Below are 72,089 nucleotides of genomic sequence, written 5' to 3'. Positions count from 1 at the left end.
GCTTTGTAGCAAAGGAGAAACACAGGGGACTTCTGTCCCAGAGACTGTGATTTTGCCCATCAGCAGGAACAGAGGGCTTTCAAAGAAGAGATTCAAAGGCTATATTCCATGTCTTCTCTGTTGGAGTTGTAAGTCACTTATTAATTTGGGAGATTATAATTTCTGAGGTCTTCTGGTGCCATTCCCAAAGTCTGGATTACTTTTTTCCTGTGGTGATTGTGTACTGAAGGACAGATAAATCTGCCTAGGATGGGGAAGAAAGGTAATTCTGTTTCCCCTGAGATTAGGGAGAGGGAGAGATTAGGGAGAAGCAGAGAGAGAGGAAGAGGAAGAAACATGTCCATTTTAAAAAGAGGTTGCAGTGGCAGAGCAGCAAGGGCTATATAAAAATCCAAAGTGGAAAGTAGACCACTGTCACATTTCCCCACTGTCAATTTCTACATTCCAGTTCTATGGAAAAATGGGTGAGCCCGGTTCTCCTTGCTGGCTTTTCTACAGTCCAGATAGCTTTCCTGCAATTTTTTTTTTTTTTCCTCAGCCCTGGCTGGTGTCCTCAACCCACAAGGAGATGATCCATGGCTGCCAGGGGCAGGGCTGAGAAACAGAGCTGGGAGTGCCAGCACTGGGCTTAAAGGATTTAAAACTTTATTTTTTAAAACCCTTTCTTTCTAGTTTCTTACTATCCTTGCACACCTGAGGCAGTGACTTTTTGGCCCCTTCAACTTAGTTTCTGGCTGTTTGGACTACTTATCATGAAACTGCATAAATGCCTGTATATACAGAATCTTTTTCATATTCTTTACTTCTGAACAGACCAACTTCAACTGCACGATTGTATAATAATCCAGAAAACCATTCAAAGACAGATTGTGTTACAGAAAAACAACCTTTTCTTAGAGAGGTTTATACCTATAGGTGGCCCATTCAGCCAAGATATTTCTGAGAGACTACTGGTAAAATCAATATATGGAGAATAGATTAGGGAGGCACAGAGAGAGAGGAAGAGAATAAAACATGTCCAAAAATAAGTTGAAAAATAATAATAATAAGTTGCAGGCTGGGAATGTAGTTTAGTGGTAGAGCGCTTGCCTAGCACATTTGAGGCACTGGGTTTGATTCTCAGCACCACATAAAAATAAACACATAGATCAGGCGAGATGGTGCATGCCTATAATCCCAGTGGCTCAGGAGATTGAGGCAGGAGGCTTACAAGTTCAAAGCCAGCCTCAGCAAAAGTGAGGTGTTAAGCAACTCAGTGAGACCCTAAATAAAATACAAAATGGGGCTGGGGATGTGGCTCAGTGGTTGAGTGCCCCTGAGTTCAATACCTGGTGTCAAATAAATAAATAAAATGAAGGTATTGTGTCCATCTACAACTAAAAAAAAAAAATCTTAAAAAAAGTAAGTTGCAGTGGCAGAGCAGCAAGGACTATATTCAAAGCATAAAGCGGACCACTGTTAAACGATTGTGAACAGAACTTACCTCTTATTTTTGTATTAAAAACTGGTGTTATAGTTTCCAAGAAAATGTTTTATTAAAAAATGGTAATAAGTATTATGTATTTATGTTCACAGTTCTGCAGGGTGTCAGAGGTGGTGATTATAATAGTTAAGAACTTGAATTTCAGGGAGTCAGAGATGAGGCTATGTCCAGTGTGATGTTTTTGGTGGTGTTGTTCATGTCTATTTTCTGATTTTCACAGGCTGGACTGGAAAATTGTGATAATGAAATATTCAGTATTTTGCTGTGCTGGGGGAGCCAGACAGCTCGAGTGTCTTGCTCTGGCTGCTGCCAGGTCCCCAAAGGTGCCTAGTCTCTCAGAGGGGCTGGCCTCTGTGCACTTGTGCGCTGTGCTGCACGGTTGCCTCTCCAGGATAAGCCTGCTGGGCATCTGGTACCCCTGTGGAGCCACACGTTGGAACTGCAGGGGTTTGTAGAGAGGGGTTTGGTCCAGTCCCGGGGGACGGCTTCCAGCCCCCATCAGGAGAGCTCAGAAGGTGCCCCTGACCCCATGGACCACCCCTCCTCCTCCCACTAAGGCTCTGACCGCCCCAGCCCCAGCTCCAGGCTCTTGGCCTGTGTCTCCGTGCTCTGAAGGGTCGTTAATATGAAGTATTTGGTCTTGTGTCTGGTAGCTAATGATGAAGCAGCAACTGTTTTCATTTGGCATCTTGGTGGCTTTTCACAGCAATCTGTTTTAGCAAATAAGAACAGATTGGGAAAAGGTGAATGTGTTACCAATTTTGCATGGCAAGTGATGGAGGAGTTGGACTGGAAGATAGATCTATTTTAGTCCAAATCTCACGTTGCTGCTGCTAGGGTAGATAGCATACCCAAAGTCGGTCAATTCCCTGGCATAGATATTTTCCTGACTACCCTTAGGAGTTCCCCTCAGAAGAGCTAACAGTATTCTAGAGGACAGCGACCTTACAGAGAGTCAGATTGGGGGTCCTTTATGAAATTTCAATGAAATTATTCAGTCACTGGGCCTGGATCCCATCACCCTTGAAACAAAGCAATTCTAGACAGACGAGAGGGAAAGACCTACATGTACTAGAACCCCAGCCATAAGAAAACATGAGACCTCACTCCTCTCTCTACAAATTCAGAACAGAAGTGGAAGGAATCTCTCCCCTACCCCAATAGATTCTAGGTTTGCAAGGACAAAAGCAATGTTTAATCCCCCCTGTGCTAAATACTTAGCATGACTTGAGACACATCTGATGCCATATGGCTTTGTGACAGGTGGAATGACCAAGCTAGTTTCTGCAGAGAGGTGTGCTGTGCCAGAACTGTGAATGAGGGACAGATTGTGCAGGAAATGTCTCTTACCTGTTGCTTGCTCAGAGGTAAGGGATCCTTCACTAGAACTGAGGAAGTTTAAACCTCTCCAGTCCACAATTTCCTTTGTCTTCTGCTCACAGATTTCAGATAACTGAGTGTACATGTATTTAGCATATGGATATTTTTATTCCCTTTTTATTATGATCTTAGAGTTACAAAATAATAATGCAGGTGGACTATACAAAGTTTATCTATTTTGCCTAATTTTAAAGATAAAACTTGGGCCAGTGCAGTGGTTCGCTCCTGTAATACCAGTGACTCAGGAAGCTAAGACAGGAGGATCATAAATTTGAGGCCAGCCTCAATCAAACTGTCAGCCTGAGTAACTTGGTGAGACTCTGTCTCAAAACAAAAAATAAAAAAGGGGCAGGGGGGATGTAGCTCAGTGGTAAAGTGCCCCTTTGTTAAATCCCCAGTTTAAAAAAAGAAAAGTTAAAACTTGGACTCTGAGAGGTGTAAATTAATTGTTATAGGCCATTCCTTTGTAACTGAACAAGGCAAGAGATTTTTGGTTTCTGCATACTTTTGCACAGTTAAAACAATTCTTTTTAAACCAAACAATTTTGAAGTTGAAATCAAATTAGTATTACTGTTTTTTAAAAATTGAACACTAAAGATTCATTCTTTTTTGTTAATTAAAATTACTTTATTGAGGTACAATTTCCATACCATAACATTCACTTATTTAACAACTTAAAATATAGATCTCAATGACTTTTTAATTGTAGTCCTGTTCTATAATATTTCCATCACTGTAAAGAGATCCTTCACGTCCACTTGCAGTCAGTCCCCATCCCCACACCCATTCTCCACTGATGTCTTTGACACATTTTGGCTTAATTATTAGGTATGGTATAAGTGTCTAAATTCATTTTCTTAAGTGAGGATATTCAGTTGTTCTGGCACCATTTATTGAAAGGAGTATCTTTCCCCATTGGTACCTTTATTGAAAATCAGTTGACCATAAATATAAAGATTTATCTCTGGACTTGAATGATCTATATGTATGTCCTTATGGCAGTACCACACCACCTTGAGTTTTGTTATTTTAAAAATGATAATGTGAAATTTAATCTGCCAGACATACAAGTTGAATCTTCCTCCTGGGTGCTGCAGAGTAAATGGAAGTTTCTTGAAATGATTGACGAGTAGGGTTAAAAACGGGTACTTGGGCTCATTGGTAGAGGGCTTCATGCCTAGTGTGCATGAAGCCCTGGGTTTGATCCCCAGCAACACAATACACATACACCCGCCCACACACACATACATACACACATAAACACACACGATGCTGGCCCTAGCAAGGAAATGAGACAGGAAAGGGTAGAGAGGTGGGGGCACTCAGTCAGAGTGCCCCCAGAGTGTCTGGGAATGAGCCATGACCAGCAGGGACAGAGGTATAGGTTCCTAAAGTACATCCCCTCTCTAAAGATTCATTCTTATTGGGTGTGGTGGTGCCTTCTTGTAATCCCAGCAACTCAGGAAGCTGAGGCAGGAGGATGGAAAGTTCAAAGCCAGCCTCAGCAACTTAGTGAAGGCCTAAGCAATTTAGAGAGACTCCCTTCCGCCATCCCCGCCCCCCAACAAAAGGGCTGGGATGTACTTCAGTGATTAAGCGCCCCTCTATTCAATCTCAGATACAAAAAAAAAAAAGAAAAATTGGATGTCTAAATTCAACACTGATCATACATGATCATACATGTGTCTTCACATTGTTTGTACCGTCTCTTCTGTGGACATTTTAGGAAGTTGAATTTAGGAGCTGCAAGACAGGCCAGATTTTTCCTGACTTCATTCTTCCTTCTTTTTCCCCACCTTCACACTCTCCATGCTTTCCCAAAACCAATCAAAAATGAAGAGATCCCAGTTGAGTTATTCCTCACAGCTTTATTTATAATGTCTTGTATGAAGTTTTCAAGGGTCACTGGATTAGAATGGAAATACAGAAATATATGCAAAACAATGTAGAAATATCTAGTAGCAGATCAATAACAGGATGATTTATTGTGTAGGTGTGTGTAGGCTTTCTGATCTTATAGTGTTATCCAAATTTAACTGCAAATTTTCCTCTGATCTTTCTGGTAATCATGGCGAAATGCAGATATTTGTTATGGGATTTACATTTTCCAAGAGGAAAAGTCATATTGTTAATGGGACATGAAGACTCTGGCATTCCTTTTATGCACTTTGTGTGAGTGATGAAGTATATAACCTTCCAATAACTTCAATAAAACAAATGCAGCTTCTTTCATTCAGTAGTTCTTCCATGGGAACAGAGAATTCTAAAACTAAGGAAAAACTCAGTGAATATAAGTTTTCAGAGAATCAAAATATATGTCTGATACTAACCATATGTGGATATTGCAGTTTAATTAAATAAAATCAAAATGTATTTTCTAAGTCAGATAACAACATTTTAAAGGCATAATTGCCATGTGTGTGACTAGAAGTTACCAAATTGGGCAGTGCTATTCTAGAGCATTTTCTGATGTTGCCACTTCATCTAGGGATAGAGCATAGAATATTTGGAAGAAGAAATTGAGTGCATTTTCAGGTTATTTCAGTAAATTTTTTCTCACCTTTAGGCTGTATTTATGGGAAGGCCCAGATCAGAGTTATGCTAACTACAATCCTAATTCACATTTCAGACCTCTCTTCCTTCTGCCTTTGCATCTGCATTTGGTAAAGGTCACAGGGACCTAATTATAATCAAATGGTGGCTGTTCTCTAGTGCCTGCTGTCTCATCAACACTGCCCACTGGTCTCTTTTGAGGTTTTCTATGACACCACACCAACATCTCAGTGCCTTTGTCTAGATTTTCTCTTTCAGGATGCTTTCTTCAGCCTCCTTCTCTTGAACATTATTTTTCCTAAATGGCTGTCCTGGTCTCCATAGAATGGGTTCCATCCTTTCTGTGGTTATAGCTGGGAAGCACCTGCTGGGAGCATTTTAGAATTTGTCTTTTTATTCTGGCTCTCAGCTCTACCTATGGACCCTGATGTGCACCTTAGAGCTTGCCGTTTGTGTATAATTTGTCCTAAGGCATCTCAACGTAGCAGATCTAAGATGAAAGTAGTCATATTCCTTTATTCCCTGTCAGATGTTAACACTGCTTAGCAGTCATCCAAATGACTAAAAGCACGATTCATTCTAGGCAAGTGCTATACCACTGAGCTGCACCCCTAGCCCTAGGATTCATTGTAAACCATTACACGTCTCAGTTTTCCTGTTCATCTGGTCAGTTGTCCATTCTTTCTTTTTTGTGGTAGCTTCTACTGAGCTACATGCCCAGCCTTTTCTATTTTTAATTTTGAGTCAGGGTCTTGCTAAGTTTCCCATGCTGGACTGGAACTTAGATGCTCCTACCTCAACTTCCCAAGAAACTGGGATTATAGGTGTACACTACTTATTCGGTATATTTTTAAAATTTCATAAATTTAAATAATAATAATTTTATAGTTTTAAATAATTTATTCACATTGTATAAGTTAAAAGCACCATAAATACATATATATTAGGAAGTCTCATTGTTTTTCTCCACTTTTCCCCACAGTCCCCTTATTAGCTTTTTGTATATCCTCCTTTTATGTCTTTGTGTAGAAGAGCAAATTGGAATATTCTTATTTATCTTTTTATTATACACAAAGTAGCTGCCTGTTTACACCATTGTGCTGTATTTTTCTTCTTTAAATTGACATGGAGTTTTTTTTTTTTTAATTAGTAAACGGGTTTTCTCACTTTCTGTCTCTCCTTTTTTTTTTTTTTTTTTGAGATAGTGGTCTTGCTGTGTTGTCCAGGCTGGTTTGGTTTCAATCTTGTGAGCTTAAGTGATCCTCCTATGTTAGGCTCTCAAGTATCTGGGACAAGTGCATCTCTCATTCTTTTATATATTGTTAGATTTGTATTTACTTAGATTAAGATTTGTTTGACTTACAAATATTTACATCTGTGTTTATTAGGCTTAGTTCATAGTTTTCTTGTGATATGTTTTGCTATAAAAATAATGCTGGCTTCATAGAATGTGTTGGGAAGTATCCCCTCCACTGAAGTGTTTTGAAAAAATTTGTGTTGAATTGCTGTTATATTTTTAATTAATTGGTACCCGGAATTGAACTTAACCTCCAAGCTATCTATATCCCCAGCCCTTTTTTATTTTTATTTTGAGACAGCATCTCACCAAGTTGCTGAGGCTAGTCTCCAAGTTATGATCCACCTCACAAGTTGCTGGGATTATAGGCATATACCACCACACTTGTCTGTTGTTGCATATTAAATGTTTGATAGAATTCACCAGTGAATTCATCTAGTTCAGGAATTATCTTTGTGGGAAGATTTTTTGGCTTTCTAATATTGATTTCTTTTATTGTGTTCTGTCTGTATGTAGTACTTGAATCTTTTTATACTGATTGAGACTTGTTTTTTTTTTTTTTAATTTTGTTTTTTAGTTGTAGTTGGACACAATACCTTTATTTTATGTTATGTGGTGCTGAGGCTCGAACCCAGCGCCTTGGGCATGCTAGGCGAGCGCTCTACTGCTGAGCCACAACCTCAACCTCTGAAACTTTTTTTTTTATGAACCAGAAATATGAAAAGATGTGTATTCTGTTGTAGGGTCTCAGGTAAAGTTAGTTGAGTTTATAGTTTTGGTTAGATTTTTAAGATATCCATATAGTGTTTTTTTTTTTTTTTGTCTACTTGTTCTATCAGTTATTACAAAAAAAGAGTTTGAAATTTGACTATAAATATTCAATTATCTATTTATTCTTGTAATTCTGTAAGTTTTTGTTTCATGTATTTTTGAAGCTTTTTGAGGTATATAAATATTTAGGATTTTTATGTCTAGATGAATTAACTCCTTTATCATCATAAAAAATTTTTTTTAATCCTTAGTAATATTCTGCTTGGAAAGCTGCTTCATCTAATTGTTAGTAACTGTTAGGCTGTATCTTTTTCATTTGATTAGTGTTAGCATGATATATTGCTATGGTTTGAAGGACCTTTAAGAGGTGATTGATTCATTAGGACTGTGAGTTCGTGAATGGATTAATGTTATTATCAAGGGGGAGTAAGTTCTGGATAAAAGGATGAGTTCCACCCTCTTCCTTCTCTCAAGTGCACACCTTTTCTTGTTCTTCTGCCTTCCACCATGGCATTATGCAGCACAAAAGTCAGATAAGGGCTCCTTGAACTTGGACTTTCCAGCTTCTTTCTTGTAAGAAAGAATCTCTATTCTTTATAAATTAACCAGCCTCAAGTATTCTGTTATAGCAGCATAAAATGGATGATGATGCATCTTTTTTCAATCCTTTTAACTTGTTTCTATTTTTATATTAATGTGAGTTTGTTGTAGGTAGTATATAAAAAGGCCTTGCTTTTTTTTTTTTTAAATCCACTGTGACAATCCCTGCCTTTGGATGTTTGGGCCAAACATTCTTTTTTTTTTTTTTAAGTTGTAGATGGACACAATACTTTTATTTTGTTTATTTAGTTTTATATGGCCCTAGGGATCAAACTTTGGGCCTCATATATGCTAGGCAAGTGCTCTACCACTGAGTTACAATCATAGCCCCAAAGCATTCTTTTTTTTTTAATTTATTTTTTTAGTTGATGATGGACCTTTATTTTTTATTTATTTATATGTGGTGCTAAGAATCAAACCCAGGTGCTCTACTACTGAGCTACAACCCCAGTCCCCAAAACATTCTTATATATAATATGAATATTGATATGATTATCTTTAGGTCTGTCATCTAATTGTCTTAACTATTCTTTTTCTGCTTTCTATTGGATTAATTCAATATGTTTTATGATTCTCCAGGACTTTGCTCAAATGTCATTTTCTTTTTTTCGGTGGTGCTGAGAATTGCACTCAGGGCCTTGTGCATGCAAGGTAAGCACTCTACCAACTGAGCTATCCCCAACCCTAATGTCATTTTCTCAATGAAGCTAATTTTATTCCTAACTAATTTATTGATTTTTATATTACTCCCTTTTTTCTTTCATTACCATTTCTAACTTGTTGGTTAACATGCTTAAAATTTGTGTCTATTCATTTAGCTTGTGACTTCCATAATTTATCTTGTACCCTTATGGTTTATGGTTTTAGAGATCTCAGTCCACAGACTGCTGGCTCCATACCTCAGGGACTGAGGTAAGGCAGAACATCATGGTAGAAGAGTGTGTTGGATGAAAGAGGGTCAGGACATGGAACGAGGAAGCAGAGAGAGAGAGAGAGAGAGAGAGAGAGAGAGAATGAGAGAATGAATCTCCCCTTACCACAGACAAAATATAAACTCCAAAGGCACATCTTCAATGACCTACCTCCTCCCACCTGCCTAAAGTTACAAACCAGTTAACCTCAATCAGAGGATTAATGCACTGATTATGTTAATGTTCTCATAACCCAATCATTTTATTTCTAAGCTTTCTTGCATTGTCTCACACATGAGCAAAACCATAACAATATAGTGCAGCTGTTATTTTATTTGTAACATTTAAATAAAAATTTAAAATGTTTTTTATTAAAAATATTATAATTATAGAGAATAGTGGAATTCATTGTTACCTATTCATATATGCACATGATACAACAATATAATTTGGTCAGAATCATTCCCTAGTTAAATAAAATATTTAAGTGATTATTTTTCCCTGCGATTTCCTTTTTCCTGTGGTTTCTTTTTGTGTAAATACTTATTTCATAGGATATGTTAAGTGTACTTTCTCAAAGCTATATTTATGTTTTTGCCTTATTACCCTGTTTTAAAGTTTCTAACATCAACTTTTGTTTTGTTTTGTTTTGTTTTTTTCAGTTCTAGTTCTAGAGATTGAACTCAGGCATGCTCTACCACTGAGCCACATCCCTATCCCTTTTTATTTTGAGACTGGGTCATGCTAAATTGTTGAGGCCTACAACTTGTGATCCACCTGCCTCAGCCTTCTGAGTAGCTGGAAGTACAGGCTTGGGCCACTGGTCCGGCTTTCAGTTTTAGATTTAATCTCTTTCTTAGGCTAGTTCTGACAAACCGCTTTTAGTTTTATATTTAGCCTCATCCTTATTTCCTTTTGTTTATTTTAATTATAATCATTTTATGATTTTATCCTTAACTTATCCTGTTTTTTTCCTAATTTCTCTTATAGAAGTATATAATTCATAATCTATTTTTAGTCTTTTAGTTTTAAAAATAAGTTAAAGGCAAGTATTTTGTAATACCTTTAGTTGTGGCCCTAAAATTGTCATGTAAAGTATCTTCATTACATTTAATGCCAGATAATTAGTAATTTAGATTTTGGTATTTATCTTTGGTCCAAAGTTTTTCTTATAGAACTATTTCTTTTTTTTTTAATGAGTTCATGTCCTAGGTAAAATAATCTATTTTTTTTTTCAATTTTAAAGCTCAAAATTGAGAATGTAGTATCTCAAAATGCTACTTTTAATATATTTCTGCTTTCTATAATTTTTTTTTTTAAAGATGTTAGGCCCAGCAGCACTGGGATTACATCCCAGTGACTTGGGAGGCCAAGGCATGAGGATTGCAAGTTTTTTAAAAAATATTTATTTATTTTTTTAGTTGTAGTTGGACACAATACCTCTATTTTGGTTATTTATTTTTACGTGGTGCTGAGGATCGAACCCAGGGCCCTGCACATGCAAGGCAAGCACTCTACTGCTGAGCCACATCCCCAGCCCCATGCTTTCTAGAATTTATTAAAAATTTTCTTAATGGCCAGATGTGGTGGTGCATGCCCATGATCCCAGCTACTTGAGAAGCTGAAATAGGAGGCTGGCAAGTTTGAGACTAGCCTCAGCAAATTAGTGAGGCCCTTAGCAACTTAGTGAGACCCTGTCTTAAATAAAAAATGAAAAAGCCTGAGGATGTAGTTCAGTGGTAAAAATTTTTTTCTTTCTTAGTGACCAACACATGATCTAATGATTATAAATGAATGCTTTTGTTGTCATATGACTTCCTTCCCATCCTGGACATGTTAATTATCCTTCTTTTACTCCAGTTTTCTTATATTTTATGTTGCAGATAATAATACCTATATTACATGTTTGTTGAGAATTATTAGATTATACAAATTTACAGTATTAAATTTTATATTTGAATTTTAAGTGTCATTATCTCATCAAGTTTTGTTAATTTTCCTAGAATAAAAGGGTGAAATATTCTGTTTATAATACCATGTGATGGCTCTATTTGCTAATTTTTATCTCATTGTAAGTTGAAAGAAGTATCTTGCCTCAAGAGTTTGTTTTCTATAACCAAGGTTGCAATTGACTTTGTTTTTGGATATACAAAGACTTGACTTTTATCCTTGACTACTTTTTCTATTTGTCACTGGGTGATAATTGTTTTCATACCATTAAGTTAAAGGCAAGACTAAGACTGCAATTTTCACTTTAATATAAGTAAGGCCACTATTGCTTTCCTTTTAATTGCTTTTACCTGAAGTATTTTGCCCATTTCTTTGCTTTCTTTCATCTCTTTGTTTTGAATTTATTTCTTAAACATTATATAACTGAATTTTTAAAAAAAATTATTATGATAATATATCTCAGAGAAGAAATTTAGCCATTCATATTTTCTGTTTCTATTTTGGTTTTGCTCTGCAACTTGGTTTTTCAATCCTTATATCTGAGTATAATTATAACATGCATTGTAATGTATACAATTAACATACTTAGTTTCTTTTTTCTGTTTTGTTCAGATTTTTTGCTCATTATTCTTTCTGCTAGTTTAGTAGTTTTCTGGTATTCAGTTCTCTTTGTTACTAACCCATAACCTCTTATTATAACCCAGCTTATATTAGGATAAATTAATTGCTCTTCTCCTGATCCGTGGTGTACTGATTGCCATTTCTCTAGCCTGTCCTAGATGACTTTAGAAAGCTTTAATTTACCCACCCTATCCCAGACTCCAGCCCAACCCACATCCAACCTCCTTTATTTTGCTAATTTATCAGGATATTACTGGCTCTTTCCTTTCTGGTGGTCTCTTTTATTTCAAAAGTTGTTGACATTTCATGTTACATTGTGGATCATGTGGGCACTCTGCATGTTGTTGTAACTATATTATTAATAGCAAGACCTTGTTTCCATTTCTCCCCTCATCACATTGCCCCGGCTGGAGACTTGTTTGGCAGTTTGTTAACACCGCCTCAGCATTTTCCTTGCAGAAATTTATGGGTATTTTATTCCCCGAGGCCCTGCCCATTTGAACATGTCTGGTTTTGGACCTATCAAATGAAAGACAATTTGTGTGTGTGTCTGTGTGTGTGTGTGTATGTATAGGAAGGATTCCTGAAATTCTTCTCTCATAATCTCACTGTATTTTTGCTTCCTCCACAATAGAGGAGAAATCTGAAGCAAGAATCTTTCTTTCCTTTGTATGTCAGCTGTTCTTTCATTTGGAAGCTTCTAAGATTTTATCCTTGTCATTCACAATTATATTAACGTAGGCCATTTTTTGGGGGAACATGTCTTTGGGTTTATATTTTGTCTCTGGTGGGCAGACCTCTGTCTCTGCTTCCTGGATGTCATGAACTCATCAGCTTTCCACCACCACACTTTCTCCATGATGTTTTTCCTCACCTCAGGCTTAGATCCGTGAAGTTGGCTGACCATGGCCTGAAACCTCTGAAACCATGAGCCAAAATAAACTTTTCCTCTTCTAAGTTGTTGTCATGTCTTTTGGTCACAGTGATGAAAAGCTGACTAAAATACCATACCAAATTAGTCATAGTTATTTTAAATTGTCTATATATAACTCCAACATCTGGGTCCTATCTGAGTCTGGTTCTGATTGCTTGTTCTTCGGAGTTTGTTTTATTTTTTAGCCTGTTGGCATGCTTTGTAGTTTTTGTTCAAAGTGTGGCCTTAAACTTGTTAAAGAATCTCTTGAGCTGGTGTGACTTTGTAGACAGTAGAGGGCAAATAAGTTTTTTCTTCTAATAAGCTAGAAAATTTTGTTATTTTAGATACTCAGGAAAGAAGGTTTGAATCTCTTATTTATCCATTCTCTTTCCCTCCTTCAGTTGGGTGTTTTGATTTTGGTTTTTAAATTCAGTAGTCAAGGATTTTTTTTTTGTACTGGGGATTGAACTCCGGAGGACTTGACCACTGAGCCATATCCCCAGCCCTATTTTGTATTTTATTGAGAGACAGGGTCTCCCTGAGTAGTATAGTGTCTAGCCATTGCTGAGGCTGGCTTTGAATTTGCCATCCTCCTGCCTCAGCCTCCTGAGCTGCTGGGATTACAGGCATGTGCCACTGCCCTGGCAAGGTTTTTAATATTTGAGAATTCTTTCCTATTTTTGCAGGCTCCTTGTAATTGAAGTCCATTCTCATTTTAAGCAAATTTCCACTCAAATATGTAAGTACAATTTTGAATTAAAAGCAAAAAAAAAAAAAAAAAAGGAAAGAGGATGTGGCTCAGGAGAGGGAGAGAAATTAGCCAAACATTAAACCTTTTCCAAGAACAATAGGCCTTGAAGGAAAGAGGTGATACTGAAGCCTGGACCCTAAACTTCGAACTTCCGCAATTACCAATTAGTCCTGAACAGAGCACAGTAGATAGTGAGAAACTCTGGGAAACAATGAATCCCACGGGAAGAAGAAATGCAATGAGTAGGATCTGAGTTTTCATCTCTCAGGATCTGAGTTCCTATCTCCTCATTGTTAGAGTTTCAAACATTTTACAACTGCCTTCCTTAGTTAAAATTTCAACCTGGACTACTGTTGTAGGGACAGACTAGGTAAGGCACCGAAGATAGCAGGAAACAGTTTTATTTGGCTGAAGCAAGATTAAGAGAGCACAGCTTCTGCTGTAATCAATCAATCTCCTGAACCCCGAGTTCAGGTAGTTTCAGAGTTTTATATCCAGCATGTAAGGGGAGGGGATCAGAAGTTCACAGTCTGCAGAAGTTTACATAAAAGCAGCTTTTTCCTTTTACTGTTTTGGGCAAGTTAACACTTCAAGGACAACATCTGAGAAGGGGAGAGCTTCTTCTCCCCTCCCCTCTCTTTCCTCCCCCTGCCAGCTGTTACCATGGAGCCCAATTGGTATCTTCTCTTATCTTAAAAATGTAGACATCTCTGTGAAGCCCAGCTCAAGGCTAGCAGCCTTGTTTGCACATTTCTACAAACTACTATACTGGATACATTTGTGAAAAACTAGTAAGGGGGTGTCCAGCACCTGGAGTGCTGGCATCTTCCTGGCCAGTGGCCAAGTAAAACAGGGCAAAATGGAAAATAGGAAATTTATCTACACTGAACTCTTTTGCAGAGACGTTTTTGCTGACAGTCCCCAAATCAGCCATGGTGAAGATTTCTGGAGAAGCCCAGTTAAGACTTTTCTGTGGAGAAAGGGGATTACACTACACTACTAGTTCCTTAACTGTTCGATCAGCATGTCTGCAGTTTCCAATGATTAAGCCCACCCTCATTGTAAACTTTAAAACTCATACCCCTTTTGTAACTGAAGGCCATTTTTCTACCCAGAAAAGGAGCCCTTACAATGCCTGATTGATAGACTCCACTGTGGAATAAAGGAAAGCTTACTGTTCCATTTGAGGTCTGCTTCCATCCTAGTTATTTGTGTTTTCATAATGGTGTTGAAACCATGTTGGTTATTTTTGCTTACAGTCTCTCCTGATGAATAATACACTGAATAGCCAAAAATTCATTTTTTACATTCCCAGAAAGTGAGACAATTGAGGAGCCTCAGATTTTTTTTTTTTTTTCATGAATCAAAGATTAGTATATGGATAGGGTACTTTTTTTTTTTTTTTTTTTTTTGGTACCGGTGATTGAACCCAGGGGCACTTAACTACTGGTCACATCTCTAGTCCTTTTTTTATATATTTTATTTGGAGACAGGGTCTTACTGAATTGTTTTGGACCTTGCTAAATAGCTGAGGCTGGCTTTGATTCTGCAATCCTCCTACCTGAGCCTCCCAAACAGCTGGGATTAAAGTACCCATTAGTATATGGATAGGTACTTCTGAGGGTACTTCTATTATTTGTTCTCCCACAACATTAAAATGCCAAAATATTTCCAGATTAGGTGTGTTATGTGTGACATTTTTCTCTTCAGGTATCAATAGTGAACACAACAAGGTTTTGTGCTTCAAACATTGCATGTTGTCCATTTCAGCTCATCATAGAAATTAAAAATAATTTTTTTGTAGTTGTAGATGGACAGAAAGCCTTTATTTTATTTGTTTATTTTTGTGTGGTGCTAAGGATCAAACCCAGTGCTTCACACATGCTAGGCAAGCACTCTGTCACTGAGCTACAGCCCCAGCCCCACAAATATACTTTTAAAGGGACCAGGGTCATTCACGGTTGTAGCTGTAGGCTTCTTCCAAGAGGAGTGGCAGCACCTGGACCCTGCTCAAAGGACCTTTTATAGGGCTGTGATTCTGGAGAACTACAACCACTTCATCTCAGTGGGTAAGGATTGTGTTTTATATAATTCCAAATAAAATTTCTTTTTAAAGTTGCTGGTACACATCATCCTTTATAGAGATTATTGATTTGGGGGAGTGGGTTACCAGGGATTAAACCCAAGGGGTGTTTTACCACTGAGTTACATCCAAAGTCCTTTATATTTTTGAGTCAGGGTCTTGCTTAGTTGCTGGGGTTAGATTTGAACTTGGAATCCTCCTGCCTCAGCCTCCTGAGCCACTGGGATTACAGGCATGTGCCACTATGCCTAGCTAGATTAATGATTTTTAGATTGAAACATAGGATCCAAAGCTAACCAGTGGGCCAAAGGTCTTTTCCCTTTTGATCTAGAAATAACATTTCCCCCCACTTCCAGTGAAAAGTTTAAATGGTCCTATTGTTATATAGATCCTGGAGCTGTACTTTTCTCCTTCAAGAACCTGGAAATCCACAAACCTGGCCCAAGTCTTGTGTTTTTTCTTATTTGTAGGGTATTGTGTCACCAAGACAGAGGCAATCTGCATGTTGGAGCAAGGAAAGGAGCCGAGGACATTAGAAGAATTTCTCAAGCCAGAGCCATCCAGGTATTCTGGTCCCTTCAAGTGTTGACTCTTGAGTTTTTAGAAATTTGGAGATCTTCCTTCCTTCCTTCTTTCCTTTCTTCTTTTGTGGTACTGGAACTTGAACCCTCAGCCTAGAACATGTTAGGCAAACACTACATATTTTCAACCCTTTATTTATTTATTCATTTATTTTTATTATTTTGAGATAAGATCTTCCTAAATTGCTTGGGCTGGCCTCCAACGTGCAATCCTGCTGTTTATCCTAAGTAGTAAGGATTACAGTTTTGCCACCATACCTGGCAGGATTTTGTTTTTTAGAGCACCACTTTCAAAGTGGCTGAGAATAACTGGCCTGTATTCTTTAGATACACATTGCATACAGATAATGTTCTCAGACTTTGGGTTTTCCTTTACAGATACCAGTTCTTTTCTTTTCTTTTTTTTTTGTACTGAGAGTTGAACTCAAGGGCGCTTGGCCACTGCCACATCCCCGGCCCTATTTTGTATTTTATGTAGAGACAGGGTTTCACTGAGTTGCTTAGTGCCTAGCTTTTGCTGAGGCTGGCTTTGAACTCACAACTCCTGCCTCACCTCCCAAGCCGCTGGGATTACAGGCATGCTCCACTGCACCTGGCTCCAATTATTTTTATATATATACATTTTTTTAGTTGTAGATGGACACAATACCTTTATTAATATTTGTTTATTTTTGGTGCGTGGTGAGGATCAAACCCAGTGCCTCACACATATCACTGTGCCACAACCCCAGCCCCCAAATCCAATTCTTACCTGTCTCATTTTAGATCATTTTCTTATTCATTACCTCCCTATTAGTCATCTTTTAATTATATATCATTTTAGTTGTGTATCATTTATTCATTCAACAAGTTTTAAAATTATTTATTAATTTATGTGCCAGTTATGTCTGTGAACTGAGGCTAGACATGACAGTATAAAGAGCTGTTGTGGAATATATGTTTTTGTTTTGGAGAAGAGTGATATTTTATTTGTTTATTTAGTTTTTTAAATATTTATTTTCTAGTTAAAGGTAGACACAATATCTTTATTGTATTTTATGTGGTGCTGAGGATCGAACCCAGTGCCTCACGCATGCTAGGCAAGCTCTCTACCTCTGAGCCACAACCCCAGCTGTTTGTTTTTTTTAATGTAGTGTTGGGGATCGAACCCAGTGTCTCACGCATGCTAGGCAAGTGCTCTACCACTGAACCACAACTCCAGCCTTGAGGGTAATATTTTAACAATTTTTTTTTTTAGAAAAACCCTTTGAGGTGAAAATCAAAGCACATGTTTTTTCCCCCTGTGCTGGGGCTTTGACTGCTGAGCTACATCTGCAGCCCCGAAAATACATTTTTTAAAAAATATTTTTTAGTTGTTGATAGATCTTTCTTATTTATTTATTTATACATGGTGCTGAGAATCAAACCCAGTGCCTCACACATGCCAGGCAAGTGCACTACTGCTGAGCCCCAGCCCCATCCCCCAGAGAATTCATTTCTTTTTTAATGATGTGAAGACATATTTATTACTACAATTCATTACATACTATGTGACAACAGGTATAGTCCTGGTGGTCTTTGTTAAGAGGAGACTCACACCTGCGTGATGTACATTTTGGTACCAGTGAAGGACAAATGATGATCAAATAATAGCTGTAACAATAGAAGCATGTAAAGTAAAATCTATGTAATGAAAAAATACCTTACGTTGAAAGCATAATATGATAATAATTATTTTTGAGATGAAATAACTTGGCAAACTTGTAAACCTGGTTACTTGTGAAAACAATGGGATATTTGCACGTATCTTCTGAGTAAATGAAAAAAAGTGAACATTTGTTAGTCTACAAGTTGTTTGAAAAGATCATGGACAAAAATCTTGTTTGAAGAAAATAAACATTGAAGAGTAAAACTTTAAAATCCACATTTAAAAATGATATTTGTTCCATAAAAAAAAAGAAAACCAGGTTACACATAAATGTTAAGAATCTGCCACATGCCCCAATAGGAAAATAACACTTAATAAAAATTAATTTTCAACGGCACAGTGACCATAATTATTTAAAAATTACAGTAAAAATTAAGTCTACTGCAGGCTGGGGATATGGCTTAGTAGGTTATTTGCCTAGCATATGTGAGGCCCTGGGTTCAATACCTAGCACTGCCTGCCACCCTCCCCCCGCCAAAAAAAAAAGCCTACTGGGATACTGGGAAGGCATTCAGTTCACCTTTGAAACCAACACAGTTCACAATGGAAGGAGAAAAAACATTACCTGATTTTATTTCAAATTATAGCAACCACTAAACTCAAATGCTATTACATTAACAAGTTATAAAATTATATCATTTTAATACATTTCTTTTTTTTTTGTTGTTGTTGTTATTTATTTATTGGTACTGAGAATTGAACCCAGAGGGGTTTAATCACTGAACCACATCCCCAACTCCCTCTTTTTTCTTTTTTGGTACTGGGGGATTGAACCCATGGGTGCTTTACTACTGAGCCACATTCCCAGCCATTTTTTATTTTGAGGCAGGCACCACGCTAAGTTGCTGAGGGACAAGCTTTGAACTTGCAATCCTAACTGCCTCAGCCTTCCCAGACGCTGAGATTACAGGCATGTGCCACTGTGCCCAACTCATATTCTGAAAGTTTTGACAGAAATACCTACTGAATACCATACCTGACCTCATTTGTTATGAAAATAATTATTTTAAAATATTGTATAAAATTACCATTAAGAGCTGGGCACAGTGGTGCATGCCTATAATCCCAGCTACTCGGGAGGCTGAGGTTAGGTAGGAGGTTTGCAAGTTCAAGGCCAACCTGGGCAACTTTAGAAAGACTGTCTCAGAATAAAATTTCAAAAAAAGGCTGGAGATGTAACTGACTGATAGAATGCTTTCTTAGAATGCAAAAGACCCTGGGTTCAATCCTCAATACTGAAAAAAAAATTAAGGCTATGTATAAGGTATATATGAAGAATAAATTAATTTTGTGTTTAGATTTAGATCCATCCTCAAGATATCTAAATATGTATATATAAATATTCCCAAATCAGAAACACTTTTGGTCCCATTCATTTTGGATAAGAGACACTCAACTTATATACAATTCAGCGGTTTCTGGTCTATTCACAGTGTTCTTCCAACTATCACCACTATCTAACTGCAGAATATTTTTACCATCCCCAAAAGAAGACCTGTACCCATTAAGCAGACTCCTTATTTTCCTCTCTTCCAGGCTTCTTGCCACCCCTGATATACTTTCTTTTCCTGTGAACTTACCTATTTTGAACATTTCATATAAATGGATCATATAATATGTGGCTTTGTATCTGCCTTTTTTTCACTTAGCATAATGTTTACAAGGTTTGCCTGTGCTATAACATATATTAGTACTTTATTCCTTTTTATGACTGAATAACATTTTATCTGTGAGTATGTCACATTTTATGCATCCATTGATGGATATTTGGGTTGTTTCATTTTATTTATTTATTTATTGTTTGTATTTCTGCTGTTGATCTAAGAATCTGTTACAAATCCAAGGACTTGAAGATTTACACATATATTTTCTTTTAAAAGTTTTTTAATTTTAGGGGCTGGGGATGTGGCTCAAGCGGTATTGTGCTCCCCTGGCATGCATGGGGCCAAGGTTCGATCCTCAGCACCACATACAAACAAAGATGTTGTGTCCACTGAAAACTAAAGAATAAATTAAAAAAAAAGTTTTTTAATTTTATCTTTTTACTTGGGTCTTTGATAGAAAGGAAAATTTTATGGTTTGAGACTATTACAGGTTCTTTAGAGAACAACTCTGGTAGAAGAAAATGAAGATACAGAGCAGAATAAACTGTGCACCTGATCTTATTTCCACAGCCTAAGTATATGCTTTCTTTGGATACTAGATTTCTATCCATAAGAACAAATATATATTTTAACTGAATTTTTTATGGAATATAAGTTGAAATATCTTTCTTTCTACTCTTGCTGTATATGAATAGGTATGGCCATTATTCCTAAATTAACTCCCCAATAAAGAACTCAAACAATGTATTTGGGAGTGGATCCTGGAGATTGAACTCAAGGGCACTTATGCACTGAACCACATCCCTTTAAAATTTTTTTTGAGACAGGGTCTCACTAAATTGCTGAGGCTAGCCTTGAACTTGCAATTCTCATGCCTCAGCCAGGAAAGTCACTAGTATTACAGGCACATGTCACCACATACAGTTCAAATGATGTATTTTAAAACTCAGTCAGTTAAATGGAATAATAATCAGCACAATAGTTAAATACAAAATTATTTAAAGAATGTTTGCTTTCTCCTATAAACTTGAACTTGCTCCAGCTTCCTGTCAGGAGGAGATTCTAAAACTATGGCAAAAGTAGAGGTGATTGAAAACATACCCTTGCTCATAAAAAATAGATAATTCAGAGTTCAGGAAGCTCAAAGCAGCTGAATGTGTGGGGAAGCATTCTGAAAAGGGAGCTAGCAGAGAAAGAGCTTGAGAAATCTGAGTGCTACTCTGCCCAAAGATGAGCTTCTTTAAGGCTTTGCAAAAAAGAGCGGGCTGCTGAAAGTACTTTACTGAGGAACTCTAAGACAAACACTTCCCCGAGCTCATACAGAGTTGAGAATCATCCATGTTTCTACCAAACAAGACCCCTCCTCCTTCAGATCCTAAAATCACAGTCTTTTCCCCGTTAGCATTTTTTTTTACATCCCCCCATGAATATATTGGGAGTGGACAAGTTTTAGGGATGTTTTTAATGTTGTGTGAATCTGCTTGGGCTGCCTTAAAAAAACCACAGACTTCATGGCTTTAACAATAGACATTTATTTTCTCTCAGTTCTGAGAATAGAAGTTCATGACCAAGGTGCTGGCAAATTCTACTTCTGGTGAGGTCTTCTTGACTTGCAAACAGCTATCTTTCCTAGTATGTCATTGCATGGCCTTTCCTCAGGAAATGCATTCAGATAGGGAGCTGGCTGGTGTCTCTTCTTTTAAAGATATGAATCTCATCAGATCAGGGCCCCATCCTTATGGCCTAATTTTACCTTAATTCTTTCAGGGTTGCATCTCCAAATAAGCTTCAAAATAAGTATTTTGATGGTGATCAAGGGACACGAACATTCTGTCCTTATCAGATATTTGAAATGAAGCTTCTAGGTTCTGTATTACTTATCCTTTTCCCCTCCCATGAAGCTTCTATTTCTCCATCTCTATGTGGGAGAATTATCCCATTAAGCAAGAAGAGAAATGTCCCTTGAACAATACTCCGTTAATCCATTGTCTAAGAAGGTATTCTGTCTGCTACTCAGGGATTCTAGGAGAATGGGCTCAGATGTGATGGCTGTACAATTCCAACTCAGTGAATGAATGCAGTCATGTTCTACAGTTTCAGAGTAACATTCTATTGAAGAGAAAGGAAACTTGGAAGAGTGTAGGAACCATGCTCCATCTTCATAGGGTATTAGGACCCTCCCTCAGCATTGGTAGTTCCTAAGTTTATGGCTCAGAGTTCAGGATTACCAGCTCTGCTAGCACCATCTGATCATACTGGAAAGGAGAGATCAGGTTCCCCTGGAGTCACTGATGGTGGGGAATCTAGGCAACTCATTTTCCATCTTGATGGTTCAAACTCTGTGTATGGTGGTAGGTGCTTAAGAGCACCTTCTTCAGTACCTACTGTGGAATTGTGTTAGAAATGCTCAAATTCATATTTTTCTAAACTGGACATAATAGATAGTGGGTTCTCTGTGATAATGATGAAACAAATGAGGATTAGAGATTGGGCCTCACTGATATAGACAAGGAGAAAGATTGATTTTGCCTATCTATTTAAAATGGAAATATAAAAATGCATACCTAAACCTGAATATGATTATTTTGTTTTTCTAAAGTTAATTTTATTTCACAAGTACTATATAACATATATTCCTAAATGAATTAATAAGTAAAGTCTCCTTTAATACACTGATTCCAATATTAGGACTTGTTACCCAATAAACCAATATTATTAGATTAGTGCTCACTCTTCCTGGTCATTTCCTATGTAAGTACAAATATCCCAGTATTGACAGTTCATTGGAATTTGAGTCATGAAAATTTCAAATCTACCTTAAAAATGAATACTTTCACATTGTATGTGAATTTTAAGACAATTTCAAAATATTTTATAAATATCTGATATCACAAAGGTTAAAATTCACATGCTTGGTGAATTATAAATTGAGTTTATTTCTGCTTGGTGTGGTACTAAGGAGAAAAATTATCATGGCTGTATCCTAAAAATAAATTGTCCTGTTATTTACCTGCTTTTTAGATTTCTAAGATGATTTATTGACTTTGGTTTTTATTTAATATCCAGTGTTGTAATTTAAAATTACATAAGAATGTCACCCAGGTGTTCATAGGTTAGATAGGATACCCAGGGACTGAGAAGAAATGTACACTCTGATACACTGTTTCATTGTTTTATTGAAATTAAATGCTTATAAAAATATAAAGCCACATTAAAAATATGTGGGAGTTGTCTGAATTTATGTTGTATAAGAATACATCCTCTGGGGGCTGGGATTGTGGTAGAATGCTTCACTGGGTTCGATTTTCAGCACTGCTTATAAAAAAATAAAAAATAAAGGTATTTTTTAAAAAAGAATGCATCCTCTTTCATTCAGTTTCTAAAGGAAAATTGTTACGGAATTATTTCATTAAAATTTTTAGATAAAGACGCTGGACAGATACTTCTCAGAAGAAGATATACAATCGATCCAAAAATATATGAAAAAAATGTTCAACATCTCTAGCAATTAGAGAAATGCAAATCAAAACTACTCTAAGATTTTATATCATTCCAGCCAGAATTGCAGTTATTAGGAATACAAGTAATAATAAGTATTGGCGAGGATGTGGTTTTCCCTACTCTTACATTGCTGGTGGGACTGCTGGTGGTGCAACCAATCTGGAAAGCAGTATGGAGATTCCTTGGAAAACTTGGAATGGAACCACCATTTGACTCAGCTATCCCACTCCCCAGTTTATACCCAAAGGACTTAAAAACAGCATACTACAATGACCCAGACACATCAATGTTTATAGCAGCACAATTCACAATAGCTAAATTGTGGAAATCAACCTAGATGGCCTTCAGTAGATGAATGGATAAAGAAACTGTGGTGTATATATACACAATAGAATATTACTAAGCATTAAAAGATAATAAAATCATGGAATTTACAGGTAAATAGATGGAGTTAGACTATCATGCTAAGTGAAGAAAGCCAGTCCCAAAAACCAAAGGCTGAATGTTTTTTCTGATAAGTGGATGCTGATCTATAATGGGGGTTGTGGGGAGCATGAGAGGAATGGAGAAATTTTGGTTAGAGCAAAGGGGAGGGAGGGGACATGGGGGTAGGAAAGATGGTGGAATGAGATGGAAATCATTACCCTAAGTACATGTATGAAGACACCAATGGTGTGACTCTACTTTGTATACAACCAGAAAAATGAAAAATTGTGCTCCATTTATGTACTATGGACTGAAATGCATTCTGCTGTCATGTATAACAAATTAGAACAAATAAATAAATAAATAATTTTAGCTAGGCATGGTGTTGCACATCTGTAATCCCAGCTACTTAGGGAGCTGAGGCAGGAAGATCATAAGTTAGAGGCCAGCCTTGGCAATTTAGTAAGTTCTTGTCTCAAAATAAAAATAATTGAAAGGGCTGGGAATGTATGAATATGTGTATAGTATTTAAAAAGAGATCATATCTTACATATTCTTATGTAATTACATTTTAAATATTATGATAGCAATGAATTCTTATTCCATGTCCCTATTTTATCTTAATGGTGTAAGGACACCATTAAATAATTTTCCACTTTTCAAAATTGCTTTTCAGTTTACCCATATCCTAGCTTTGGATATTTAGATAGCCTCTATTTTTTCTCGTAAGTAGACTTATTCCATTGAGTAAACAAGATAATTTTGACCAATTTATGCACTGAAAGAAATTGCCAGATTTGAACAAATATTTCCAAAAATCTTCCTAACTGTATCAAATAACTAATAAGTCAGTGGTTGTTGGGATGTGATACAGAAAGAGCAGAAATTCCAGTTTGTCAACACATGTGAGGTTGCTTTTACTGTGATGGCAGAGACACCCAGTAGAGATCCTCTTCAGAGAAGCAGTAGGTTGTGGTTTGCTTCTAAGAGTGTGTAGGGATGATGGGACAAAAAAGATGCATTTGTGGCCCATGGGTCAGATGGGCCACGATAAAACATCACTGTCTTGACTGGGCCTGAAGAGGACTTTCACACACGTAGGATGAACCTGAAGCAAATGGTTATTTTTATCTTAAGCAATTGATATTAGTTATCACAAGTTCTTTCTCTCTATCTGCTCTGTCCACAATACTGGCTATTTTCCCATGAGGTTATAAAAATAGGGTTACAGTTCTTTCTTACTCACATCCAGAGGTAGAGATGAACTTCCTTTGAATTTTCCAAGAGGAAGAAAGTACCTTCCTACCAGTCTCCAGCAAGTCTTTCCTGAAGAATCACTGGCTAAAACAGTGAATTGGAATAGATTAAACAACCCAATGAGAAGTACAGATTGTCCAACAGGAAAAAATAAATAAAAATGAACTCTATGCTATCTATAGGTGACACATTTTAGGTTCAAAGATACAAACAGAGTGAAAGTAAAAGTATGGAAAAGATATGCATATAGCCACCACATGCCTGTAATCCCACTAGTAGGGAGGCTGAGTCAGGAGGATTACAAGTTCAAGGCATACTATGCAGCAATTTAGAAAGCCTCTATTTTGAGACCCTGTCTCAAAATTAAAAATAAAAAGGGCTAGGAATATAGCTCAGTGGTAAATTTCCCCTGGGTATCAAAAAATAAAATTAAAAAGAAATTAAAAAGTCCTGGGGATGAATCTTAGTGGTAAAGCACAATCCCTAGTATTCAAAAAAAAAAAAAAATATATTCATACAGTAACCATAGAAAGCTGAATTGGCTATGTATTATTTGACAAAGTAGACTTTAAAACACACAAAAATGTTACTAGAAATAGAGAGGTAAACAGCGATGTTTTACAGTGATAAAAGGGGTACTTTCATCAGGATATAACAAGTGTGTATACTGTGTGTGTATATTGCAAAAATACATGAAGTGAAAACTGACAGAAATTGAAGGGAGAAAAAGAAAATTAATTATACTTGAAAATTTCAGTAATCCACTTTCAGTTGTGTATTGTTATGGATTGCATGTATGGGTTCCCCTAAAATTCATATGTTGAAACTCTAATCCCCAGAGGGACGTTTTCATTAGGAAATGAGGCCTTTGGAGGTAATGATTGTGAAAACATTTTGAGGTTTATTAGGAGAGACAAAAGAACTAATTTTTGTCTGCTTTCTGCCTTGTGAGGAAGACAGAGCAAGATGATTATCTGCAAGCCAAGAAGAATATCCTCACCATAATCTGACCATGCAGGCCTCCTGATCTCAAACTTTCTACAAATGTGAGAAATAAATTTCTGTTGTGTATACCATCCAGTCTACGGTAATCCGTTTTAATTATCCAAATTGACTAAGATATGTATAGAATAATTATGCAGAAGATTAACAAGGGAAGAGAAAAACCATGAACAATAATTAACCCACTAGACCTAACAGAGTCATTTGTAAAGAACACTCCACCTAATAAGGGCAGAATATCATTTTTTACAAATATAAATGAAACATTTTCCAGGGCAGACCATATACTAAACATAAAACAAACTTTGATCAGTATAAAATAATTGAAATATAAAGTTTCTTCTCCACCAGAGAAATAATTTAAAATCAGTACCAAATTTGAGGAACTCACAAAAATACAGAGATTAAATAACACTCTTTAATAACCAGTAAGTGACAGAAGAAATAAAAAATAACTCTAGAACATACTTTGAGATGAATGAAATAACATAATATATTAAAATTCATATGATAAAGCTAAGGCAGTTCTTAAAGGGAATTTATAGGTATAATGTTTATATTTTAAAAATTCTCAAATTAGTCATCTAACATTCCACCTTAAGAAACCATGAAAAGACAGGGGTTGGAGGAAGATGGAAAGGTTGAGGAGGTTGTTTTCCAAGCTGCTCCATGGCATGAGACCAGGAAAGTAGATAAACAGCTTCTCAGTGAGGTGGTTCGTGAAAAGAGAGATTTAACTGGGATTTAATACTAGACTCTCAGAACAGTTTAAGGAATCAGAAAGTTGGATATGGTAAAATAAAAGAAGAAAACCCATTACTGGTGGGGAGCTGATCCACTGCAGGTAAATCAGGAAGGGGGACTAAGAAAACCTGCATTTCAGGTGGCACCACGGCATGTCTTGGTACAGAGAAATTAGAGATCAAGAACATTGCCAGACTGATCTAGAGGGTAAGCTACACTATATCTTCCTGTGGGAAAGATGCCACACATCACCTGATTGTCTGTGGAGAGCTGTTCGTAACAGTGACTATGGAACAGTCAGGGAGCTGCTGGAAATCAGTGACAGACTAGGATGTGTTCCTGAAGTGTCTTACACCTCACAGTGTAGGATCTTGGGCATTACAAAGTTGTTTTTTCATGTTTATTATTTTAGTTAGTTCTCATGAATTTTTGACATAGATAAGGAAAATGAACTTTAGAAAAAAATTAGTGATAAGTCCAGCTTAATAACACTAGTAATATACTAATATGAGATTAGAAAATAAAGTTTTCTCCTTCTACTGAAGTACCACATTTCCCCCAGGGTTGAGCACATGCTAAAATTGCTTATTGAATGGAAGGACAGCAGAATAAAAATAGACATTATTATTGCTGTGAGTATATACGTGACTGCATGACCAATGTGATTCTGCAACCTGTACACTCAGAAAAATGAGAAATTGTATCCCATCTGATTAAAATGTAGATCATTGTACTGTCATGTGTAACTAAATAAAACAAATAATAAATAAATAAAATTGCTTATTGGGAGGGTTTTTTTTTTTTTTTTTTTTTTTTGGTCTTAGAGGATTGCCTCCTTCACCTTTACTTTCCTCCAAGATAGGCTCACCATTAACACAAAGCAGATCTCAGGGTTGATAGGTGAATTCACTACTCCCCCATCTCAACCCATGTGCTTTACACACTTTCCTTCTCTTACCAAGATCCTGGAAAGGACAATTTCCCTAAAAAGTCAGAAGAAAAGTATTGGACCAAAGTTACTATATCTTGTTATATCTTCCCTGTAAGTAATACATTAATCCACCCTTATGGGTGGCTTTCTATACTTTCAATTACCTGTGGTCTGCTGTGGTCTGAAAATTTTTAATGAAAAATTCCAGGAATAAACAATTCAGAACTTTTAAGTTGCATCCCATTCTGAGGAGGGTGATGAAATTCCATGCTGTCCTGTTCCATCTAGCCCAGAACATGATTCATCCCTTTGTTCAGTGTAGCTTGCTGTTAGTCACTTGGTAGCCATCTTGGCTATCAGATTGACTGTGGTATTGCAGTGCTTCTGTTCTGGTAAGAAGGCCAGTGGTAGCCTTACTTCTTCATAATGCCTATGTCAGTCACCTCACTTCATCTCATCACATAGACATTGTGTCTCATGTCCTCATCACAAGAAATTTGAACACAGTATAAGAAAATATTTTGAAACCACATTTTCATAAATTTTGTTATAGAACAGTGTTATACTTGTTGTTATATTGTTGTTGTTATCCTCTTTCTGTGCCTAATTTATAAATTAATCTTTATCATAGTATGTATAGGAAAGAACAGTATATATAGGGTTTGGTCCTATCTGTTCTTTCAGGCATCCACTGGAGTCTGTGGATAAGGGTATGTGTGTGTCAGGGGTGACTACAATATCTTATTCATGTAGATAGTGACTGCATTTTAGCCTTTGTTTAATTACAAAGGCAAAACTGGGCCTCCTTTTTAGCTACAATGTTCCTGTTATGCTCTACACATGTTGTGTACCTAGGAGGTGGTCAGTGGAGGTGGGGAATGCACACAGAGGGGACTGAGGGCCCTGGTCAATAACAACTATCATCTCCAAATTTCTTTGAGAGAGAGGAAAGATATATGAAATATGGAGGAAGTATCTTATACTTCTCAAATGGGACCCTAGCTGAACATAATTGTTGATTGCTCAGTCCCACTAAAACTGGAGTTGCTCTGCTTCTGCTGGTGGGTAGGGTCTGCGTAAGTTGCAGGATTCTGCAGCTAAGAAAGCTCATTTTAGTGTTATCAGATAATCAAGGCAGGGGATGCCTGCCAGCAATAGCTGCAGAGGTCACAACTGGCAAACCTGGATTCTTCTTCACTACTATTAAGTGACATGTAGCAGCTCTTAATGGCAGGCTATGCCCTTCAGTGTCACAGCAGATTCAACAGTTAACTGCCAATTTCTTTCTGGGTTCTTGTCTCTCAAATCCAAAGAATGAAATTTACAAACAATGGAATGCAAAAGTGAAAAGCGTAGGATTTATTTAAGTATGAGAATAGAAATAGAACTGTTACAAGGAGAGGAGGACCTGATAGCAGGTTACTGCTTGAGTGTTCTGATCTAGGGACTTATATAGCTCTTGAGTCAATGCTGTTGATCCAAATTTATGTTAATCAGGTTTCAGAAAAGTATCAACACTATTAGATAGCTCTTGAGTCTGAACTTTCTTCCATTTGGGTCTGCTCCCACTTCCATTTTCACACTGTTATTGGATCCAGACTGCCAAGGGGCGACAGCTTGGTGCACCCTGGCTTACCTCAGCCTGCACTCCAGCTGGTGGGGGCTGACACTCCACTGAAGTTTCTCAGTGGGGATTAGCTACGCAGCTTGGTTGCCAGAGAGCCATATTGACTGGGACAAGGGCTTGGATTCTCCATAATTACCAGAAAAAGGGAAACATATTTAGGCAAGAGACATGTAGAGAATAAGAAGTGGTAGTGAGCAGTGAGAGAAACCCATTGTCAGTGTTTCTGACAATTATTATTATTTCATTATTAAAATAGTTATCTGCTATTGTATAGCTTCCAATGCTTTCTTTCTCCAATTTCCCAATGTTGCCTCACCATCAAGTATTAGTAAATAATTGTGATTAATTTTGATTTGTTTTTATAACACAGTCTTTCATTTTCTCCTGACTCTTCTGAGCAGCTAGTGTAGTAGTTTTGAGAACTGAAATGAAGTAAAACCTGAAAGGAGGAGAGGTGTACTTATTTTTCCAATATGAGGTGAAGTAATCCTGAATGTTAAAGTAAATGTACACATTTTTTATTGTGGGTGATTATCAATAGCTATGATCATAATGAAAACTCTATGTCTTTTATATCCTGCTCTCTATTTTATTAAACTTTTTCACCTGTAATATTTGATCTTTAGAGAGATACTTAGAGACAGATAGGGTTCTTTTATTTTTATTTTTTAGTTGTAGATGGACACAATACCTTTATTTTGTTTATTTTTATGTTTTATGTGGTGCTGAGGATTGAACCAGTGCTTCACACATGTTAGGCGAGCGCTCTACCACTGAGCCACAACCCCAGTCCCCAGATAGGGATTTTATGATTCCAGTCTTATTGATGAAGACCCTTGGTCTGTTTCTCAGGTGTTCACCCCAGTTAGGGTTCATGCTCAGCCTTTCTCTGAACCAGTCCTTGTCAAAGCATCAGTGATCAATGCATAATGACTTATGGGTGGCCAGATAAAATGGTCAATCCAAGTAACTTAAAGAATAAACATTATTTGCCAGTGCTGATTATTTCTTCCTTTATCAATCAAATACCTTCATCACTTGGCTCCCAGGACTTCACCCTCTCTTGGGTTTCTTACTGTCCTGGCTGTCACTTTCAATTCCTCCTTGTCTTTTCCACTTCTAATTACTGGAGCTCCCTAGTCCTAAGTCCTTTACCCTCAGTTCAATCTATACTGACTCCCTGGGAATTTCGGCAAGTCTGTCGGTTTAAATATCTATATGCTAATAACACTTAGATTTATATACAGATGATCCCTGACTTAATGATGATTCAACTTACGATCTTTTGACTTTCCAATGGTGCAAAAGAGATGTGCACTCAGTAGAAACCATACTTTCAGTTTTAAAATTTGATCTATTCTCAGGCTAGCGATTTGCTTATAAGTTTCTCATCATGCTGGGCAGTGCAGTGAGTCACAGCTCAGGAGAGGCAGCAACTAATACTCTACAATAGACTGTGTTACTGAGATAGGGTGTTCAGTAAGTTGCATTAAGTGTATTTTCGATTTATGATATTTTAAACTTACAATGGGTTTATCAGGACATTACTACATCTCAAAAGAAGAACCCTCTTGAGTTAATTTTCTGTTGCACTGACAAAAATAGCAGAAATAAACAGATTAAAAGGAGAAAAATATTTATTTCAGCTCAAGGTTTCAGAGGTTTTTCAGCCCATGGTCAGTTGGTTCCACTGCTTTGGGTTTGAAGAAAGGCAGAACATCATGGCTATGGAAACATATGGTGAAGGAGGCTGCTCACCTTATGGTGTTCACGAAGCAGAGAAAAGGGGCCAAGACAAGATATACCCTTCCAGGCATGCCCTAGTAATCTATTTCCTTCAGCTAGGCCTCACCTTCTATAGTTTCCATCACTCCCAACAGTCCATTCAATTATGAACCCATCAATGGATTAATCCACAAATGTGATCAGAGCCTTCATGAGTCAATCATGTCCCAAGAGGCCCACCTCTGAACGTTGCTGCATAGGGGACCAAGTCTTCAAATATGAGCCTTTAGAGGATATTCCAGATCTGAATCATAGCACCTCTCTTGAATTTCAGACTCATAAATTCTGCAGCCAAACCTATATCTTCACTCATATATTTTCCCCTATATTATGTCAAGTCCCTAATTTATGCACCAAGGCTCAGAGAATTGTTATACGTATTATATAAAAACCAAAGAAAGAAAGAAAATCTCACTTGCCCCTACACCAGCTCACATACAGAAACTGCCAACAAAGAGGGTCCCTCAGAACAGCTCTCTCCTGGGATCCATGTGAAAATGGCCTCATTTGATTATATAAATGAAGATCTCCAGAAAGCTCTTCACATCCTAATAAAAACTCTGAAAGGACAAAACAGGGAGTTAGATGAATGGTGAACATTAACAGGCAATGGAGTTAGAAAAAGAATTGTGAGTACAAGATACAGTGTGTGGAATCAAATTGAGAAAAGAGCGAGCCCAGAAGGGAAGATTTTCCTGCTCCTAATGAGGTTTCCTCCTGTGCTTAAAAGAGAGGAAACATAATAAAGAAATTAAGACTAAAAAAGAAGGTGTGCCAAAGATAAAAATCTTCCCTATAATAGAAATAGATAAAAACACTGCCAGATTCAACCTAAAGATAAACTACATGCAGGCAGGAATGTCTTGAAGATTTGGGTCTTCAAGGTGGATGGCTATCCTTGCTGCAGGCTCTCAGAAACACAATCTGTGCTCCCTGGTTGAACTTCTCCATTATTTGTGTGCTTGTTTTTAACGTCAACTAAAATGTTTTATTTTCCACTTATCTCTCCACAGTTTTTGAAGGATTAGTTTAAAAAATTTTTTTTGTAGTTGTAGATGGACAGCATGCCATTATTTTATTTATTTTTATGTGGTGCTGATGATCAAACCCAGTGCCTCACATGTGCTAGGCAAGCATTCTGCCACTGAACTACATACAGCTCCAGCCCCATTGAAGGATTACTTTTGAGACACAACCACTGGCCTTCCAAAACCATTTGAGTTTGGCATGGCCATTTTGTTACATATGTGACTCCTGTATACCTGAATACATACCTACTGAAATGCAATGTGAGCACTTTGGAAGAAAAAATAAACACATCTGTCTCTATACTTAACCAACAGCAATCATCTTTTCCCATTGCTGCCATGGGGACTGCCCACAAGAGATAACACTGCCTTTCCCTTAGAGAAGGCCACATTACAGTAAAGTGCTTTTTAATCTAAAGTCTTCATAGTATCATACAGTTTTCATTTATTCACAAATACTTATTGATTTTTCTACTGTGGCAGTGAGTTGGTATGAGAGATTCCATGGACAAGAGGTATTGTGAGTAGTGTTCATTCTCACTCCTGTTTGTTCAGGATCTTGGCTTCAATGAAAAATGTTATTTGTCAATGGTGGTAGAAATTCTTCATCTTTCTGGGATTCACCAAATACCATATATTCTTTCTCTGCCATATATACTCCACATCTATAAGCTCCACATCCATGGATTTAACCAACTATGGATCAAAACTATTTGAAAAAAATTGCGTCTGTATTGAATATATACAGACTTTTTATTCTTGTCATTGCCTCCTAAATACACAATGGTACCTACACTGCATTATGTATTATAAATTATTCAGATTCAAAGGATACAGAGAACGTACATAGGTTACATTCAAATACTATACACCTTATAAAGGGACTTGACATCTGTGGCTTGGTTATCTTTAGGGGATGGGGAAATCCTGAAACCAATACTCCATGGGTACAGAAGGAAAACAAAATACATAAACTCATACACATATACACGTAGATATACTTACATATAGACACACAGGGCTTGGCACAAAGCATGTGTTCAATAAATCATTAACATTAAGGTGGTGATAGTGCAATAAAGTAAAAACTAATTCATCCCTGTATTCCTAGATAGGATTCAAATGTAGACATTGTTTGGTTAGGGCTATGTAGGGCTTCTCATGAGGGACAATCTTCACCCAACCCATACATTTTTGGAGATACTTTTGGTTTTTACACTAATGTAGGGGGTTTTTTACTGGCAGGTAAAGGCCAGGAATGCTGCTTAACAGCCTACTATGCACAGGACATATTTTCTCCCAAAGAATTATCTGATTTTGCCTCCCAACAGTTAAACGTTCTCAGACCCTGACCTGCAGGGTGACATCACATTTCTTCTAATAGTGCAGACCTGATGCTCTCTCAGATCATTCCTTACAGGTTGTCTATATATATACATTTGCCAATGTTCTATCATCCTTGGGACCTTCTTACTCAGCACACCAAGCATCTTGCATTTGGTTCAGTTGGAAATAACAATAATATTTATATCTCATCTACTATGGAACATGCCTGTTTTAAATCCTTTCTGTTGGCTCAATCCTTACAACACTATGAGGAGAGGAACTATCTATCACAACCTCAGATTACAGATGAAACTAAGAAACGAAAGGTTCAAGCAACTTGTCCAAGGTGACACACAGGGCCAGGGCTCGCTAGTGGTAGTTGGGATCAACCTCCAGCATTCTTGTTCTTAAAATTCCACATTGTATACCTCTCAGTCCACAAATGAGGTTGGGTACCAACAGTCATAAGCTAACACAGAGTATTTACATTAAGGAGGAAGCACACACATGCTTACCAAGGTGAAGAAAGTTCTGCCTTTAGATTGGTTATCACCTTATGTATCAAGAGATTACAAAATGTCAGTCCAAAAATCCACTCACGGGGTTGGGGATGTGGCTCAAGTGGTAGCGCGCTCGCCTGGCATGCGTGCGGCCCGGGTTCGATCCTCAGCACCACATACAAACAAAGATGCTGTGTCCACCGAAAACTAAAAAATAAATATTAAAAAAATTCTTAAAAAAAAAAAAAATCCACTCACACAAAATGGTGGACATGTTACTGAGATATAGCAACAGAAAAGAGTGGCCCAGCTGGTGGAATGAGACAGACATCATTACTCTAGGTACATGTATGATTGCACAGATGGTGTGACTCTACTTTGTGTACAACCAGAGAAGTGAAAAATTGTGCTCCATTTGTGTACAATGAATCAAAGAGTATTCTGCTGTCATGTATAACAAATAAAAATTAAAAAAAAAAAAAAAAAGAGAGAAACAACAAAAAAAGTAGTGATCCACTGAAAACTCCCCTGGTGCCAATGAGAATGGGCCACTTGCTAGTGGGAATGGTAAGCAAAAAACAAAAAATAAAATCCTATAAGCCTCAAAGAAGGAAGAGAGGAACATACCAGTTACTTGTATTTCATTTAAAGCATACCCAATGTATGAAAATTCATGTTTACAGACAAGATGAACTAAAATGACCTTATTTCTATTACTAAAGGAATCCATTTTAAAAAGGAGGAGGACATATCGAGGAGCAGAAAGGTGGGGGGAGCTAGAGGAGGAGCAGGAGTTATCTGGCCTGGATGTCAATGGTGTTTGGTGGGTTAGAATTATAACTAGGATCTGTTACTGTTCTTTTCCAATTATTCTAAAAACTTAAAGGTATCTTTAACAGCAAAGGAACATGATTCAGTTCGAATGCAAGTTGAGGCCTTAGAAGCCCATCACATACAGACTAGAGGTTCAGTGTGGGTTCTAGAGACAGCCGATTGGAGTAGAATGCCAGGCCTTCCTCTTACCTGTTGTGTGAACTTGAGCAACTTGCTCGCTCTGTGTTTTGGATTCTTCAACTGTTAAACAGAGGATAATCATGGTCCTTCCCTCAGAGGTCATGTCAGCAGTATGATGGCCATCAGTACCTAATTTTCATGAGCACTACATGTGTTAGCTACTATTTTTACCAGCCATCAACTTTCTCAGGTCACTGATTTGTGGCCATCTAAGTATTTTTAACTCATAAATCTGTATAATGAGAATTTCTATTTCACAGGGTAGTTGGTGAGGATTAAATAACACAGAATAACAATGGAAAATTAGAAAAAATCATACAAATATAAGTGGGTATAATTTTAGGGAGCCCTGAAGCCACTTATTGCACCACATACATAAAAATTATGCTCCTGAACTGGGTGGAAGCATTTTCTAGTATCTGGAGCCAAAATCAAGTTACAATTTGCTTAAGTGAACTTAAAAAAAATTGGGGGGTGCTGGGTATTGAACCCCAACTCCTCCCACATGCTAAACAAGCATCCTACTACTTACTATCAAGCTATCCACCCTCAGCCCACTAATAAACTTTAAAAAAAAAAAAAAACCCAAACTTTTTTGGGTGGTTGACAGGTCAGCAGACTCCCAGATATGGAGAAAAAGATTAAGGCTAAGTCTGCAATGTCTTTTCTGTGTCTCTGCTTCTACTGCAGCAGCTCAATTTAAACACCTAGAGCCAGCTAAAACATGGTCAAAAAAGATAAGGAATGCCAGGTGTGGTGGCCCACTCTAAATCCCAGAGACTTCGGAAGCCAAGGCAGGCGTTCTAGGCCATCCTCAGCAACTTAGCAAGGCCCTAAGCAACTAAGTGACACCTTGTCTCAAAATAAAAAATAAAAAGGTTGGGGATGTGCCTCAGTGGCTAAGTATGCCTGTGTTCAATCCCTGGTACCAAAACCAAAAACAAACCAAAAGGGTGTGTGGGGGGGTGGGACTACAAGAGTCCAGGCACAGTAACACTAAAGTCTTCATAATCTGATTCTAGGATGAGACCACTTTTCTTTTTATCTCAGTTCTACTTTCTAACAGTTCTGCTATCTCTGTAACCTGAAGGGAATAGAAGGGAGGAATACTGACATTTCTGCTTAGGGAATGTTTAGATAAATGCTGGGAGGAAGTGATGGGACTTCCAAGCACCAGTGAGGTTTTTCACCTCACATGACCATGCATGCCTCTTCCTCCTCCCCATCTGAACCCCTGCTCCACAATTTAACATGCTCACCCTTCTGCTGTCTGCAGAATTAATATGGTTGATCCCTCTCCTGTAGATGCTCTCAATCTCCTTGCTTCCTTGGAACCTTCTCTTATTTTCCTCCTTCCCCACTTCCCCTTTATCATAGAGGCTTGCCACTGTGTAGGATTTCTGTTCTCCTCACACATTTTGAACAAGGCTAGTATGGTTGAAGTGAAAAGAATGATAGTATGCCTGAAAATAAGATTAGGGAGAAGGACCCAGAACAAAGACTGCAGAAGTTGGATTCTACTTTGTCATGAAAAGCCATTAAAGGAGTTTTGAACAAGTTTTGTACATATTTGGTTTTTAAAAGATAACACCAGTTTCTTTGTGATTAGTCTAAAGGGGACAAAAGTGGAATCGACAGATGACTGTAGCAAAAGCAGTAACTACAGTGGTGCTGGTAGAGGTGGTGAGAAGGGGTCAGATGTGGAATATTAAAATGGTAGGAACTGGAGCAACATTTTATTGTTTTTTCTTGTTGCTACTGTTTGAAATCTTCTATAGTACAAAGATAAAACAATAATGAAGAAACACAAATTGGACCTTTCTCTGGCTAGAGTGTCTAGGAAAGATGGGTGCTTAATTTTATTTGTGCAGTATGGTTTGAAATGGCTTATCCCCTCCAAAAACCCTATTGTGAGGTATTAAGAGGGTGGAAACTTAACCCAACTATGGTGATTAGTAGTTGGGCCTTTGAGAATTGATTAGGACTTAGGTAAGATCATTAGGGTGGAACCCCATCATTGAAGACTGGTGGGTTTATAAGAGGGAGGACATAATGACCGTGAACACTTCCCATGTGATGCCCTCTGCTGCCATCAAGAAAACCTCACTAGATATAATCCCTAGACCTTGGATCAGAATCATGAGCCAAAGTAAACCTTTTTTCTTTATAACCTAATTAGTAGTATGATTATTAGCAACATAAAACAGACTATGGCACTGTGAGTTAGAGCTTCCAGAAAAAAGCTTAAGAATCCTGCGAGGGCTGGGGTTGTGGCTCAGTGGTAGAGCGCTTGCCTAGCATGTATGAGGCCCTGGGTTCGATCCTTAGCATCACATGAAAATAAATAAATAAAATAAAAGTACTGTGTCCAACTACAACTAAAAAATAAATATTAAAAAAAAAAAAAAGAATCCTGTGAGAATCACAGCCTTTGGGACAGGAGTTCCCTGTGTTTCTCCTTTGCTAGCAAAGCAATAAAAAAAAAATAGAATCCTGCCACAAAATCTTTTCTCTCTGGAGAAAAGAGAGGATCATCTGTTCAGATTGCCTAAAATGAGGAGCAAGTGGTAAATTTTCACGATGAAAAGGACCAAAGGACTTTTACAAATAAAGATTCTGAGTCTTTTGAAATCCTGACAATCATGCTGTCTCAGATCTGTGGGAGGAAAATTCATATAAATGATCCAGTGTTCTCAGGAAATCAGAGATCAGTTGGTGACCCAAGAAAACCTGAACAAAAATTATGTGGGAAGAATTTTCCCTTGAGTTCAAAGAAACCCATGGTTAGTATCTATCTAACAGCAGAGTTTAAAACTCCAGTTTTCAATAGTAGAACAAACTGCCAACATTGCCTAAGGAGAGATTGTGAAACCAGTGTTTTGATGTCAAGGTGATATGCACTGGTGTGTTTATGTCAATTAGTTTTATCGAGGTACAATTTATAAACAATAAAATCCACCCATTTATGCGAGCAATTCAGTGAATGCAGTCATGTAGTCAAATCTGATATAGAAAATTTCCATCCCTCAGGCTGGTCTGAAAGTAGTGAGTTATCCCAATTGAATGATCAGACAGTTACAGAAAATTTCCATCCCTTATGCCACTTCAGTCACCTCTTACCCCACGAACAACCACTAAACTGCTTTATCTCATTACAGATTTGCCTTTTCTAGAATTTCCTATACATTATGCAGTAATTTGAGACTGAATTCTTTCCCTTGGCATAATGCTTTTGCAATTCATCCCTGTTGTTTTCTCAGCAGTTTCTTTTTACTATGAAAAAAGTATTCATTATATGGATCTCTGGTTTGTTTTGCTTTTTCATCTTCTGATGGACACTTAGGTTGTTTTCACTCTATTACACCTGTTATAAACTTGCAATGAACTTTCATGTAAAGGCTATGGGTGAACATTAATTTTCACTATTCTTAAAATAAACCTCTAGAAGTGGAATTGCCATGCCAGGTGATAAGTTTGTCTCACTTTATAGGAACAGCCAAATTGTTTTCCAAAGGGCTATACCATTTTCCATTTCCATTAGTAACTTGATCCCTGCTCTTGAATTTTAGAGAGGGCTACGTAGAACCTACAGGAAATATGAAAAACATAAGGCACATAATTTGAAGAGAAACAATAAGTCTAATTTCTCAAGAGAATGTGAACAAAGAAAAACATGCCCTGCTTGGATAAACATAAAGTTCTTGCAGTTAAAAATTCTGGATAGGATACATAGTTCTAATAACACTGCTAAATTGCACAGCACAGATGTTTTCACTCTGTCATCAACCAGAATAATAGTCCACTCATTGTATACCATAACACAGTGCTTGATACTTAAATACTTTAAATGGATGAATGATTTTTCAGTGAGGGAACATATATGAATAACCTTACTATCTATCTCCTTCATGAGATACAGTAAGAGTTACACTAAAAATATATGAGTCTTTATAGTACAAGTACTCAAAAGCCTGAACAGGTTCATGTCACTTAATGGGGATCTTTCCTGTGAACTCGCTGGTGGATGTGAAGGTTGGAGCTCTGGCTGAAGCCCTTTCCACATTTGCTGCACTCATAGGGCTTCTCTCCAGTATGCACTCTCTGGTGGATGAGGAGCTTGGAACTCTGGCTAAACCCTTTCCCACACTTGCCGCAGTGATAGGGCTTCTCCCCAGTATGGACCCTGAGATGGATGCGAAGGTCTGAGCTCTGGCTGAAGCCCTTCCCACACTCATAGCACTGGTAAGGCTTCTCTCCTGTGTGGATGCACCGGTGAATGTGAAGGTTTGAGCTCTGGCTAAAGCCCTTCCCACACTCTCCACACTTGTAGGGCCTCTCTCCTGTGTGGACTCGCTGGTGGATGTGCAGGTTTGAGCGCTGACTGAAGCTCATCCCACATTCCCCACACTCATAGGGTTTCTCCCCAGTATGGACTCGCTGGTGGATGTGCAGTTTGGAGCTCTGACTGAAGCCCTTCCCACACTTGTCACATTTATAAGGTTTCTCACCCGTATGGACTGCGTGATGGATAAGCAGACTAGAGCTCCTGGTGAAGCCCTTCCCACACTTGTCACACTTATAAGGTTTCTCATCCGTGTGGACTGCTTGATGGATCAGCAGACTAGAGCTCCTGGTGAAGCCCTTCCCACACTGCTCACATTTGTAGGGTTTTCCTTCTGTGTGGTCTCTCTGATGAAGTGGTATTTCTGAGTTCTGACTGAAGCCCTTGCCACACCCACCACATTTGCACTGTTTGTCTGCAGTATGGATTTTTTCAGAGGGGTGAACATCTGGGCTGGTAATTGGTATTTTCCCACAGTCATTATGGTTACAGGGTTGTTCCTCTGTGTGAGCTCTCTGATGACTACAGCTAACCAACTGTGATCTCCATCTATAAATATCTTTACAGTTACCGTCAAAGGGACCCAAAGAACCCTCCAACTGTCTACTCTGGCAATTTGCCTCATGACCAAACAATGGTGACTCCAGTTCTGTTACATCAGACACAAGTTTAACTTGAAGGTTTTCTGAACAACGGTTCATCGAAAGATTTTCCCCTCTTATTACTTTTCTCTCAGTGTTTTCTTCAGTTACAAAGAGATCTCTGCTCTCCTGAGGATCCTGAAGTTCTTTCTTACAGAATTTCACAGGGGAGTCTTGTGTGGCCATTTGGCTTGGAATTTCAAAGACAAATATATTTCACTTGCAATGTTTCTGAAATCATCACTTTGAAGAGTAACCACACTATTCCTGTTTCTGTAACTATGACAAGATGCTTCTCTCCACTTTTGACACAGAGAAATATCTCAGGATCCCCATGTACTTCTCTTTAAGGATTTATAATGTAATCCAGATTCCAGGTATTATATTGTCATCTCTTTCAAAATTAGCCAGTAGATGCCATAACAGATCCTGAAGTTCTTTCTCTTGGTTTTCCACAGAACTTTCATTCATGTCTCCTAGGGAACAAGAAGAATTTAGTGATAAGAACCAAGGGTAAATTTCAAGAGAGCAGAACAGGAGTAGCTAAGGCCTGAAGACTTTGTAACTAGGAGAAAGTTCAGCTTGTCTTTCTAGTCATGTCCTTGGATTAATGTCAGGAGAAAAAGCCTTGAGTTCAGAAGTCAGACATTCCCTTTCTGATCTAAAACAAGGCCAATAATCCTGAAGAGGTTACTGAATCCTATACCCTTTTTTCCCACAAATAACATTTCATTTTACTGTATTTTAGTTTTAACAAATTCTTATTTTATTGATACTCTACTTTCAGAGGTGTTGGGGATACAAGAAAATAGAAATCCTTCTGCTTAGCAAGCTAGAGCTTCCTGGGATGAAAGACAAATATATCAACAACAATAATACCAAGGTAAGTGGTACAGATGTATATACAACATAATACATGCACAACTAGCAATGGGAGCACAAAATAGGGGAAATCAACCCAAATCTTGGGGCCTTGGAAAGATTTCTCAGAGAATATGATGGCCAAAGGGGGGAAAAAGTGAAATGTCCCTAGTGGCTTGGGAGGCTGAGGCTCTAACCAAATTAGCAAGACTCTGTCTCAACACTTTACAGAAGAAGAAAAATGATCGGTCAATAAATACATGAAATAATGTTCAACATGTCTCGTAATTACAGAAATGCAAAATAAAACTGCACTGAGATTTCAACTCATTCCAGTTGGAATGGCAATTATCAAAAATACAAGTAACAATAAACATTGGTGAGGATGTGGGAGAAAAGGTACACTCATACATTGCTGGTGGGACTGCAAATTGGTGCAATCACTCTGGAAAGCAGTTTAGAGATTCCTCAGAAAACCTGGAATGAAACCACCATCTGACCCAGTTATCCCACTCCTCAGTTTATACCCAAAGGACTTAAAAATCAGCATACTACAGCGATACAGCTATACCAATGTTTACAGCAACTCAATTCACAATAGCTAAGCTATGAAACCAACCTAGGTGCCCTTCAACAGATGAATGGATAAAGAAAATGTGATACATATACACAATGGAATATTACTCAGCCTTAAAGAATGAAATTATGGCATTTGCCAGTAAATGGATGGAACTGGAAACTATCATGCTAAGTGAAATAAACCAATCCCCAAAAATCAAAGGTTGAATGTTCTCTCTGATATGTGGATGCTGACTCACAATAGGCTGGAGGAGGGGAGGGAGGTTCACTAGATTGGAGCGGGGGGGGGGGGGGGGGACGCGAGGCAGGGGAGAGGGGAATGGGAAAGACAGTAGAATGAATTGTACATAACTTTCGTATGTTCATGTATGAATACATGACCAGTAACTCTACATCATGCACAACCACAAAAATGGGAAGTTACACTCCATGTATGTATGACAAGTCAAAATACATTCTATTGCGATGTATAACTAAAAAGAATAAAAAATTAAAAAACAAAAGACCCTGTCTCAAAATTAAAAAAAAAAAAGCTGGGGATGTTGCTCAGTGGTTAAGCACCCCTGGCTTCAATCCTTGGTACAAAAAAAAAAAAAAAAAGTGAAATATGGAGAGAAAATATGTGTTTGGAAAAACTAAAAGTAGCTTATTGTAAAGCAGATAAAAACAAAGGAAACAGTGGGACTGGAGGGTGTAGCTCAGTGGAAGAGGACATGCCTAGCACATACAAGGTCCCAGAGCTTCATACCCAATTCATTTTTTCTTTCTCTCCCCCCTCTCTCTCTCTCTCTCATACACATACACACACAAAGCAGGAGGCAGAGCAAAGGGCTTGATGTCTGACACTGAGTTCTTCCAACCAAACCTAGCATTAACTGAAACCTATAAAGGATTTACATTTAGGGTGAAATAACTGTGATTTTAAACACCACTGGAAAGCAGGACTTTAGATAGACAGTTGCTATAGCAATTCATAAGAAAAATAGTAAGGGTGACTGTTGTGGAGAGACAGAGAGAAATTCATTCTAAATCATGTGATAAAAAACAAAACCTAGAAGCCTAGGGGAAAGAGACACTAAGCATGCTCTCCAGGTTCCCTGTCTGAGTGACTGGTGTGTTGGTGCTATAATGGATAGGAAGTGAAAGGGGAAAAGGTTGAAGTGGGGAAGGAGAACAGATAACAAACTTAAAATTTGACTTGTTTAATTTGTGGTGCTGGTGGGGTGTTGTTATAGCTGTCCAGGACCAGAGAGCTACATGGGTCTAGAATCCTAAGAGAATTGCGCTCAGAATACAGAGTTTACTTACTGGTATGCATGCTAGTTAAAACACAATGTCGGACTGAGGCTGTAGCTCAGTGACAGAGCACTTGCCTAGCATGTGGTTCAATCCTTAGCACCACATAAAAGTGAAACAAAATAAAGGGACGTTGTCCATCTATAACTACAAAAAAACATTAAAACACAGTGTAAATATATTAGATTGCTATTAGAATAGAAATGTTGAGGAACTCCTAGATGATGGAAAACAGATTAGGAATGATGGGAAAATTAAAGAAAAAAGTACACAGCTCAAATCATGTATAGGAGAAGAATTTGGAGGTAAGGGATTCTCAAAAAGTCCTAGAAATTTAAAATCAGACTCAGAATCAACAATATAAAGCAAGACAGGCTTATTAATTCAAGTTAAGCATTCCAAATGCACATGTTGTCATTAGTAGCACCACTCTCCCAACTCTCCTCTTGCCCACAAAACCTGAAATTTTGGTGACTAACAGCAGGGACCCCATATAAAGTCTCAAGAAACATGATCAGCCAGCCAGAAGGCTCCTAATAGTATTACTTGGGCTGAAGAGAGAAGCAGAGGTTGGGTTATTGTTGAATCTACACAATGACATGACCAATTAAGGTACAAAAAGAAGCAACTGACTCCATATGTGCCCAGGATAGCCTTATGGTAACCTCTGAAGCAGACTTCGGGAGAAAGCAAGATAGCCCAGAGCTTGAGCTGGAAAAACAGGACTTGCCCAAGTAACTTACTGGAACAAAGGGGTGGCCTTTAAAAGTGGCTTCTACCATCCACCATCTAAATTTTCATTAGATTCTCCCAAGCCCAACCAGCAGAGGAATCCCTAAAGTAGAACACACATGTGCCACAGTGGTAGAGCATTGGCTGAGGATGCACAGTATACCATCATACTGGGAATACAAGACTTTTGAAAAAATATATAAGGAGTCAATTAAAAAATATATATAAGCGGACTAAAAAAAAACTACTAAGAGGCACAAACTCAAGAAACAGTGAACAGAGGAAATACGATTTTAAAGGTACATAATTAAAATACCAGAGAAATCAGAGGATATCATATTTAAACACAACTGAATAATATAAACATACTGCTATGAAAAATAAATCATAATTCTTCTAAAAAATGATTAATCATAAGTAATACCTGCTGTTCCCAACTAAAGCATTCAAGTATTGGCTGCATAATTTTATGTTACAAGAACTAGTAGGATACTCATTCTGCACATGAGGAAATTCATGCTGAAAAAGCTTAAGTGACCTGTATCACAGATAAGTGTCAGGCTATCTTATTTTAAGGCCTACAATCTACGTGGGGGAAATGGCGAAAAAGAAAATATGGCTAAGCTGGAAGATTGAGGGATTCTCCTAGAAGAAAGATAAAAGTAAAGGCCCATTTCCTACTAGTATTATGAGGGCAGTAATGGCTAATAAAGTCAGAGAAAATTATCAAAGAGAGAACAAAAAATTTCTCCCCTCAGAAATCAAGATTCAGAGCCGTTGTTAAAATGGTATGTGAAAAGACCCATAATTTTTAGGCACAGCCTTATAAAACCTCAGGAATAACAAGGCCAATCAAAACAACAACAAACCCAAAACAAAACAAAAAGCTGGGCATGGTGGCACATGCTTGCAATCCCAGCAACTCAGGAAGCTGAAGCAGGAAGATCACAGGCTTGAGAGCAGCCTAAGCAACTTTAGGGAGACCCTGTCTCAAAATTTAAAAAAATTAAAAGGTCTGGGGATATAGTTCAGTCGTAGAGCACACATGGGTTCAATCCAAGGATGAGAAACAAACAAAATAATAAAAACCCCATAAAACCCCCAAAATGCTAAAAGCAACCAAATAGGAAAGCCAGACTATGTGCAAAAAATATGAATTATATGGACATTAAACAAAATCTGGAGAAAAAGTGATTGTGCAATAAAAATTCTATGGGCTGGGGTCTTAGCTCAGTGACAGAGCACTTGCCAAATGTGTGAGGCACTAGATTCAATTCTCAGCACCATATATAAATAAATAAATTAATTAATTAAAGGTCCATTGACAACTAAAAAAAAAACATTTAAAAACAATTCTATACACAGTCAATCCAATAGAAGGAAAAGAGATATTTTTAAAAAATATTTAGTTAGTTAGTTAGTTAGTTATAGTTGGACACAATACCTTTATTTAATTTATTTATTTTTATGTGGTGCTGAGGATCTAACCTAGGGCCTTGCACATACTAGGCGAGCGCTCTGCCGCTGAGCCACAACCACAGCCCAAGAGATAATTTTTCAGATAAGAAATAATTCAATTACTGAAACATTCAGAGATGGACTGCAGTTTTTTTTTTTTTTTTAATTAAGGAAAAGAACAAAATAGAGGACACAGAGACAAATCCACAAAATTACAACTACCTTACATTAGACCAAGGTGCTAAAACCATGCAATGGAGAAAGGATAGCATCTTCAACAAATGGTGCCGGGAGAACTGGAAATCCATATACAACAAAAATTTCTTAATAAGACTCCTATAGTATAAGAATTAAAACCAAGAATTAATAAATGGGTGTCTTATTAAGAAATTTGGGGCCTGCCCCCACGTGATGAAGATTAGGGCCAACTTTATCTTCTATTAGACACAGAGTCTCTGGTCTGATTCCTAGTTCCTTGATCCATTTTGAGTTGACTTTTGTGCATGGTGAGAGAAAGGGGTTCAATTTCATTTTGTTGCATATGAGTTCTTTATATACCCTAGAGATTAGTGCTCTATCTGATGTGTGAGGGGTAAAAATTTGCTCCCAAGATGTAGGCTCTCTATTCACCTCACAGATTGTTTCTTTTGTTGAGAAGAAGCTTTTTAGTTTTAGTCAAGCCCATTTATTGACTCTTGTGCCACAGGAGTCTTATTAACTTCAAAATAACTTCTGAAGTAAAGTGTACTGAACATTTCACGCACTGTTTTCAACTTGTTCTTTTTTAATACTTTTTTTTTTGTAGTTGTAGTTGGACACCATACCTTTATTTATTTATTTATTTTTATGTGGTGTTGAGGATCGAACCCAGGACCTTGCACGTGCGAGACGAGTGCTCTACTGCTGAACCACAACCCCAGCCCTCAACTTGCTCTTTTATCTGGACAAGTTCTCGTGTTTTATCACAGATGAAGTATATTCTGTCTGGAGGCTGGAGTATCTGTCATGTGTGATATATTCCCTTGCAAATGACACTGAGGTATTTCCCAGGTTTTGGTGACTACAAACATTCCAACAATGAGTATCCTCCACCCAGGATTTTTACTCAAACAGGACCATATATGAAGAATAAACTTCTAACATTAGATCGCTGAATCAAAGGTTATGTGTACTATAAATTTAAGGAGACATCACAGAAGTGCTTACAAAGATAATGGCAAGATAGTAAAAATGACAGAGTATGGATCTCCAAAACTCCCCCATAAAAGTAACAATAAGACTAGCAAAAAAACTTTTTTAGAACTCTGGAAGTTTGTGGAAATCCAGGGAATATTTATTCACAAAATGCAACTGAATTTCAGAAAGAACTACAACTTTGTGGCATTTAAGTTTGCTCTAGTCCCATTCCTGACTCTAGCAGCCACTGGAGTGAACAGAACAGAGATGGAACTCTTTCAATTCCTCATTCCCAGAAATTGTCATTATTTCATCTGTCCTGTGGTTTCCTTGGAAACCCTATTTGCAAGGATGCCTGTATTTGACCTGACTCAGAACTCACCAAGTAAAAAAAAAAAAAAAAAAAAAAAAAACCTATTCCCCATGGTTGATCATCAAGAACAACTGTAGGCATTTAACTTCACATTTAAAGGAATGGTTCACAGCTGAATCCAGCAATAAACTAATCAAAAGGATTAAAAGTTCCATATCAAGATGTCTATAGAAGCTTGGAAAAGTTGCTGTATATTCCTGGGAATCTAAAATAGGTGCATTGGGCTGGGGATGTGGCTCAAGCGGTAGCGTGCTCGCCTGGCATGCATGCCGCCCAGGTTCGATGCTCGGCACCACATACAAACAAAGATGTTGTGTCCACCGTAAACTAAAAAATAAATATTAAAATTCTAAAAAATAAATAAATAAATAAAATAGGTGCATGCTCAGGGCTGTGCAAGAATCAACAAATGGGACGAATTCAAACTAAAACGTTTTTTTCTCAGCAAGAGAAATAATATGTGAGGTGAATAGGGAGCCTACATCCTGGGAACAAATTTTTACCCTTCAAACATCAGATAAAGCTCTAATCTCTAGAGTATACAAAGAACTCAAAAAGTTAAAAAACAAAAAAGCAAATAACCCAATCAACAAATGGGCCAAGGACTTGAACAGAAACTTCTCAGAAGAGGATATACAATCAATCAACAAATACATGAAAAAATGCTCACCATCTCTAGCAATCAGAGAAATGCAAATTAAAACTACTCTAAGATACCATCTCACTCCAATAAGAATGGCAGCCATTATGAAGTCAAACAACAATAAGTGCTGGTGAGGATGGGGGCGGGGAGGTACACTCATACATTGCTGGTGGGACTGCAAATTGGTGCAGCCAATTTGGAAAGCAGTATGGAGATTCCTTGGAAAGCTGGGAATGGAGCCACCATTTGACCCAGCTCTTCCCCTTCTTGGTCTATTCCCTAAAGACCTAAAAAGAGCATGCTACAGGGACACTGCTACATCGATGTTCATAGCAGCACAATTCACAATAGCAAGACAGTGGAACCAACCTAGATGCCCTTCAATAGACGAATGGATTAAAAAAATGTGGCATTTATACACAATGGAATATTACTCAGTACTAAAAAATAACCAGATCATGGCATCTGCAGGCAAATGGATGGCATTAGAGCAGATTATGCTAAGTGAAGTTAGCCAATCCCTAAAAAACAAATGACCAATGTCTTCTCTGATATAAGGGTGACTCAAAATGGGATAGGGAGGAAGAGCATGAGAAGAAGACTAAATAGGGAAGAGAGGTGGGAGGGAAAAAGAGGGAGAAGGGGAGTTGCACGGAAGATGGAAGGAGAACCTCATTGTTATATAGAATACATATATGATGTTGTGATGAGAAAAAAAAAGTGTGTCACATTAGATTGGATAGAGAGAAAGGATGGGAGAGGAAGGGAGGAGTAGGGAGGATAGGAAGGGCAGCAGAATAGAATAGACAATATGATTGATGTATATACATTCCATGTATGTATTATATGTCAAAATACATTCTGCTGTCATGTATGACTAAAAAAAATAAAAATAAATCGTATGGTAAAAAAGAAAAAGGAAAAGAAGATGTATGATAGAATTGCAGCAAGCAAATAAGTCAATAAAATACATAATTAGGTTGCATCTACAGTTAACATATAAAAAAATAACCCAGACTCTACAATAGCAATATGGAATCAAAATCCCCCGAAATAAGATAGATAGATATATATTTTAATTCAAGTATTACCCACACATAATGGTGCACACCCATAATTCCAGCAGTTTGGGAGGCTAAGGCATCACAATTGCAAGTCTCAATTTAATGAGAGCCTGTCTCAAAAATTTTTATAAGGGCTAGGAGTATAGATATAGTTCAGTGGCACACTGCTTGCCTGCCTAGCATAAGCAAGGTCCTGAGTTCAAGCCCTAGCACTGGTGGAGGTGGGGGGGGGGGGGGAAGAGAAGCAAGTATTAGCTAGAGTTGTGAAAAAAAAGGAATCATAATCATAATACATACTACTTAACTCTAAAATGACCCATAAGTCCAATGTAAAAAGCAATGTAAGCATTAGTTACTGAAAGACTAACGTACATTATTGGGAGAATAAGAATGCTAGGGGAGGTAAGATCAAAAAGCTGTATCCTTGGGCTGGGGATGTGGCTCAAGCGGTAGCGCACTCTTCTGGCATGCCTGCGGCCCGGGTTCGATCCTCAGCACCACATACAAACAAAGAAGTTGTGTCCACCAAAAACTAAAAAATAAATATTAAAAAAATTCTCTCTCTCTCTTAAAAAAAAAAGAGCTGTATCCTTTAGTAGAATAAAACAGATATTACTTTATGTATATACGTGACTGCATGCCCAGTGTGATTCTACAACATGTACACTCAGAAAACTGAGAAATTATACCTCATCTATGTATATCAAAGTGCACAAATGCATTCTACTGTCATGTATAACTAATTAAAACAAATAAAAATGTTAAATTAAAAAAAGCTATATCCTCATCTCTGATATGAAGACGTCAATAGAAAATATCAAATATTGATAAACTGGGAAATAGCAGTATATCACAATACTACAAATTAAAATTAAAATGATACAGAGGTATTATTTCCCATTTTTTATACCAGCACAAACTCAAAGTCTAAAGGCATACTTCCCAAACTAGTATCACTCATCATACTTCAGTACAAACTGGTATCACTCATCACGAAGGAAGAATATTTTGATAGTTATCTATCAAAATCATAAATGTGTGCATTCATGTTCTAGATTTCCAGGCATTTATATAAGATTAATCACCTTATGTGGCTTGTAAAAGCCAGTGACTAGAATCTGGGTAGACAGTTGTTAGGAACACGAAGAAGCTTTTCAATGTGTTCCTTTTCAAACTTCTTTTCTTAACCATGTGAATACATTTATTATTGAAAAAGAGAGATAACAAACAGCTGTCTAAGCATATGGTTTGGAATGAAGACACACTCAATAATGAACAGCTGAAAGGATCACAACTGAGTGCCCTTAGGAAGCCTCAGTGTGGCTGGAGGAGCAGCAGATAACAAAGAACTGCTTTTATCATAAGCCTTTTGTTATAGTTTGCTTACCTAGTGAATATATATCATTGTGTTTACAAATTTTAAGAATAATGAGAAGAGCCAGGCACAGTGGTATACATCTGTGACCCCAACAACTTGGGAGGCTGAGACAGGAGGATCACAAGTTTGAGGACAGCCTTAGCAATTTAGCAAGGCCCTAAGCAACTTAGTGAGACCCTGTCTCAAAATAAAGAGTAAAAATGTTCAGTGGTAAAGAGCCCCTGGGTTAGATTCCTAGAACCAAAAGAAAAAGAGTAATGGGAAGAAAAAAAAAAAAAAAAAAGAAGAACACAACAACAAAAAACCACACTGACACAAACAGAATAAAAAAAGAAAAAATGACAAAAGAAAAACCACTAATTTGAGGCCAAAATTATCAAATAATGAAAGGATACTATTTCAACATCCTCATTGTACAATACTTGGGAATGGCTAGTGGCTACAAAAATTACAGGTGTGGAGAAAAAAAAGATGGCGGCGAGGGGAGTGCATTGCCCCCGTGTGCCGTGTCACTGTGTGGGAGTATGACGAGTCAGGACGGCTAAAGGCTATCTTGTTAGGAATTTCAAGCAATAGTGGGGTGCTCCGGAACCTGGAGGAAGGATTTCTATCGCACGAGGATCGGCTACGGGGACTCAAACGCGAGAGATTTGTTGCACGGAGGGTAACACTGCTTATTCAGCAAATCGCCCCGCGGCTAGAGTCTGCAGCGCGTGCTGGGAAACGAGGAGATAGCGACGCAGGGATACAGCGCTGCAGTTTCTGCCAGCCGTGCAAGCACCGTACTCAGTGCTGAATTCTGGGTTCTAGACGGGGGAAGGAAGCGGTCCAATTCGGTTCTCCACACCGGTCAGACCACAAAGGAGGCCAGCGGCCACCATCTTGGAGAGCTGACGTCACCATCCCTGTTTTCGACTGACCGCAGATCATTCAGCCATAGAACAGGTAATTTCAGGCTGCCATTCGACTGCGGCTTGCAGACAGATTACTCAGGCTCAGTGCTAAATAACCCGTGGAAACTGCTTCTTGGAGCCTGCTCTTATCAGAGCATACACCGAGCACGGAGCGGCTGAGTTGCTCTGGCCAAGGGCTAAGGAGCCCGTGGAAACTGCTTCTTGGAGCCTGCTCTTATCAGAGCATACACCGAGCACGGAGCGGCTGAGTTCCAGCTCCTGGAACTGCTCTGGCCCAGGGCTAAGGAGCTCGCGGAAACTGCTTCTTGGAGCCTGCTCTTATCAGAGCATACACCGAGCACAGAGCGGCCGAGTTCCGGCTCCCGGAACTGCTCTGGCCCAGGGCTAAGGAGCCCGCGGAAACTGCTTCTCGGTCCGGGTCCTGCCGAGTACTGTGGAGGTAAATACCAACCGAGCCTTCGTGGGCAGTGGCAACAGGACTGAGATGGGGCCTGTGAGGGCCGGTCAGGACTCACCCGTTGCTTTGGTTACCCGGAAAAGGGAACAAAATTCTGCCATTCGCATAGGATACCAACATGGCAGAGATCTGATGTCATCAGAAAGCAGCGGAGGAGAGAACTTCATCAATACCAGCGGCGACAGAAACAGCTGGTCTCCTGGTAGGGAGGGTGAGTCACAGACACCCTTGTCTCTCTCGCTTTGTCGTCGAGCCAGAGGGGAGGAGCCGGGCCGCCACCCGCGCCTGGAGCAGGCCCAGCGGCTTGCCGGTGTGGTGGTCGCGTGACCCCAATTGGAGAGGGGGCGGAGCGGAGCCGCCACCCGCGCCCGCAAGGTGGGAAGACCTGTGACCCAGTGGTACATGGGCGTGGTAGGAGGGGCAGGGCAGAGCCGCCGCCCGCGCCTGCAAGGTAAGCAGACCTGCGACAGACTGGCGGGTCAGGCCCAGCGGCCTGCCAGCGTGGTACACACGTCACCCCAACTGGAGTAGGGGCAGAGCAGAGCCTTCGCCCGCGCCCGGATCAGGCCCCTCCAGTATGGTGGTCACGTGACCCCAATTGGAGTGGGGGTGGAGCGGAACCGCCACCCATGCCCGCAGGGTGGGCAGACCTGCAACCAACCTGCAGATCAGGCCCAGCAGTCCGCGGGCGTGGTAGGAGGGGCAGGGCAGAGCCGCCGCCCGCGCCTGCAAGGTAGGCAGACCTGCGACAGACCGGCGGATCAGGCCCAGCGACCTGCCGGCGTGGTACACACGTCACCCCAATTGGAGTAGGGGCAGAGCAGAGTCGCCGCCCGTGCCAGGAACAGGCCCAGCGACCTGCCGGCGTGGTAGTCACGACACCCCAATTGGAGTAGGGGCAGAGCAGAGCCGCCGCCCGTGCCCGCAAGGTAGGCAGACCTGCGACCGACCGGTGGAACAGGCCCAGCGGCCGGCTGGGGTGGTAGGCACGTCACCCCAATTGGAGTAGGAGCAGAACAGAGCCTTCGCCCGCGCCCGAAACAGGCCCAGCGGCCCGCGGGTGTGGTAGACAAGTCACACCAATTGGAGGGGGTGCAGAGCAGAGCTGCCGCCCGCGCCTGCAGGGTTGGCAGACCTGCAACCGACCGGCGCATCAGGCCTGGTGGCCTGCCGGTGTGGTACACTTGTCACCCCAATTGGAGTAGGGGCAGAGCAGAGCCGCCGCCCGCGCCCGGAACAGGCCCAGTGACCTGCCGGCGTGGTAGTCACGACACCCCAATTGGAGTAAGGGCAGAGCAGAGCCGCCTCCCGCGCCTGCAAGGTAGGCAGACCGCTGCCCGACCCTGCAAGGGAGACTTTTCAACTATACAAGAGCAATATAAATATATAGGGGAAAAAAACATTTCAAAAACACTACAGTTTCACCAAGCAGAAAGAAACGCAAGCAGTATGAAAAGACAAGGAAAGAAAGGACCACAAGCAATGCAGGTCAACGCAACTTTAGAAGAGGTAACAGCTGCAGCAGATGGAATGTCAGACAAAGAATTCAGGATATACATGCTTCAGATGATCTGGAGTATCAAGGAAGACATTAGACAGCAAAATCAGACAATGAAAGATCACTTCGACAAGGAATTACACAAACAAATCCAGGAAGCAAAGGATCAACTATACAGGGAGATAGAGGTTATAAAAAACAAACAAACAGAAATCCTAGAATTGCAGCAAGCAATAAACCAACTTAAAAACTCAATGGAGAATAGTACCAGCAGAGTAGAACACTTAGAAGATAGAACATCAGACAATGAAGACAAAGTATTTCAACTTGAAAAGAACATAGACAGCTCAGCAAGACTGTTAAGAAACCATGAGCAGAACATCCAAGAAATATGGGATAACATTAAGAGACCAAACTTAAGAGTCATTGGGATAGAGGAAGGTACAGAACTCCAAACCAAAGGAATGAGCAATCTATTCAATGAAATAATACAAGAAAACTTCCCAGACTTGAAGAATGAGACAGAATCCCAAATCCTAGAAGCCTACAGGATGCCGAATGTGCAAAATCATAAGAGATCCACACCTAGACACATTATAATGAAGATGCCCAACATACAGAATAAGGAGAGAATTTTAAAAGCTACAAGAGAAAGGAAGCAGATTACATTTAGGGGTAAGCCAATCAGGATAATAGCTGATCTTTCAACACAGACTCTGAAAGGTAGAAGATCCTGGAATAACATATTTTAAGGCTGAAAGAAAATGGGTTCCAACCAAGAATTGTGTATCCAGCGAAATTAAGCTTCAGGATGGAAGATGAAATTAAAACCTTCCACGATAAACAAAAGTTAAAAGAATTTGCAGCTAGAAAACCATCTCTTCAAAACATCCTCGGCAAAACATTACAGGAAGAGGAAATGGAAAATAACAATGAAAACCAACAGTGGGAGGTAGGACAGTAAAGGGGGGGGAATAATCAAAGAGGAAAATAAACCATGTTTAGTAACAGAAATAAACAAATGTGGCTGGAAGAACAACCCATATCTCAATAATAACCCTAAATTTTAATGGCTTAAACTCACCAATTAAGAGACACAGGCTAGTAGAATGGATCACAAAACAAGACCCAACAATATGCTGCCTACAGGAGACGCATTTGATAGGAAAAGACATACATAGGCTGAAGGTGAAAGGTTGGGAAAAATCATATCACTCATATGGACTTCGGAAACAAGCAGGAGTGTCCATACTCATATCAAATAAAATAGATTTCAAGCCAAAGTTAATCAAAAGGGATAAAGAGGGACACTACATACTGCTTAAGGGAACCATACACCAACAAGACATAACAATCATAAATATATATGCCCCAAACAATGGTGCAGCTATGTTCATCAAACAAACTCTTCTCAAGTTCAAGAGTCTAATAGATCACCATACAATAATCATGGGAGACTTCAACACACCTCTCTCGCCACTGGACAGATCTTCCAAACAAAAGTTGAATAAGGAAACTATAGAACTCAATAACACAATTAATAACCTAGACTTAATTGACATATATAGAATATACCACCCAACATCAAGCAGTTACACTTTTTTCTCAGCAGCACATGGATCCTTCTCAAAAATAGATCATATATTATGTCACAGGGCAACTCTTAGACAATATAAAGGAGTAGAGATAATACCATGCATCTTATCTGATCATAATGGAATGAAACTGAAAATCAACGATAAAAGAAGGAAGGAAAAAGCATACATCACTTGGAGAATGAACAATAGGTTACTGAATGATCAATGGGTTATAGAAGACATCAAGGAGGAAATTAAAAAATTCTTAGAGATAAATGAAAACACAGACACAACATATCGGAATCTATGGGACACATTGAAAGCAGTTCTAAGAGGAAAATTCATTGCTTGGAGTTCATTCCTTAAAAAAAGAAAAAACCAACAAATAAATGATCTCATACTTGATCTCAAAATCCTAGAAAAAGAAGAGCAAGACAACAGCAAAAGAAGTAGAAGGCAAGAAATAATGAAAATCAGAGCTGAAATTAATGAAATCGAAACAAAAGAAACAATTGAAAAAATTGACAAAACTAAAAGTTGGTTCTTTGAAAAAATAAACAAAATCGAGATACCCTTAGCCATGCTAGCGAAGAGAAGAAGAGAGAGAACTCAAATTACTAGCATACGGGATGAAAAAGGCAATATCACAACAGACACTTCAGAAATACGGAAGATAATCAAAAATTATTTTGAATCCTTATACTCCAATAAATTAGAAGACAGTGAAGGCATAGATAAATTTCTTAAGTCATATGATCTGCCCAGATTGAGTCAGGAGGATATAGACAACCTAAACAGACCAATATCAATTGAGGAAATAGAAGAAACCATCAAAAGACTACCAACTAAGAAAAGCCCAGGACCGGATGGGTATACAGCAGAGTTTTACAAAACCTTTAAAGAGGAACTAATACCAATAGTTTTCAAGCTACTTCAGGAAATAGAAAAAGAAGGAGAACTTCCAAATTCATTCTACGAGGCCAACATCACCCTGATACCTAAACCAGACAAAGACACTTCAAAGAAAGAAAACTACAGACCAATATCTCTAATGAACCTAGATGCAAAAATCCTCAATAAAATTCTGGCGAATCGGATACAAAAACATATCAAAAAAAATTGTCCACCATGATCAAGTAGGATTCATCCCTGGGATGCAAGGATGGTTCAATATACGGAAATCAATAAATGTTATTCACCACATCAATAGACTTAAAAATAAGAACCATATGATCATCTCGATAGATGCGGAAAAAGCATTCGACAAAATACAGCATCCCTTTATGTTCAAAACTCTAGAAAAACTAGGGATAACAGGAACATACCTCAATATTGTAAAAGCAATCTATGCTAAGCCTCAGGCTAGCATCATTCTGAATGGAGAAAAATTGAAGGCATTCCCTCTAAAATCTGGAACAAGACAGGGATGCCCTCTCTCACCACTTCTGTTCAACGTAGTTCTCGAAACACTGGCCAGAGCAATTAGACAGACGAAAGAAATTAAAGGCATAAAAATAGGAAAAGAAGAACTTAAATTATCACTATTTGCAGAAGACATGATTCTATACCTAGCAGACGCAAAAGGGTCTACAAAGAAACTATTAGAGCTAATAAATGAATTCAGCAAAGTGGCAGGATATAAAATCAACTCGCATAAATCAAAGGCATTCCTGTATATCAGCGACAAACCCTCTGAAATGGAAATGAGGACAACCACTCCATTCACAATATCTTCAAAAAAAATAAAATACTTGGGAATCAACCTAACAAAAGAGGTGAAAGACTTATACAATGAAAACTACAGAACCCTAAAGAGAGAAATAGAAAAAGATCTTAGAAGATGGAAAAATATACCCTGTTCATGGATAGGCAGAACTAACATCATCAAAATGGCGATATTACCAAAAGTTCTCTATAGGTTTAATGCAATGCCAATCAAAATCCCAACGGCATTTCTTGTAGAAATAGAGAAAGCAATCATGAAATTCATATGGAAAAATAAAAGACCCAGAATAGCAAAAACAATGCTAAGCAGGAAGTGTGAATCAGGCGGTATAGCGATACCAGACTTCAAACTATACTACAGAGCAATAGTAACAAAAACAGCATGGTACTGGTACCAAAACAGGTGGGTGGACCAATGGTACAGAATAGAGGACACAGAAACCAATCCACAAAACTGCAGCTATCTTATATTTGATAAAGGGGCTAAAAGCATGCAATGGAGGAAGGATAGCATCTTCAACAAATGGTGCTGGGAAAACTGGAAATCCATATGCAACACAATGAAACTGAATCCCTTTCTCTCGCCATGCACAAAAGTTAATTCAAAATGGATCAAGGAGCTTGATATCAAATCAGAGACACGCCGTCTGATAGAAGAAAAAGTTGGCTACGATCTACATACGGTGGGGTCAGGCTCCAAATTCCTCAATAGGACACCCATAGCACAAAAGTTAATAACTAGAATCAACAAATGGGACTTACTCAAACTAAAAAGTTTTTTTCTCAGCAAAAGAAACAATAAGAGAGGTAAATAGGGAGCCTACATCCTGGGAACAAATCTTTACTCCTCACACTTCAGATAGAGCCCTAATATCCAGAGTATACAAAGAACTCAAAAAATTAGACAATAAGATAACAAACAACCCAATCAACAAATGGGCCAAGGACCTGAACAGACACTTCTCAGAGGAGGACATACAGTCAATCAACAAGTACATGAAAAAATGCTCACCATCTCTAGCAGTCAGAGAAATGCAAATCAAAACCACCCTAAGATACCATCTCACTCCAGTAAGATTGGCAGTCATTATGAATTCAAACAACAACAAGTGCTGGCGAGGATGTGGGGAAAAGGGTACACTTGTACATTGCTGGTGGGACTGCAAATTGGTGCAGCCAATTTGGAAAGCAGTATGGAGATTTCTTGGAAAGCTGGGAATGGAGCCACCATTTGACCCAGCTATTCCCCTTCTTGGTCTATTCCCTAAAGACCTAAAAAGAGCATGCTACAGGGACACTGCTACATCGATATTCATAGCAGCACAATTCACAATAGCAAGACTGTGAAACCAACCTAGATGCCCTTCAATAGACGAATGGATTAAAAAAAATGTGGCATTTATACACGATGGAGTATTACTCTGCATTAAAAAATGACAAAATCATAGAATTTACAGGGAAATGGATGGCATTAGAGCAGATTATGCTAAATGAAGCTAGCCAATCCCTAAAAAACAAATGCCAAATGTCTTCTTTGATATAAGGAGAGTAACTAAGAACAGAGTAGGGACGAAGAGCAGGAGAAGAAGATTAACATTAAATAGGGATGAGAGGTGGGAGGGAAAGGGAGAGAGAAGGGAAATTGCATGGAAATGGAAGGAGACCCTCAGGGTTATACAAAAGTACATACAAGAGGAAGTGAGGGGAAAAGGAAAAATAATACAAGGGGGAGAAATGAATGACAGTAGAGGCGGTAGAGAGAGAAGAGGGGAGGGGAGGGGGGATAGTAGAGGATAGGAAAGGCAGCAGAACACAACAGACACTAGTATGACAATATGTAAATCAATGGATGTGTAACTGATGTGATTCTGCAATCTATATATGGGGTAAAAATGGGAGTTCATAACCCACTTGAATCAAAGTGTGAAATATGATATATCAAGAAATTTGTAATGTTTTGAACAACCAACAATAAAAAAAATAAAGAAAAAAATTACAGGTGTATGAAATCAATGAAAGAGAAATTTTATTGATAGCTTTCACAAGTAGTAATAAAATTTTGTGGTTATCAGATTTTTAAATATTTAAAATAATATGGCTGGGCATGGTGGCATATACCTGTAATTTCAATGGCTCAAGAGGGTGAGGCAGGAGGATAGCAAGTTCAAGGCCAGCCTAAGGCTAGCTGGGGCAACTTAGGGAGACCCTGTCTCAAAACAAAAAATAAAAAGTGCTGGGTAGGTAACTCCATGTTAAAGCACCCCTGGATTCAATCCCAGCACTGAAAAAACACAAAACAAACAACAACAACAACAAAACCACAATCACCACCAAAAAACCTGCAATAATACAAAGAATTAATGTATAATAATTTCTCAACATTGAGGAAAAAAAGTTTCTTCTCTACTAAATTCTGCAGTAGTCAATTATTAAATATTGACTATGTACATACAGCACTGAAAATAGAGTCAGTCTCCCATGTCTGTGGGTTCCACATTCATGGATTCAACCAATTGTGGATGAAAAATATCTGGGAAAAAAAAAGTGCCTGTAACTGAACATGTGCAAATTTTCTTCTTGTCATTATTCCCTAGATAATATAGCAAAACAACAATTTATCTAGAATTTACATTGTATTAGAAATCATGTAAGGTTTGCAGGAGGATGTGCATAGCTTACATGTAGATACTAAGTCATTTCATGAGTTTTGAGCATCCTCAGATCTTGGTATCTGGAGGGACCCTGGAACAAATCTATGGATACTGATGGATGTCTGTGTTAGATAGCTGGCTCTCTCCAGGAACCTAGCTGGAAACAAGGAAAAAAATCAGACTTGAACATCCAATGGTTAAAAGAAGAACATATAAAAGAATATGTCACTGGGTCTGAGACTGTGAGATATAAATAGAGAGCTTTGAAAGGAGGGGTCAAGTGGAAGGCTTAGTAAAAGGTTTCATATAAGTTTGAACATCAAAAAAAAAAAAAAAAAAAAAATCTTAAATGGCAAAACCAATCAGGAACCAGAGCATGGGATAATTAATCAAAGGATTGAACCCAGGACCTTATGGATGAACTCCACCACAGAGCCACACCCTAGCCACTGATTTTTTGGTTTACTTTAAGCTATTTTAAATTTATTATCACTTAAATTATTATTTTTACCTTGCTTGCACATGCTATGTAAATGCCCTACCACTGAGCTACCTCCTTAGCATTTAAAATTATTTAAATTGTACAAATTTATAGGGTACAGTATGATATTTCAACACACACACACACACACACACACACACACACACACACACACAGAGTATGTACTAAGAAAATGAGGGTAATTTATGTTTCCATCTCTTTATCATTGCTTTGTGTTTGAAGACTTCAAGCTCTTCTCTTCCAGGTATCATAAAGTATATAATTGACTATTGTGAAGTGTAGTCACCTCACTGTTCTGTAGAACTTAGAAGTTATTATTTGTATCTAACTGTGTCTGGGTACTTATTCTCCAACTTCCCACTGTCCTCCTCTACGTCCTACTAGCACACTTAAGCCCCACAGAGTTCAGCTGCACTTAATGTTTGAATTATGGTAAAAATTAGATTGTTAACTTCAGTTTTCAAGCTCAAATTAGGTATTATACATAGACTTGTCTCCCTTATTTATTTATGTATTTATTTATTTTTGGTACCAAGGATTGAATGCAGGGGTGCTCAACCACTGAACCACATCCCTAGCCCTTTTAATTTTAATTTTTTATTTTAAGACAGGGTCTTGCTAAATTGCTTAGGGCCTCACTAAATTGCCGAGGCTGGCCTTAAACTTGTGATCCTTCTGCCTCAGCCTCCTGGGTTACAGGGATTACAGGCCAGTGTGGCCATGCCCAGTGACTTTTCTCCCTTAAATGTCACTTATCTGCCATTTTTGGATAAAAAGCCAGAATTACCCTAGTTGCTGGTGTAGAGGCTAAGCTCCCTGCCTGACTTTTGAGGTCTTTTGTGTCCTGTGGTCTATGGAGCATTGTTCTCTGCTGCCAAGTTCACCCTTCTTTTCAGCTAAGTCTGTTTTCCTGTGGTCCTTCAAGTGCAAGCACAAGTGCATGCACACACAGTGAAATTTGCAGATACTGAGGATGGGGAGAAAGAAACTTAATAAAGGCCTATTTCTAAACCAGGAGACTGGAAAAACGAAAGTAAGAATATAAGAAGTTAAAAAGGAAAAGTCTTTAAAATTTTCAACACTCTGAATTTGAAGTAGCCCTGGATATTCAAGTGTATCTATCCATGGCCAAGAAAACACATGGGAGTAGAGTTTAATATGAGGATAGAAAAATAAAGACATCAGTGCTATCAAAATAGAAAGGTAGTTGAAGCCTTTTAAATATATATTATCTTTTTATTCAAATATCTACACACAGTATGCATTCTCAAGAGGAGCAATATCACCCCCAAAGGGATGAGAATTTGTTCTTAACACATTACACTTGGTTTTTAGTCCTCTAAAGCAATTCTACTTGGCAAAACCTTATTCCTTAGTACTTAATTTCTGTTGGAGAGAAATTTAATTCAATTTGTCTCCTTAGGAAGAAATGGTTGTGAATCATTTCCATATAGTGATGGGATGTATAGTGATCAAAAACCAAACAGGGGGCGGGGTGCCATGGTGCACACCTGTAATCCCAGTGGCTTGGGAGGCTGAGACAGGAGGGTCATGAGTTCAAAGCCAGCCTCAGCAAAAGTGAGGCACTAAGCAACTCAGAGAGATCCTGTCTCTAAATAAAATTAAAAATAGGGCTGGGGATGTGGCTCAGTGGTCCAGTACCCCTGAGTTCAATCCCCAGTACCAAACAAACAAACAAAAACAAAAAAACAGGGGCTGGGGATATAGCTCAGTTGGTAGAATGCACAAGTCCCTGGGTTCAATCCCAGCACCACACAACAACAACCAAAACAAACAAACAACAACAAAAAAGGCAGGCTTGGAGTGTACCTTATGATAGAGCATTTACCCTAGCCATCTGTGAGCTCTGGGTTCAATCTCCAGAACTGTAAAAACAAAACAGCCCTCTGGGATTTCCAAATTCAGAAGAAAGTAAATCTGCAGCAAAAAGAAATATGAAGGAGGCTGGAGGAAACAGGAAAACTATGACCTCTTGTTACAAGACAAAGAATTTCAAGAAAAGGTTAACACTGTAAAACCCATTAATAAAACTGATAACAGTAAATACTCTGGAAGAGGGGAAAAAAAAAGAAAGAAAGAAAAGAAAAAGGAAAAACTCTGAAGGGGACAAACAAGCCAGCATAGTGGCACACACCTATAGGTGTGTCCCAGCTACTTGGGCGGCTGAGGCAGGAGGATCTCTTGAGCCCAAAGTCCAAGTCCAGCCTGGGAAACACAGAGATACCCCATTTCAAAATCACAAAGTCAAGCCAGGTGTGGTGGCACATGCCTGAAATCTCAGTGGCCTGGGAGGCTGAGGCAATAGAGAGGATCTTAAGTCCCAAGGCCAGCCTCAGCAATTTAGTGAGACCTTCAGCAACTTAGAAAGATGCTGTCTCAAAATAAAAGACAAAAAGGACTAGGGATGTTGCTCAGTGGTAAAGCACCCCTGGGGTCAATCCCCAGTACCAAAACAAAATAAAAAATTAAAATACTTCCTTATGAAAGTTTTGCTTTATTGCTCCAAGTAAGCAATTTTGGTGCCTATGTAAAGCACAGGCCTAGGACATGAAAATACACGATTCTTACCACTCAGAAGTATTTTTCAACCTCCTCTCTAGGTTTAGCTGGAATAATGAATGAAGAGCCACACTTATCAAGAGAAGAAGAACCAGGAATCTGCCACAGACTGAGGCAGGGAAACCCTAAAGAGCCACCACAACAGTATGCTTCTTTTCAGTCATTTTTGTGGTGTCTGTTTTTGACTACAAAATGGTAATTTCACATGACTTAACCTAGTATGTGTCTATTCATCTTCTCAACTAATTAAAAATTTTTTATCAACAGGATGTATTATCTTTTCTGTGATTCATAATAACTCATCTAACTATTACCGTTGGATACATTTAGTAAGCAACACATTTTTTTCACTACTTTATTTATTTATTTTAGTTTTTGGTACTAGGGATTAAACCCACAGGTATAAACCCCAATCCCTGGTTTATAAAAAAGGAACACGTCTGGGTTCTGAAAAGGATTCAGTGAAGCCACTCACTAGTCTCAATTCTTAATAAAGTTCTTCAACTGCTTAGGATAATTAGAAAATATCTTTTGGTATAAAAAAGAATTAGGAAACAAAGACTCCAATAAGCAATGTTCAGGTTTGTAATGTTCTTACCCACTGAGACCAAGTTCCTGTAATTTTCCACCATCACAACTCTGTACAGCTTCCTCTAAGCAAGATCCAGGTAACTGCACTCTTCCTCAGTGAAACCATACACACATCTATGAATGTTACTGGTTCCTAAAATATTAGGAACCAACAACTACTGCACAAATGCCCTGGAAGAGTGAAATTGGTAGCAATGGAAAAGGTGAGAAGAGTTGAGAAGTTTGCAGATCAGGGATCTGAGCAAGCTAAATCAAGTTGTGTTGGAAAATCTTTCCTTTTCCAGCTACTTTGCTACTTCCATTCAAATTTTCCCCTCTTGCCCACTACCCATCCAAGCTCAAGCTATCAGCTATTCCATTTTTCCTTGTCATTGTCATCTCATGGTCATTGCTATGTTGTCTTTTTTAAATAAATGACAGTAGAATGTATTTATGCACTATGATATATCATACATAGATGGAATATAATTTCTCAAATCCCATTCTCACCATTATCCTGACAACCTCAACACTAGCAACAACTGACCCCACATTCTGACCTTGCATTTGTTAAACTCCATTGAGCCAATTTTCATTAAATCACAATAACTATAATCAAGAATAGTTTAGTCTTTTATTCCTTCACTCTTTCCATTTCATTCATCACAAACTCTCACCCCTACTCACTCTAGAACATGTCTCTCCATCCTGTATTGCTTTTTTTAAAAAAAATTGTTTTTTGTAGTTATAGATGGGAATAATGCCTTTATTTTATTTGTTTATTTTTTATTTTGTGCTGAGGATCGAACCTAGTACCTCACAAATGCTAGGCAAGCACTCTGCAAGTGCTCTGCTGCTGAGCTGCAGTTCTAGGGCCACTGCATTGTTTTTGCTACAGCCTGAGGGGTGGTCGTCTTCCACATGCACCAAACTTTTAATCATTCTATTTCTACTTTCACTCCTGTGAACGTAAAATTTTGCCATACAGCAGTTATCGTGATTTTTGAAAATCACAAACCAGGAATGAGACCTTCCAAGGCTTTTCAGTGAACATCAAATAAAATCCAGACCCTTCATCTTGGCTTGGAAGCTTCTGCAGAGCCAGTACTAAAGCAATGATTAAGGACTGGCAGTTAGTTAGTTAGTGTAGACAGGTGATGGGGAAAATGAAAGCTGAGTTAGGGTCTGGGAAGTTGGAGACTGCTTCTGGTGGACTGAAATGCTAATGCCTCTAGAGACCTTTCTCCACCCATTACCAAGATTACCAATCTATACTGTTCCTCCCAAAAGGTTGTTAACAAGCACCTCCTGAGTAGACAGGGAGCTGTTAATTAATGCCTCCTGGGCTATAGCTCCCTTCCTGCCCAGTATCACTCCATCTTTGGCCCTTCTAGCCCATGTTTCTCACCTTTTGGCCATCCCACCGGCACTCCACCACCTCCCAACTAATCAGGTCACTAGTCATGTAGGCAGGATGGGAAAATGAAGGAACAAGATAAGAGAAGAGGGCAGAACAAAGAAAATCTAAAATGTTTAAAAGGTATAGGACACTCCTACTTTGGATATCAGAATACCAGCTTTGGCCCTTTATTCCTCTAGAGAGAAGTTTATTATTATTCTTTAAATAAAACTTGCTTTCTACACTTGCTTCAGTGTTTAATCTTTACATCTGGGAAATGGAACTTGGGTCACTGGTAATCAGCAGTTCAATACCTGTCATTTCCCCAACCTCAGCTGTACACACTCCTTTCTTAATACTATACTTGCTCTCAGCAACCTTGCAGGTTCCTGAACCACATCAAATTCATTCTCAAGGCCTTTGCACTAGCTTCCCTCTTTGTCCCAAATGTGCTTTTTCACACCTTCATCCCAGTTCCTTATCATTTTGGTCTCAGCCCACCTACTGTCTCCTCAGAAAAGCATTTCCTTGACCAGCTAATCACTTTCCCAATTAAATTTCTTCATTCTACTTCTATCTTACCTCATTATTTACTGTCTCTTCCCCTAAGATGTAAGTTTCCTGGGACAGAGAGGTTGTCATTCTTTGCTGCATTCCTAAGGCCTCAAACAGGCTGGGACATAAAAGGAATCCAATTACTTATTCATTTAATTTCAGATGATTGTTTCTCTCCAGGGTTCTGTCTGATAGTGCAACACTTTTCAAACTATCTGCTGTGAAGGACCAGGATTCTGTTTTTTAATAAACAATTTACTCTCTATACTTATGTCTGCATGGTTCGTGGGCTGGCATTAGTTAAGAAGGCACACTTTGAAAAGCAAAGTGATAGAATATATTAAAAATAATGAGTCAAATGAAACCTAAATTATGGACCAGGAAGTCCACAATACCTTTGAGAAGGCAGCATTACCTCATGAATTTGATTAGCCTAGACAACTTCCACCTGAGGCTGAGGAGACACCACTACTCCCTCCTCAGAAATTGAGGACAGCCGGGCCTGCCATGCAGGAGACATGTGACTTACCCAACTAGTCACCAGTGGACAAAGTAAAAATGAGGAGAGTAGAAGCTTTCTCTCAAGCTCTCCTTTCAATGACTGTGTCTCCACTCTGCCTAAAAGGTTAGGCAACAGAAGCCTGGGCAAAGGTGGGACAAAGAAGAAGTGGAGAATGATGCCTTAGTGCTCCATCACCATAGCCTCTAGTGAAGCAGGGCCCAGTGAATATCAAGCAAGTGGATTCTTTGGGGTAGAGCTGGGGGATGGGGGAGAGCACTTAACCTGGCTTTGCATGAGCCTCTGAATTCAATCCCCTGCACTGGGCTGGGGGCAGTGAGGAGGAGAGCAATCAGTCACTCCTCTCAACCAGACATTTTCTTTCCCACTTTAGAAAGGTTTCTTTCTGCTCAAGCTAATCTCTCTTTGGGTACTCTAGGTTGAATCCCTTCCTCTTTCTTCAGATTCAGATCCATCAATTATCTTTTCTTTCAATTTTTATCCCTTTCCACTAGTCACCTGGATTGTTTAAGCGTCCTTCTCTACCTCAACAATATTCAAACCACTTCAGATCTTGTCAGTTCTATCCTTTGAATTTCCTTCCAATGTGTTCTCTCTCCTCCATTACCAATGTCTTAGTAAGGTCATCGTTTTTAAAATAAACCTTAGACCACAATAACTTCTTACCAAATTTTCACAGAACAAGTTTTATTGTCTTTCAGTCCATAGTCAGACTTAGTAGTTTTTAAGATCCTGTAAACAAAGTGGCAGGGGGAAATCCATGCCAAGAATGAAAAGGATATGTGGGTGGATTATTAACTGTAGAAGACTGAAAATTCCAGGATGAGAAATATTACAAGAGAGGACCAAGTGAGAGGAAGGGGAGGGCAGAAGGGGAAAAAAAGTAATGCTCCTTTTACAGCAAGAGAGAGTTGAGACTAAAAGAATCTAAATAATAAACAGTCTTCCTTGGTATCAGTGAAGCTAATGAGTCGCCCCCAAGACTGAACTTCTGCATACAGTGGGAAAGTGTTCTCAATATCCTGCAGGCTGGTCAAAGAGGAAGGTCATAGGACCAGTAGTTTCCTATTTTCACCTGACAAATGTTAAAATTCTCATTACTCCAGACAGGTTATCCCATGGCTCTCAACTTCCATTCCAGATGCCTCCCAGCTTGATATAACAATTTACTGAGAGGCAGGACACAGTAATGCAGAAGCTGATAAGTGGCGTAGTCACAGTGGATTACTTGGAACCATCTAAACCCAGCATGTTCTAGTCTAGCATAGTTCTTTTCACGTTGCTTCTACCCTGACTTGGATTTCTCACATCCATTTTGGAATTCCTTTATCTCAGGATAATCAGCAAGCCCCTTCTGAAGCAGGCAGATAAGCCAGGTGCTTCTTTCTTTAAGACCTCAGAGCATCTTTCACATCTCTGATATAGCTATTAAATCTGTCTCCCAAATTGGCTGTAAGATTGTGAAGGACAGAGGTCACACTCAACTAATCTTTAAATCCCTAGCAATTAACACAACCAACTTGGAATCTAAAAGATGGAAGTTTATAAATTCACATTCAATTATTTTCTTTTTTGGAACCGAGGAATGAACCCAGGATTGCTTTACCTCTGAGTTACATCCACAGCCCGTTTTATTTTTTGAGACAGGGTTTCACTAAGTTGCTTAGGGCCTTGCTAAGTTGCTAAAGCTGGCTTCAAATTTGCAATCCTCCTGCCTTGGCTTCCAAGTTGCTGGGATTACAGGTGTGCCCCACCATGCCTGGCCACCTTCAATTTAAATGACTAATGAAGTGCAACAAATAAAGAGACCCTAGAGATCATCAAGCCAGACACCCCAATTTTATAGATGAGAAACCAAGGTTCATAATGAAGTGACTTATCCAAGGTTGCAGAGGGAGAAAAGGGTTAAACTGGGGCTGCCTTTTGGCACACACAAAGACGATGTCTGGAATACAGAAAACAATAAGTATATGTGGTAGAATAAAGTGCTTTCTTTAAATTAAAAAAATTATTATTTAACATAAGTTAACATACTTAACATATTACTTAACATACCAGAATCTCAAAATTTACTATGCCTGCAGTCCCTAACTACATCAACATTGAATAATTATAGGGGAATAGGTAGAAGGGAGAAAAATATACTGAACACAGGGTCTTGTGCATGTTAATCTCTCTTGAAGTCCTTAAACATTTTCAATGCTCTCTGTACCTCCAGGAAGATTACTATCCTCCATATACACAGATTTTTATAAGGCTAATGGTCTCTTCCTGTAAACCAGGACACAAAAAGAGGCTTGTACTGCTGGTGGTGTTAAGAATCAATTCTTAAATTAAAAAAGAGAGAGAGAGAGAGAGAGAGAGAGAGAGAGAGAGAGAGAGAGAGAACGAATTCTCTCTCTCTCTTTTTTTTTTTTTTCCTTAAAATGCAATCTGAGCCCAACATAGAGGCATAGGCCTGTGGTATCAGGCAACAGGATCATTTGAACCCAGGAGTTTGAGGCCAACTTGGGCAACACAGAGGACCCCATCTCATTGGAAAAAAAAAAATGTAGCCTGATATTTTATTCAAATAACTTCAGGTGTGATGACCTATTTAGTTATGGAGAAAGAACAGCTTGGATCTGAAAAACATGGAGTTTATTTCTGGCTCTGCTGTTCTTTGCAACAAAGAACAAGGCTTTCTCTTCAGCTTTCTCTGAGTCACAGCTCTCTGCAGCCATAAAACACCAGCACCCTGACAGAGAGTGGGCTGACCATTTCCATCTCAAACACTCATGATTCTGTCAATCTTTAGGTAACTATCTACACATGGTTTTACAGAGACAATTTTTTTTTTTTTTTTTAAGAAGTGCTACTTGGTAAATCTACATTCACTGTTATCAATTTAGTAGACATGTTGGTGGAAGGGAACATAGCAACCAGAGCGTAAATTATCTGGTTAGGTAGTCATCTTACCTACCATACTTACTAACATCAAGTATGTGGAGTACTATTATTTCACAATAAATCTTCAGATAACAAGGAGGAATGAGAGTCTCCTTTCAGTAGGTCTGCAGGGAAGGGCTAAGAACCTTAATTCTTGGAAACCTAGATGATTCTGATGCAGCGCCTAGGTGAGGAGCATTTGTAGCAGTGATTTTGTTATCACTGTGCTGACATTTAACTAATGTTCTAATATTTTTCATTCTTTCACAATTATAAATGGTCATCATTAATATGCATATGTTTTGAGTACACATAATATGCTCATCAAGAAGTGCGTTCCTTGAAGAAAAAAGCACCATAGTTTATCATTCTATTTGTTTTCCTGAGACTATTTAGCACTGGATTGGACATACAGTAGCTCTGAATGACTTTCAACATGCTATAGTTTATAGTTTGGATCTTGTGTGTCTCCCAAAGGTTCATATGCTAAAAGACAGCCTGTGAGGTAGTGAACTTTGAGAAGGTGGGGCCTAGTGGAAGCAAAACTATGTTACTGGGGGCATGCCCTTGGAGGTAGTATTGGAATCTCAGCCCCTTCACCTCTTTGTGAATGAGATGAAGAGAATTTGCCATGAGATGAAGAGAATTCCTCTACCTTGCTCTCCCACCATGATGCACTGTGCTGTCACAGGCCCACAGGCAACTGTGGGATTGAAACCTCTGAAACTGTAAGCCAAAATAAATATTTCTTCCTTATAAATTGATTACATCAGGCATTTTCTCACAGCAACAGAAAGTTAACTAACAGGATGTGAGTGAAATGTCTGGCAGGAAAAGTTTAGCTTTGAAAGGACCAGGCAAAGATGCTCTGTGGTCTTTCGGTAGAAGTGCACATGCAGGTACTCTGAAGAGCAGACCAAATGTAAAGAAGAAGGGCAATATAAAATATAATCAGAAATATATGTTTCTCATACTGAACTTTTTGACAAAGGAAAAAAAAAAGGATGAGGGAGAGGAAAATAAATACAGTACAGTACAGACACAGGATCTAACACTAGCCAAGCTTTCATGCACATGTTCTCTTTGTCCCAAGGAAAAAAAAAAAAGGTTATGTTTAATTTCAGAAAGGAATTTTAGGAAAAACTCCAACTCACCTGGAACTTTGTCATATCTTCCTCTCAGGGAAATGCAGATTCCTGGAAAGGCAGAGAAAAATCCATAAAAACCAAGCCCACCTTGTAGGACACAGACTAACCGGTCCAACACTGGAAAAAGTTACTCAGCTCTTGTTATCAGTCAATCCTTCCTCTCGCACTCCCTGCAGTTCTCTTACCCCTCTCCTCAGGGCTTTGGAACAAACAGGCCAAGTCTCAAAGCACGTGAGAGTAAGCAAATTCGGTAGCTGTCTGCATCTAAAAGCCTTTTCCCTCAGACTTCCCAATTTCTGCCCTAAAGTTCTGGTTAGAGTAGGAGCTCTCAGGTTATATAGATCGCCTCTGAGATGGGGTTTTTGGATACACAAGACGCCATTCTTTTTCTCTGCAACCTGATTCATTTCTGGGGTACAGGGGTTCAGATGTAACATTTTTTCAGCGAGGATGGTGCTGTGGAGCAGAAACCTGGGTCCCATAGGGAGCCCTTCTCAACTGCCTAATGTCCACAGAACAACTCCTTGGATTAAGGCCATTCACTGGCATGGAAAAGGCCGATGTAGCCAACCACAAAGCTCCCATGGAGGCCCAGGCCAGGGCTCAGCCACACGAGAGGAGGGGCCTTCAGGGGCCAGGCCTCCTTTGCGGTAGAGGCCTTGCCTCTGTGTGGCCCAGCCCAGGGGGCGCCACTGCTCGGAATGCGGCGCCCAGACACATGTGCGGCCCTGAGTTGCCCTCCGCGGGTCGCACTCTCCTATGGCTTCTCGCCCGGCTTCCGATCTCGGCGGCCCAGCACCTCACCAGAGGCCCACGACCCTGATCCGTGACACCTCTGCCAGCCGCGAAGGCAGCCAGCCCCGTCTCACCTCCCACGTGAGATCCCACACCTGGCAACGCAGTAATCCGCAAACTGACCCGTGCCCTCTCCATGGGCCCCCAACTACAAGTACCAGCGAACCGCGCGCGGGACAGCCCACTTCCGGCACCTACTTCCGGCGGCGCCCGGGATGAGTGTGCTGAGCAGTGGTGTAGGCATTTGTCCACGGTGCTGTTCGCCGCTCCTTGCAAAGTGGTATTTAAAGTTATCCTCAAGGCTTTTTCTTACAAACGCCTAAGAATTATTTTAGTAATACCTATTATGATTTTTTTTATGTTAAAATTCCGCTGGGGGAGAAGGACGTAAATATCACCATTAAAAAAAATTATGAAATTAATACTTACCACTCGATATCTTCTGTCTCAGTTCCGAAGTTCACTCATAGCAGGAGCTCTTCAAGACGTTACTCCCAAATCATTGCCCTTTCAGTGATTCTTGTTAAATTCTAGTGGGGGAAACAAGCAATCTAAATAGAAATAAATGACATAGTATGTTATAAGGTGATATGGAAAGATGTTATGGAAAAAATAGATTGATGAGGGGTGCTTGTGTGGTTATGTGTGGTTGATTTTATGTAGGGTACAATTGAAAGACTGAGAAGGTGAGGGGATTGGTCATGTGGCATTCAGCAGTCAGAACTCTCCTTAACTACACAGATATGACTGTTTGTACGTATTTTTAAAAACATGCCATGTATGTGGGCCTGCAATTTGCTTTTTACAATTGAATAGTATCAAATATTTACTAGGGGAAGCAGAAATCTTGCCTCAGAGACCTTTTTATTTGATATCTTCATAGGGTGGCACCATAATTCTACCAGGCTGCACCTCTCCTTCACCTCTCACTGAGTGACACAGAGCTGCCCATTTGGCCTCTTTCAAATCTTTTTCAGACTTATTTGGGAGATCAGAAAGCTGCTTCCTGGGCCTCTCTTCTATACCCTTCTTCTTTTTCAGTCTATCAGTTTCCATTTGTTCCTGTAACAAATTATCACAAATTGGTGTACACCACAACAAATTTATTATTTTTTTAATTTTTGCCAATTTCCAGTGACTCAATGTATTCTTTGGCCTGTGGCCTCTTCCTGTCTTCCAAGTACTGTAATCCAATTTGTTCTTCCTTCATGCTATCACTTTCTCAGACACTGGTGACTCCTACATTTTTCTTACAATAAGTTGCAATTATATTGGACCCAACTGGATAATGCAGGAAAATCATTCTACATCAAGATGCTTAATTTTGGGGCTGGGGATGTGGCTCAAGCAATAACGCGCTCGCCTGGCATGAGTGGGGCGCTGGGTTCGATCCTCAGCACCACATACAATAAAATAAAGATGTTGTGTCCACCAAAAACTGAAAAATAAATATTGATAAACTCTTTCTCTTAAAAAAAAAAAGATGCTTAATTTAATCACATTTTGAAAATCCCTTTTGTCATATAAGTTAACATTCACAACTTCTAGGGATTAGGGCTTGGACACATTTGGGGAACCATTATGTCCAGCCTATTGTAGGAGCATGGACCCATTTCCTGTCTGGGCTCCTCTTCAGAACTACTCTTCTACCTTTTGTCTGGGAACACAAAGGTATCTCTTTTTGACTCACCACTATTAATCTCTGATGGAAAGTCACAGAGCTCTTCCCTAATCTTTTGATTCTATAACCCTTGCCTCACCCCTCACCCCTACCCCAAAGTCCTCATATCCCTCTTTGCTGATATATTTTAGAGACCACTGACCATCATATGATCAGTCCTTTGTATATACCATTAACTGTCTTGCTCCGTCTCATTTTATTTCATTCTGATAAAACATAAAACCTAGTTGATTCCAACTCCCTGTCTGCTCTCTGCCTGTACTTGCATAGCAGATGTGGCCTAAGAAAAACACACAGCCCCTGATAGTTGTTCTGGCTTTCAATTTGTGACCAATAAGTTCAAGTGGACCAATCATGCTGCCCAGCTATCCTACTTTTTCTTAGTCCATTTATTTTCCTAAATGACTAATTCACAACTTCTCCTCCTCCTCCAAGTCTCCAACAACTCCTTTCTCCCACCTCACTGATAACTGAGGAATTTGATTTCTCTGTTACTGAGAAAAGAGAATTTCTGTACCCAAGCACAAGCACATCTGCAGACCTCTCTGCATGGAACCTGTGTGCTCCACTTTGCATTCTGAATGAACTCTCCTTCTGGGTCCTGGATCTTATTCCTTTTCTCATGCATGATGACATTTACCTTTTTCTTCTGTCACCAGTTTTTCATTCTGTACGGAATTACCAACATACTAATGAATATGCTGTGCTATCTGCTTTAAAATAAAATGTTTTCCTCCCACCCTATTTCTCTTCAGCTACCACCCAATTTCGCTGCTTCCCCTTACAGCAGACCTCCTCAAAGAATTTTCTATAGATATTTCCAATTCCAATTCTCCTCTATTCCCTTAAACCTACTGCAGTTAGGTGTTTTTCCATTACCAGTCCAATGGAAAAGTCATCATTAACTTTCAACAGCATAGGTTCAAAATATATGAGTAAAATGTTTTAGCCTGGAGGTATAGATCAGTGGTAGAACACTTGCTTAGTAAGCATGAGGCTCTAGGTTCAATCCCTAGCACCAAAACAAAACCCAAACTCAAATCAAAGAAACCACCACTTTTATTAACAGGAAAAATCTTTCCTAATCCCTGAAAGTTGTGAATGTTAATTTATGTTAACTATCATAGTGGAGGATTTTTCTGGAACACACACTCTTACAGAAAAAAAAAAAAAAAGTATCCAGCTGGGTGTGGTGGTGCACGCCTGTAATCCCAGCAGTTTGGAAGTCTGAGACAGGAGGATTGTGAGTTCAAGACTAGCCTCAGCAAAAGTGAGGCACTAAGCAATTCAGTGAGACCCTGTCTCTAAATAAAATACAAAATAGGACTAAGGTGTGACTCAGTGGTTGAGTGCCCCAGTGTTCAATCCCCAGTACCAAAAAGAAAAAAAAAAGTATCAACAATAATATGCTTGGAATACAGAAAACCAGAAAAACAGTTAATATACTTGATTTAGAAGATATAGAATAGTGAAGTCCAAAATTTAAAAAAAAAATCAGTATTTTGAACATAAAACAGTCACAAAGATTATTTCCATTAAATCTGGAACAAAATTTCAACAAGTTTTTGGTTGATATTATACAGTAAAATTTCACTTACCAAAAGAAACTTCAGGCTGGGTGTGATGGTGCACACTTGTAATTCTAGCTACTAAGCAGCTCTTGGGGACTCTTAGTCCCATCATGTCCCAGAATATCTATGGCAGCTTGAGGAAAAG

The 72,089-nt window shown here is 38.8% G+C and overlaps 1 protein-coding gene and 1 long non-coding RNA gene across 2 annotated transcripts; one reads left to right on the top strand and one right to left on the bottom strand.

Annotated features, from left to right (window-relative positions):
• Window positions 1–15,794: 15,794 nt before the first annotated feature.
• LOC139705439 (uncharacterized) lies at window positions 15,795–60,914 on the top strand. The gene is made up of 3 exons (XR_011707338.1): window positions 15,795–15,881; window positions 40,101–40,196; window positions 60,819–60,914. It is a non-coding gene; the product is annotated as an uncharacterized lncRNA (long non-coding RNA).
• On the bottom strand, window positions 37,950–68,845 carry Znf239 (zinc finger protein 239). Its single transcript, XM_027947870.2, is given in 7 exon segments — window positions 37,950–39,510; window positions 39,513–39,638; window positions 39,641–39,695; window positions 39,697–39,724; window positions 39,726–39,789; window positions 67,904–67,945; window positions 68,767–68,845. Coding segments are annotated over 7 exon segments (1,569 nt in total). The 5' UTR covers window positions 68,831–68,845; the 3' UTR covers window positions 37,950–38,320.
• Window positions 68,846–72,089: the final 3,244 nt, after the last annotated feature.

This window comes from Marmota flaviventris, chromosome 4 (genome assembly GCF_047511675.1).
Source record: "Marmota flaviventris isolate mMarFla1 chromosome 4, mMarFla1.hap1, whole genome shotgun sequence".
Taxonomy (NCBI): Eukaryota; Metazoa; Chordata; class Mammalia; order Rodentia; family Sciuridae; genus Marmota; species Marmota flaviventris.
The sequence above is the reverse complement of the archived record's forward strand: the minus strand, read 5'-3'. Positions and strand labels throughout refer to the sequence as shown.